The following is a 72,089-nucleotide window of genomic DNA, read 5'->3' on the forward strand; positions in this document are numbered from 1 at the left end:
TTTTTTTTGATAGAACAGAGTAATGGATTCTTACCTTTATCTTACCTCCAACTTTAGTGACCCCAGCTCATTTCACTTTTCTAAGTTATTCTTTATGCTGAAATTTCCCATACATGAAGGCCCACATCGACTCCATTTTCTGCCTGGAAGTGATTGAGGAAAACTTTATTGCTATGAACTGATCACGGTTGTTTGGGTGTGCTTAATTTTCTCTAGTCTTGCTTTTCATATTGTTATTGTTTCTTCTTCACTGATTTTTGAGTGTTTTTTTATTTACAGAAAGTAGGTAGAATGTGGCTTTGTGAGTTTCTTTTTGTGAATCAACATTATTACTAAATAATGTCACATTTATTCTAAGCAAGTGTGGTCTAAACAGCCAGAGACTCAGGTGGGCAGGTTGAATAAACCTCAGTTTACTGGTAAGGACTCCTGTCTCTGTGAGTCTGGATCCCAACTTGTCTCCCCTCCATTCTCAGAGGTGATCTGGACTGACCTGTCTCCTATCTGTAAGAAACATTTTTTTTTTCTGGAATTGTCCAACTTTAGGCCTAAGACTGGTAGCTTTGTGGGCCCCTGGCTTATTGATGCCCATACAGGTGCGTTTTGTGTGAAATACTTGCTGTGTTGTGAAACTCCACAAGGGCCTAAAGCTTTGTTAAACTTCAATGGTTGATGGAGCCCTTACGGATCAGGGTTATGGGCTATATCTAAATCCTTCGGTTAAGCCAACTCAGTGCTTGAAATTTAAACATATGTTAAAATTCAGATGTTTATTTATGGATGAGTGAAGAAAAGTGAAAACATAGGTGGTCTTGTCGTCAAGAATTTTATAAAGGCTTGGATTTACATTTTTATGAATTTTTGGCCCCCCTTGTTGCTTTGTTCAAATATGTAGATAATGTATTACTTCAATTCTTTATCAAAGCCTTGATCATGTGAATTTTCTAAGAGTTCTGTAAAGATTTTCAAAGTCCTCTGTGCAAAACTTTCAGTGAATGACCTTACATTCTAGTTTTCACATTTCAGACATAAAGATAACAAGCATGGCAGTGTTGGATATGGAAAATGCAAACACGCAACTATGCTGGATGGCATAATTACTAGAAACAGTGAAAGGGCAGTATTCATTTTTCAAGGCTGAGTGGTTATTTCCTCATGTTAATACACCCTTAATCCAGATTTAATATTCTTCGGCTGCAGTAAAGTTTTTGCCACCCCCTTCCTTTCATTATCAGGTAGTTCCTGTTGCAAGATTGTCACCATCACCATGATTTTCAAATTCCTGTCTTTCTTGCAGTTTAAGGATGAGCTCCTGAGTTTATTACAGACATTTCTCCATTTTATATACAAAATTATAAGTTTACGCAATTTTTTTAAACACTGCTTTTCCTGCAGTCTGCGTTTCGTGCCTGATAATCTTTTTCTCCAAAATGCTCTACATTATTTCTTAATTGTGATATTGGAATTTGCTGAGCCGACCATCCTTGCTTCGGAGCTACATTCTGAAGAAATGCAGGTGCTGCAAAACGGCTAGAAACTGTCACTTTTTATCCAGCTAATCACGGTCACAGTTTGATTAACTGTTTGCCTTTGTCTGCTGCCTACAGCGATGTGACTTCAGCTCTCGCATCTTGATGGCATCTGGAAATATCTCATAGGAATGGAAGTGCAACATAATTACTTTATACTGAACAGAGAAATGAAACCACCCATTGAAAAGCTGTGTAGGTGTAAACAGGGTCCTGTAACTATGTGAGAAAATGAAGAGTCTCTATTCACTAAATAGTTCTCATTTTCTTTCATACCATGATAGTATATGAACATAGTTTGAATGTATAAAGTGCTTTTTATCTAAGTTTCTTACTGTTCTAAGAAATTATACAGCGTGGTATTAAGTAAACACATTTCTGGGATGAATTTTGCCTAATTACGCACATTTTAAACAAACAAATAAATAAAAGTAATCATGAGTATATTACATTTCAGAATGAAGATCTCTAACAGCTAAGTGCTAAAGGCAACTAGGTCAATTAGGATCGTGTGGTATGTCCAAGAATGACAGTGTCTTATTTAAAAAAACACACAAAAATTTGTCCTAAAAGCCCCATCTCTGAAGTCAGCTTACACAGAATGGATCCTCTAGAGAAGTCCCTGGCTTGTTCTCAAATAATCTATTAATGGATTGCTGATCAGCTGTGAATATTTTAGCCAAAAACTCTATTTAGTTTGGGATATTTGTATCTTTGATGTACTCTGCCAAGTTTGCTTAATTACAGTGACCATTCTAAAAAAAAAATGAATGTGAAGCCATGGAATCCCAATAGCCATTGGCAAACACTGAATGATTGTTCCTTGCCAGGCATTGGATTTTTCACTATAAAATGTGCAAAAGATGTGTGACATGTATATTCTACAATTCATGTACAGTAATGTACAATAATGTAGGGAAAGAATCAGGAATCTCATTGGAAGAAATATTATTTTGTTTTCAAAGTTTTTTCTCTTGCAGAAAGTCATCTTGGGAAACAAGGGCTTCAAAAATATCCGTCTATCAGTCATAACACAAAATGGCCTGGTTAAAATGAATGGTGGTCTTTGAAACTAGTTTTTTTTTTTTTTTTTGTATTCCAATTCAGAGTATCCACTTCATGACAAGAAAAAGGTATTACCAACATGTCTGTGAGCCTCAAAAAGTATTTGATGTGACTAATGTAAAAATTTGATAAGCTTATTTTTATCATATAAAACATGCGACAAATTCACTGCTCATTCATTTGAAATCATCTCAGCCCCCCAGCCCCACCCAAGACTACTAAAAAGAAGAATCAGATGATTTCTAGTGCACAGTTGTATAATTCTGGAAATATTCTCAGTAATAGGTTATTTAAAAATTTGAATCTGAATATATATTATAAAAAAAAAAGACAAAGCACACAAAGATAAGGCATCTGTGGGCACATGAATGCTTAGTATTGACTTATACCTGCCCCGAGTTTTTTGTCTTTCAATTTCTGCCTCATCTCTATTTCACAATATCTACACTTCTCTCACTTTCTCAGAAGTGTCAGGATACCAAACGACTCCACAAAGCCTCATGATTTAGTCTGAGTTATTTTCATCCTGGATTTTAAATTCTAAATCCTGTGATCATATTTCTTCTTCCTCTAAAGCTTTGAATAATCTCAAAGGAAAACACCCGCAAACAACTGGGTTACCTCTGTAAATCTTGAAAATCCTGCATCCGGGATTGTTTCATCTGGCACAAACCTGAAGGTTTGCATAGGTGACTAACCAACCATGTTCTAATATAGCCAGTCTTGTAATTTGAAATGGAATTTGATTCCTCCAGTTTTGGAAGGAACGATCTTCTTTGAAAATGAAAATCACGGCCCATTTGTGTTACTGTTTCACCATAACATAAAATTGTCACTTTTTTTTTCAGGAAGACTAGGAAACATGAGGAAGGGTGGTTGTTCCATGGAAGAATGTCACTTGCTTACTGCATATGACAATGCTAACTAAAATCCCCTTTTTAGGTAGATAGGTGCAGTTTTATTAGGCAATATTAGCAGGCAGATGGAACTTGTGCAATTGCTCCCTGGATAAAAGTGAAACTCAAATGTTATATATTTTAAAGTGATAATCCTATTAAATAAGGGGTGAATATGCATTTAACATTTATTCATTAAAGCTAGAAATACACTCTGTATATACTATTATTCCTACTTTGATTATTTAATCCTTCAAAAGTCACAAAAAGCATTTACTCTGACTTAATTATCCATTATATAAAGTTTCTAGCTATATTTTGAATGAAAATAAAGATTTGCTTTGCAAGCTAATTCTGTTTATGTATCAAAGTGATAATAATTGATCAATAATTGAGCCTGTGCAGAAAGTTGTCATTTCCAGAGTAAGGATAGATTGACAAAAGTTTGTCCGCTGACTCTCATCTGGTCACTCACATTGTGTAGCCAGCATTTCTAAGGAGTCTTAGAGCTCCAGTCTGTGACATGAAACAGACTAAAAGCTAACTAGACCACAGACACTTCACTCTGGTCAGCCACAGGCTAGGACTGAAATAATAGACCACAGACATTCAAGCAGCAGGACAAGCATCTGGGGGCAGGTTTGACCAAACATGCTATAAGAACTCTACACAAAACTGCAGAAATAGACTTTTTAACTGTATTTGTAGATAGAAGAAGAAATGCATTGGTCAAAAGTGACTTTATGGGGCACCTGGGTGGCTCAGTCGGTTAAGCTGTTGACTGTTGCTCAGGTCATGATCTCACGGTTCACGAGGTCTAGCCCCGAGCCCTGGATCAGGCTTTGTGCTGTCAGCACCAACCCTATATCAGATCCTGTGTCCTCCTCTCTCTCAGCCTCTCCCCTGCTCATGCCCTCTCTTTCTCACTCTATCTCAAAAATAAAATAACATAAAAACAAGTGATGTTATAACTATCTGCGAGATAGCTGACTATTCAACTTCTCTTTTGCTTTTACCATCTTCATTCAGGAAAATGGTGACATGTAGACAAAGAGTAGAGCAAGCATGGCTCAGAGTAACCTAAGTCACTCAACCAGTCAGTGGGAATAGACCATGGTGCTGTTCGAGCTCTGGGACTCCACAGCAGTCATGCTTAATGGACTATGCCATGACTATGTCATGCTTAGTGGACTATGCCATGAATTAATTTGGTCATTCATTCATTCACCCATTAATTCAACAAATACTTAAGAAGCTTACCTTCGGAAGATGGTGGCGACTGTATTAATGAACATGTAAGACTGTTTTGGAAAATGACAAACGCTTCTGAAAGATCCACAGGGAAGGAATAATGAGTGCAAAGACCTACAGAGGTCACTTTCTTCTGTTTGATCACTTCCCTCTGCCTCCCAAATATCCATCTGTTTTCCACCCTCATGCCTTCTTCACATGATATTTTCTCAGGCTCAGATGCCTTTTCTGTCCTCTGCTTAGAAAACCCATAATTATGCTTCAAGATCCAACAGAAATGACGCATGCCATGTGAAGTTCTCTCCTCACACGTATGTATGTTTGTTCCTACAGATCAAGGGTTGGCAAAACTTGTGATATTCACAAATATTGCCAGATTGTGAATAATTTAGACTTTGTAGGGTAGGCCTTGTAATTTTTTTCCCAACTGCTCAACTCTGCCACTGAAGGATGAATGCAGACATAGGTAATGTGTAAATGAATGGAGTGAGTGTATTCCAGTAATTCCAGTGAGTATATTCCAGTTTATTTACAAATAGCAGGCTGTGGGCCAGATTTGGCCATAGGAAGTTGTTTGCTAACTCATGTTGTGTTTTTTTCTTTTCCTGTCTCTCATTTAGAATAAGTTCCTTTGACTCTATATTTTGCCACATGAAAACAGGTCACATGAAAACATTTTTTCCCTGCTGATTTGGAAGATACATGTCATGCTTTAAATCCTACTGTTGCTTACATTTGAGAGGTTTTTTTCTTTGTATACTGGAAGATATACTCTATAAATAAGGACGGCAAAACTTTAGAGTGTATCTATTGATCTATTGAATGCCCTCAGGTAAAAGGAGAAAAATAACACAAGCCTCTTCCCCTGTCTCCTTCCCTTTTCATTTTCTGATTTATATTGTTGAATCATAATTTTTAAACAAGTTTATTATTTTCAATCAGTTTTGATATTAGGCATATTTTCTCTCATGGTTTATCATGACATTTGAATTGTTTTATAATCATACATGCAAAATTACATAAAGTTAATCCTATTTAAAAGTATTCAGTGAACATTATACTAATATTTATGCCACCTTACTCCAATTATTAATTTTCTTCTTTTTATTTATTTCCCAGTTGGTTAAATTACATTCTCAAATAATTTAGGGAGGGGGGCTGAGGGAGCACAAAGTTTATGTAGATGGTATATATTCTGAGCCTTGGAATGCTTGTGAATCTTTACCTAATGGCTTAAGCATGTGGAAAATAATTATCTTAATAATAAAATTTCTCTTCCTATGGTGTGTTATTCCCCACTCTGCGCTCTCTTCACTTCTGTTTGAAGATCATCATTGAAAAAGGAAAATGAGCATTAAGTTTTATTAAGTTCTTTGAAATACTTGTCTCTTATTTTTGAAGATTTAAAATATCTCCATCTGCTTCTCCTAGCAATCAATCACCTGTAACAAGTACTCATCACTGCCTTCTGAAATATATTAACTTGTAGGATACTAAAGAGCAGTTAATGTGATTTTGTGATGAGCAAATTGTACTGGACTCCCAGGGAGAAAAGCAAGGCAGAAGGGAGGGAAAAAAACTTAGATTTGACACAGCTGTATTACAACAAGGCTTTTGATTTGATTTGACCTGAAAATTTCACCAACTTTGTATGAAAGATTGATTTTGAACGCATTTATTTTAACTGGACCTACAAATTACTTAAAGATCTAATTGAAGGGAGAGGCAGTCATGATGATACAAAAGGAACATTGATTTAAGTCAAGAGAGATGACTGATTTTTTTTAACCATATTATATTGTTGGTATAGACCTTGGGAAAATTTTTCCATTAGTTTATTAATATATAAAAGATATATATCTATTCTTAATTACCTATACAACTACTCTGAGAATCATAAGAAAATGTAAATCTAGGGGCATCTGGGTGGCTCAGGTGGTTAAGGGTCCAACTCTTGGTTTCAGCCTAGGTCATGATTTCGATGTTCCTGAGTTTGAGCCCCACGACAGGCTCTGTAGTGACAGCATGAAGCCTGCTTAGGATTCTTTCTCCCTTTCTCTCTGCCCTTCCCATGCTCCCTCTCTCTCTCTCTCGAAATAAATAAATAAACTTAAAGAAAAAAGAAAATGTATGGGGTGCCTGGGTGGTTCGGTTGGTTAAGTGGCCGACTTCTGCTCAGGTCATGATCTCACAGTTCCTGAGTTTGAGCCCCACATTGGGCTCTGTGCTGACAGCTCAGAGCCTGGAGCCTGTTTCTGATTCTGTGTCCCTCTCTCTCTCTGCCCCTCCCTACTCAGGCTCTGTATCTCTCTCTCTCAAGAATTAATAAACATTAAGAAAATTTTTTTAAAAAGAAAGAAAATGTAAATCTAAGTTTTTATGGCTCAAAATCTGTATTTTTGCATTATTATTTTCTCTTTTATTAAAAGAATTTATGAAAACTGATACCGCTATTATGTTTTTAAAATATCTATATAATTAATTTTTTCCCACATGACATAAGGTATGATATGTACAAGAGTTATTCTTCCTTTATATTGACTAATACTTTATTTATTAATTTCACTTATTTGAATGAAACACTTTTCTCATCTGCTAGGCAACATGATAGACATTAAGAATGCATGGATAAAATAGTATAGAATCCTGTGTAGTCCCCACAAGTTGCATGCAAAAACTAATGTGCAAAGTTTTGTGGGGGAAAAAAAGTAAGCTTAGTAGGAAAGTTAATCATTAGCTTGAGTAGCAACATATAAAAGAATGAAGTTGGACTGTTACAGCACTTATAAAAATTAACTCAAAATGAATCAAAGACTTAAATGTAAGAGCTAAAACTAAAAAAATATATAAAAATCAAAAACTTTTATCTCTCAAAGGATACAATTGAGAAAGTGAAGACAGCCCAGAGAATGAGAGAAAATATTTGTAAATCACATATATCTGTAAGAGTCTGCTATCCAGGATGTGTAAAGGATTCTTACAACTCAGAAGCAAAGGAGACATGGAACACCTGGGTGGTTCAGTGGGTTCGTTGAGCATTAGACTTTGGTTCAGGCCATGATCTCACAGCTCGTGAGTTTGAGCCCTGCTTCTGGCTCTGTGCTAACAGCTCAGAGCCTGGAGCCTGCTTCAGATTCTGCGTCTCTCTCTCTCTCTCTCTCTCTCTCTCTCTCTCTCTCCCTACCCCACTCGCACTCTGTCTCTTTCTCTCTCAAAATAAATAAACATTAAAAAAATTTTTTTAAAGAAAAAAAAGCACAACTGACTGAAAATGGGTAAGATATTTTAATAAACATTTTTCAAAAAAAGATATATAAGTAGCCAACAACCACATGAAAAGATGCTCAACATCATTAGTCATTAGAGAATTGTAACTCAAAGCACAACGAGATACCTCTATACATCTACTGGAATGGCTAAGATTATGTATACGTATATATTTATTTTTTATTTTTTTACTTCTTTAATTTTCAAGTTGTGAAGAAATTACAGGTTGCTGGTGAGAATGTGAAGTGATGTAGCAGCTATAGAAAACAGTTCGGGGGTTCCTTGAAAAGTTAAACATGGAATTAGCAATGACCCAGAATTCCCTTCTTAGATATATAACCAAAATGATGGGAAACAGATGTTTGAACAAAAATTTGTACAAGAATCTTCATAGCAGTGATAATAATAGTGGTCAAAGGTCCATCAACAGATGAATGTATAATCAGGGTACATACATATCATGGAATATTATTTAGCCATTCAAAGGAATGAAGTGCTGATACATGTTATAACATAGATGAACCTTAAAAACATTATGTTATTGAAATAATCCAGAGACAAAAGACCATGTGTTGTATAATTCCATTTATATGAAATGTCCAGAGTAGTTACATCTATAGAAATAGCAGATGAGTATTGTTTTAGGACTAGGGAGAATAAGGGGTTGGGGGTATGGTAGCCTAAGGGCATGAGGTTTCTTTTTTGGTCATGAAAATGATCTAAAATTGACTATCATGATGGGTGCACAAAAAACATTGAATTATATACTTTAAATATGTGAATTATACAGTATGTGAATTGTATCTCAAGAAAGCTGTGTTTAAAAAAGGTAATGATTATTTCTTACAGCCATTTTATCCATATATACCCAAGGCTTCCCCATGCTACCTTTCTTTCTTTCTTTTTTCTTTTTTTGAGAGAAAGAGAAAGCACATGAGCAGGAAAGGGGCAGAGGGAGAGGGAGAGTGATCTTAAGAGCTTGACTTCATGACTCTGAGGTCATGACCTGAGCCAAAATCAAGGGTTGGATGCCTAACAGACTGAATCATGCAGATGCCCCTTTTTTCATCCTTCTTTATTCTGTGACACGAATATGAGAAGTTTTTACCTGTAACTGTGGTAACTTAGTAGGATTGTAACTGAGATGAGGTTTCAACACTATCACTTACCAACTATGCGATCTTAGGTAAGCAATGTAATCTCCTCCAATACAATGGGGTTATTGTGATGATCAATTAAATAATATATGTAAAGGGCATAATTAACAGAGAGCTTCGAATGGTGTATCTGTTACCTATTGCAAAGTAACAAAATAACAGAAAACTTAGTGACTTAAAAAACCAACCATTCATTGAGCTCACAATTCTGATGGGTGTTTCTGGAAGAAACAGCAAGACACCTCAGCCATCTCAGAAGACCCCACTGGTGAAAACGAATAAACTTTAGAATAGGGTTGGAAGGAAAATGATGATTCCTGACATTTACAACCATGATTTTCTGAGGACTGTAATTCTTGCCATGAAAAATCTACCATTTTATCTTCCTGGAAAAGAAAAAAAGAAAAAAAAGTGTATTCTGTTCTAGAAGAGTGTGGAAGTTGTAAGGACTCCCAAGGAAATGTTTGTACAAAGCGTTCGAGATTCATAAATTTGTGCCAAGAATGAAAGTAAAATTGCACCTGACTTTATGAGGGTGAGAGGTCATGGTGTGCTGAAATCCTCATACGTGCCTGTCACACTGTATCCCGGTTTAAGGAGCACCACACAATTGAGATCATTCGCACGCATTGGAAGAACGTTCACCCACTGTAGCTGATACGAATCTTATATCATCCTTAGGATATTTGCATTATTTCCTGAAGTATTAGACAACTAATTCTTAGGCTTTGTTTGCTACCAGTAATTACAAGTTGGTTTTATATGGGTACCATTGTTATATCTGGATCTCTATAACCACATTTTTTGGTCCTTCCCTTGTTCAACTGATACTCTTTAAAAGTGTTACTGTATACAAGGAGTGATTTTTTTTTGTTTGTTTTCTGTTTGGGTTTGAACCAGGAACAAGGAATGCCAGGTTCTTTTTTGTTGTTGTTGCTGTTGTTTAATTCAAAGCAGAAGCAGACTAGAGAGTATTTAATTGCCTAATTGACAAAATTGTTACATGCTGGTAGTTTGAGAGTTTTGACACATCACACTTTCTTTCTTTCTTCTTTTTTAATTAATTGATTTATTTCGAGAAAGAGAGAGAGTGCACGAGCAGGGGAGGGGCAGAGAGAGAGGGAGAGAAAGAGAATTCCCAGCAGGTTTTGCACGGTCAGTGCAGAGCCCAAACTCACAAACCGGAAGATCATGGCCTGAGTCAAAATCAAGAGTCAGACGCTTAATCGACTGAGTCACCCAGGTGCCCCAACACATCATGCTTTCATAATGTGAGTCAATGCTATTTGACAAGGTACCCTAAGTCCTAGTGCCAAAGTTTAACTAAATGTATATACAACTGGAAGCTCATATATCATTACAAAATGATTCTTTAAGGAAATTGCCTATTATCTATGCTATGCCTCTAGTATTTTAGTTTACTAAGTAGTAGTTGCAAGGCCACTTTTTCTATAGTTTTATACTAGAGACTAATGCGCATTCTAACACAATAGAAGCAATGTATTCAAGTTTCTATATATATTTAAAGTATGATATAATACATGTGATATTTACTATATTAAAATCACATGATATTTCACAATGTTTTACTTACAAATAAAAATTTCTCAACTGTTTTTCTTAATGCAGAAAGCTAGAGCTCCAGAGTTTTCAAGAGTTAATGGAATTTAAATTTATTTTCTGTGTTCTGATTCACTGTTTTAGCAATCTGACTTTGTCACTTGAAATTTTATAGGAAATTGCTGTGATATTACACAATATTCAGTTAACAGTAAAAAATGGCCTTAGGCACTTTTTCAGATAAGCAAGGTAATAACAAAAAGCAGTAAACATATTGTGAGATTCTAATTACATAAAAAACTGCCTGGCTTTTCTTGAGTGTAGATATGGAAGAATTATTAATATTCATTACATTTGCACAAGTGTATTCAGGGAGTGTTTAGACAATCGAAATGCAATATACACACTAGATCTCAAAAGAATTGTAATAAACTTGTGCCTCTAAAGGAAGCACTTACAAGGAATGATGTTATTTGCACTTGTAACAGTAATACGATTTTTATATTTATACACTAGAACAAAAAAGCTGTTTGCTTCTTTCATCAACGGCTTAAAATTTATAATAAGAAAGAAAATTAATAATAAAAAATATGATCCTTCTTATCCATTAGCCCTTATGCATATAGTCTATACATATATTTATCTTGGAAAGAAACTTTTTTTTTATTCTATTCTGGAGTTCGTGCTAAAATGTACCCTTCTGGGAGGATACATAAAAATAAAAATAGAAATAGTAATGCCAAAGGAATTCCAATAGTTCTCAAGATAATATCGTAGAAAAATCCCAACACTCTGAGAGCTTATTTATATTCAAGTTTGCAGGCCCTTGAAGTTGCTCAGGTAACAAATCTGCTCCTGTGTTGAGATCTAGTACCTTAGAATTTCATAAAGGTCTGCACTGAATCAGTTCTAGAGATGAGAGTCTGTCACCAAAAGTTCTTGCTGCTCATTTCCAATCTGATACAAATACATTAAAGGAATCTCAAAATTTGCCTAAAATATTTCACAGTCCAATTCAGAACCAAAATTCTACTGTTCAGAAAATTCATTAATATAATGAAGAAATTAAAGGAATGGTATTCATTATGTTTTTGTTGTTTTCCCTAGCAGTATTATTTAACTAGTAAATTAAAATTATTTCTGAGATCAGAAAATAACATTTTTATCCTGCTGGTCTATTCTCCTTCCTCTAACTTCTCAAAATGGCAACAACAACAACAAAATATGGACATAACTCCAATCAGAATCTCTGAATGATATTTTGGCAGATCCTGAGAATGTTGCTGAAAGGAATGTGCAAGGTGGCCAACAGCCCTCTTTCACCCCAGATGAAAGCAGTTTTCTCTAACATTAAGATTGGGAGTTAGGAAAGAATATATATTCTTTGATTAAAATGAAGAACACTAAGGTTGGGTTGGGGCAAAAGTAGGCATTTTCCCTCTAGTGATCCTGTGTGACAATTCAGAACAGCAATAGAATGAAGTTGAAAAATTACATTGTTCTGTCAAAACATTTATTTTTTCTATAATTTAATCCCTCAGCCAAAGGAAGTTGCAGGAGTAAATGTCATAGAAGAAGGCAGGTAGTGAACATGACGAAGAGAAGCTCAACTTTGCCATGAGCCATGTTGACATCCTGAATGCCATAAGCTTTGAAAGAGACTTTCTCCCTGGGGAAAGATGTGGGAGGTTAGGTAAGATGTATCAAGCTGAAGTCAACAGTGTGATTGCTAAACCTCCCTCTCCCCAGCTTCCCCACTCCTGTTTTTCTTAACTATATACCCTGTATCATTCAACAATGAAAGATAATCTGGAAGAAATCAAGAGAGAAGTTATGCTTAGAGATTGGCACTTTTTCCCCCAAAAGAAGATGAGATGATGAACGAAGACACATGAAGTATATACATTACACAAGGAATTACCTAAGAGTAACATGGAAGAATATAGACAATTATTTTGTCCTAGAATCAAAGAAGTTGGCAACAATATAATAATTCCAGGAATAGGTCCAAAGGAGAAATTGTAAGTTATAGAGGGAGATTAATAGCACAATGGGAGAAATTAGGAAAGAAATAGAGAAAAAAAATAGTTAAGACCACTGTCAGAATGAAAGGCACACCAGAAGAAACAAAAAATATTAAGTCATTTGACAAAGTGAGACGAAACATAAATGTATGAATTTCCTAATTTTCTCAAATAGATAGTCAATAATACGATATGGAGAGGGTCTATGTGGTATAAAGGAATCGCTTTTACATTAAAATGTATTTCACAATATTTTCCTTACCTTAACAAAGTTAATGGATTTCTTTTATCTTTTTTATTTATTTATTTATTTTTTTTTTTTGAGAAAAGCAGAGACACTGTGAGCAGGGGAGAGACAGAGAGAGGGAAAATCTCAACCAGGCTCTGCACTGTCAGCACAGAGCCCAATGTAGGACTCAATCCCATGAACCATGAGATCACGACCTGAGCTGAAATCAAGAGTTGGATGCTTAACCATCTGAGCCACCCAGGCACCCCTAAAATTAATGGATTTCTTAATTCAACTTCAATTTCTATATTATTAAATCCAAGCAAATTCATATTAACGATTCTGGGTAAAACTAGTATGTAGGGGCTGCGAGCTTCTTGCATGTAAAGATCTTGAAAATCATCACTCCCATCCTTACAATAAGAAGCAGCTGGACCAATTTAAAAAACAGTGACTTTTCTTGGACCCTCCGTGAACCGGTCCCACAATTTTCTCCTTAACAAAGGACGTCTTTGCCAAAGCACTATTCAGAAACCTGATCCAGGAGGATGAATATAATTCCTTCTCTTCAGCTCCCCCAGTCTTCCTTTCTCACCTAAGAGGAGAGAAACAGTCAGCAGGGGACAGGACTTACAGGGAATTGATTGGGAAGGCCGCAACCAGTGTAGCAAGCAAGAAGAAAAATGTTACAGCAAAGACGGAGAGTCTGAAAGACTTGTGAAGACCTGAGCTCCAAAACACAGGCCATCCTCCAGACTTCATCGCAAGATCACAGAATGCCTCCTCCACCCCCCCCACTGCACTTCAGGAAGCCAAGGGAAAACAACTGTGGACCACAGCTCCAAGACAGTGAGAGCTGTGAGGCGAAGGCCCTCTCGGGGCAGCAGTGCCAGGGGAAAGAAGCCCTAAGGCAAGATGCGGAAAAAAAACAAGAACGCTAGAAAAAATTTAAGTCTCTTAACCACAGTAAACATTAGAACACAGCCTGGTTCGGCAACAGAAATTGTTCTACTAAAGGCCTATTTTCCTCAGTCTTGTCCCTTTTCACTGTCAACAAATATTACAAAGGTTGTTGAAAGGCAAGGAGAAACACAGTATGAAGGAAAGGCTTAACATGTAGCACAAAGCAGAAAGGAAGTTTTCATAAATTTCTTTAAAACGAAAGAACATTTTAGTAGATGTCAGACTGGCACCCACTCTCAACTTATGGAAAAGTCATTCCTCTCCAGACAAGGGAAAAGAAGAAGGACTGCGTGCTGAAAAGGTGGACATATGTTCCTTTTCCAGCATCACAATGGGAAATTTTGCAGACATGGTGTAGGGAGATTCTGTGTGGGGGTCCAAAGAAGAAATAAGAAGAGATAAAGAGAGAATGTGGAATCAACCTTCTTCCCTGTGGTTATCTTCAACTTAGAAATTCTGTTTGAATGATGCTCTGTTTTAAAACTCAGGTTTATGGATTGCCAGACCCTAGAATAATAAGATTGTCCTCTTTTATTGCCTTTTAAAAGGCATATACTCTATTCAAATACTGTTAACTAATTTCAAAACTTCTATGCTTTTTTGTCCACCAGGTATTTATAATTTTTAAAAAGCAAATTTATGTCACACAAAAAAGTATTATTATTTTAGTTGTGCCTTTAAGTGTTTCTAAAAATTGAAACAATAATTATAAACAATATTAGTGTATATATTTTAAAACTCACACAAAATCCCATATTCCACTACAAAAACAATTGTAACTTCACAGATGTCTCCTAGACTTTGTTTGTAAGTGTAAATAGTTTATGGAATTGAAATGACAGGTTCCATTCACTTGATTAACTTCTATTTTAACGACTATATTATTTTCAAAAGGTATAGTCTTCTTTGTTATTTTTAATTTTTGAGTAGATTTTATTAATTAGAGGAAGAATTTAAAGAAAGGACTCCATTTCTCAGGAGGAGGAATATGGATTAAGTTTAGATAGTACATATAAATGGAATGAACACAGTGAATTCGGAACAAACTATTCCAGATTAGACAAAGCTAAGAAGCAGAGAAAGAGAACAAGACCAGAATATACACAGAAGTGTGAAACGGTTGTCACGTTTTCAACTTCAAAAGTGAAGGAAGCCAAGAACATCTCAGACCCAACAAATTAGAAAGTCAGAATCCAGGCATAACCGGGCCCACTCATTCCTGAATTGTCTTGGTAAAAAGAATGCCATCTTGTCTCTATGGCATTATTTTTATGATGATGAGGAACAACCACATCCAAATGAAGTGAGTAATAATTAGAGGGGGAGTCTAATAGAAAAGGACTGGGAAGTAATCTGGGGAGGGGGACAGTTGCTTCACACATGATATAATGCCTAAAAGGGCAACATTTTAGGGTTATATGAAAGCATTCACTTGAGCTGGCCATCTCCAGGAGTATCTGCATCCTTCTGACTTGTGTTTTTTTTTCTCATTCTGGAAAAATCAGTGTAGGCAGTAATGCATATCATTATATTTCTTAGTTTTCCCCCTCTGTCTGCCCATCAGTATCACTCCTAAAAGGATGAGGAAAAGTCTGGAATGCTCACATCAAGCATGGCACTATTCTTAGAAGGCTCATTGCTAGGGTCAGCGATGGGGAGGCCAGGGGGTGGGAGGGAGGTTGCAGAAAACCAGACAGTCATCATTATCTGTGTATATTACATCATGTTGGTGTGTAATAATTAATAAACTGTCTTGAATGACACTTAGGCTTTTTTTCCATTTGTGTTGCCGTTATCATCATAGGCACAGAACTAAGAAATATTACCATGAATCTCAATTTTTATTTCTGTTGAATTTTTTTCCAATATTAATTCCCCAAACTGGGATAAAATGGAATGATTAGTTAATCCCCTGACATAGGGCTCAAATCCACAAATCTTGAGATCATAACCTGAGTGGAAACCAAGAGTTAGACACTTAACTGACTGAGCCACTCAGACATCCCCCCAAAATAGAAAGATTTTTATATAAATAAAATAAATTCATAATATATGTGAAAGTATTTGGAATATTATAAAGTACTTTACACTTATTGGCTTATTTTTAGTATAGAGAAATACTTTTAAAGTCACATATTCTTTTAAAGTTGTGTATCTAAATTAACAAATATATTTCTCTTTTCTCCCTCTTTATCTATGCACTTTCCTCTTCTCTCCCTCTTAGTTATCTTTCTCATGTGAGGAACAATAGTCATCTACCAAAATGAAAATATAGAATCAATGTGATAACTGAGTCCTTGAGTTTTTTCTGAAAAGATAAATCATCTGTTACCTGAAACAGTAACAAATGAATCAGCAAGTATCCAAGATCAACAATAGAAAAAAGTTTTGATAGATGTATGGGAATAAATGCTCATATAATCTTCATTTATAGTATAAATTTCATCAGTTATAAGCATATCACACAGATATGGATGTATAGTAGGTTCCCTATAAGCTACTTGATTTAACAGACACTCTTGCCATTTTAAGTAAAGAGATAGTGAAATGAAGGAAACAAGTAATAAAAATGATCAGAAAACCATAAAAAGACCACCTATTCATTGTAGCAGCACTGTTAGAATACCTAGAGACAGAAATCACCCACCTTCTTGCCCACAGAAGACTAAGGATAAACAACAGAATACTATACAGCGGAATAGCTACAAAAAGAAATGAACATTCTGTCCATAAATTAAAATAGAATGTTTTCCAGGATAAATTATTGATAGAAAAAGCAAGGTGGTGGTGGGGTTCCTGGGTGGCCCCAGTCAGTGGGGCACCTTGGTCTTGATTTTGGCTCAGGTCATGATCTCTCAGTTTTTGGGATTGAGCTCAGCATCAGGCTCTGCACTGGCAGCACAGAGCCTGCTTGGGAATATCTCTCCCTCTCTCTCTGCCTTTCCTCTGCTTGCATGCTTCTCTCATGAAATAAATAAATAAATTCTTAAAACAAAAAAAAAGCAAAGTGAGACAAAAGTGTATAGTATTGCTTATAAAGAACAGATACAAATCTATTTATCTATATGCCTCTACAAGAATACACACACAAACACACACACACACACACACACACAGAGCCTCCACACATATTTGCTTGTATTATAACAATTGAAATCATAAATTATAACATTTTTTTGAAGGTTGTTGCTAGGAATGGAGGAAACTAGTTGGAAGGACCAGGGATAGAAGACAGATTTCTCAGAATATACTTTGTTTCAAAGATTTAACATTGGAATTATTGAAACTTTTATATAAAATTTTAAAAGAATTATATCAAGTTTAAAATAAAGTTTTTAAAATCAAAAGCAAACCAAACCTAGTATAGAGTGGGCAGCAAAATATCACATAAGAAAATTATTTCCAACTTAATCTAATTGGAATAGGGATGTCATATACATTACATTCAAAAATTGTCCCCCCCCCCAATTCTATTGATTCCTGAGTCTCCAATTACACATATGTAAGTCCACTTGATAAACCTTCAAAATTCAGTGATGTTCTGTTCTTTTTTCTTTCTTTTTTCAGTCTTTTTCCTCTTATTTTATTTTTGACGGTTTCTTTTGTGTATATTTAGTTTACTAATCTTTTTTTTTAAATTTTTTAATGTTTATATTTCAGAGAAAGAGAGAGAGACAGACAAAGCATGAGCAGGGGAGGGGCAGAGAGAAAGGGAGACACAGAATCTGAAGCAGGCTCCAGGCTCCCAGCTGTCAGCACAGAGCCTGACATGGGGCTCAAGCTCACAAACTGTGAGATCATGACCTGAGCCAAAGTCGGGCGCTTAACTGACTGAGCCACCCAGGCGCCCCACTAATCTTCTTCATGCATTGTTTATGCTGTTAATCCTAGCTAGAGTACTTTTACCCTCAGACATTTTAGGATTTTGTTGTTGTTGTTGTCATTTTCAGAATTTTTTTTTTTTTTTTTTTTTTTTTTTTTTTTTTTTAGAAAAAGAGAGAGACAGTGTGTGAGCAGGGAAGAGGGGCAGAGGGGAGAGAGAAAGAATCTTAAGCAGGCTCCACACTCAGTATGGAGCCTGAGGTGGGGCTTGATCTCATGACCCTGGGATGATATCCTGAGCTGAAATCAAGATTTGGATGCCCAACTGGCTGAGCCAATCAGGTGGCCCAGGGTTTAATCTCTAGAAGTTCCACTTGAGTGTTTTTTATGTATTAAAACTCTGTTTGTCATGATCCTACTTTTCTCTACTTTTTGAAGCATGAGTATATTGATAATAACTGTATTAATATCCTTTTCTATTATTTTGATTATTCCCTTTTCTTTTCTTTTCCTTTCTTTTTTCCTTTCCTTTCCTTTCCTTTCCTTTCCTTTCTTTTCTTGTCTGGCTTATTCCTGAGAGGTAATAAAGTTATTTGGGAAAAAAAGAAGTACAATCTTCTTAAGTCTTCTTTTTAAGCTATTTTATCAGATCAAAATCAGCCATTATTATAGCATAAATTCCTCCTCTACTAAGACAGTATCCTCTGAAGCCTCTACCGATGTATCAGGAGTTCTTTGCACTCTGGATAATGAGACTCTCCTGCAACCTCAGGAAATTGTTCTATCTGCCCCTCACCAGTGTTTTTTTCCTCTGGCCTTGATAACTTCTTTTTTTTTTTTCCTTAAAAATTTTAAAACTTTATTTATTTTTGAGAGAGAGACAGCATGTGAGCAGGGAGGAGCATAGAGAGGGGGACACAGAATCCAAAGCAGGCTCCAGGCTCTGAGACATCAGCACAGAGCCTGATGTGGGGCTTGAACTCACGAACTGTGAGATCATGACCTGAGCTGAAGTCGGATGCTTAACCGACTGAGCCACCCAGGCGCCCCTGGCCTTGATGGTTTCTTAAACACAAATACTGGTCAATACTTAGACCTGAGAAGAACCCTCTTCAGATCTTTGGCATCACTCTTCCCTCTGGCATCATGCCCTATGAATTCTAGCCATCTTTGCTTATCAAATCCTGCATGTTGCCTCCTCTCCTCAGCAACACTGCCAGCCTCTTTGGGTTCACTGTCTCTGTTCTGCTGTCCACGTGGTAAACTGGGGAAATCATTAGACTCACTTAGTTTTTGTGTTTTCCTTCTCCCAAGGATCACTGTCCTGCACCATCTGATAGTAACATATTGTATCTGATTTAACAAAGAAATGTTTCATTTATTACCTTATTTTTAAAATTGTTTTATGAAGTAGGATAAAACAAGTCCCAGTTATCTCATCATGGTAATCATATTTTATCGATTATATGTTTTACATACACTTACATAGACCCACATATATGGTAGTGTATGTTTACAGCAAACTGTAATGGAATTAAGATCCAAGATTTTCAGGGTCAGAGAAAAAAGATACAAATAGAAAATTTTAAAAATTAAGCAAAATTCTATACTTCCTTTTTTTAAGTTTATTTATTTATTTTTGAGAGAGAAAGAGAGAGAGCATGAACCAGGGATGAGGTAGAGAATGAGGGAGACACAGAATCTGAAGCAGGCTCCAGGCTCTGAGCTGTCAGCACAGAACCTGATGCAGGGCTTGAATTCACTAACTGTGAGGTCATGACCTGAGCCAAAGTCAGACACTCAACTGACTGAACTACCTCAGCACCCTTCTATACTTCTAATATATTGGCCTTACCTGTTAAAAATAAGTGTGTTCCCCAGATTTTTAAATGTAAATACCTGAAAATAATGACTGACTCAGTAGCAACATATAATCATGCAGCCCAGAGCATAGCTTCTAAACATTATCTTCCATATAAAGAATTAAGAACCCTTGGAAATGTACTATTCTTGATATGCATAAGGTAATAGAGATGAACCTAGACTATACTGTCAATCCAGAAAGCAAAAACAAACAAACAAACAAAACAATTAAAAGTATGAGGTAACGTCAGAAGGAATCGGGAACCAACTTGAAGAGGCTGACACTAACAAAATGGGACATTTTGTGGATTAATGTGAAGAATAACTATAATGAATCAAAACACATTAAAGATATTAACACCCATGTATCCCCAATAAACTGCAAGGGGAAAAAGAAACCTTTCAAAAAATGCTAGGCAATAAATATATAATTTTCAAAATGTTAAGTAAAGAGAAATAATAATGTATCTATGTTGCTTTTCCCATACTAACAATACCTTAGGATAAACAAATTTTTGTGTTTCTTTTTATAGAATTATTTTGGCTAACAAATGGAGAAAGAATGACAGATTTAAAATACTGACATTCTGTACTTCCCTAATGGAATGGAACTAGGTAGTAGATAATATCATAGAATAGTAGGTAATATCACACACATACAGGCTAAAAGAAGATACATTTTATTTTGCTTGCTAATCATACACATCACAAACTATGACTTATTTTTTAGCCAGAAAGTCAAGCCTGAACCAAATCAAGCCTCTAGAACTGCCATTTTAAACAAAATACAAGATGAGAGAAAAGCATATTTAAACAAGACCCTACAGATGCAAGCAGGAAAATCCAGAGTAGGGGACAACCAGGGTTTTTAAGTCAATTGTAGGACAAGAAGAAAAAAATACATATATGACAGAAGAGATAAAAAAAAACATATCAATAAAACTCTAAATAGAATGGACCTAGTTTGGATATTTTCCAAACTATATTGTTCAACCAAACCAATTTTGAAAAATCAGTTTTGAAGTAACTGAGGAAATTTGGATCTCATCTTGATACCTGATTGCACTTCAACTTTATTACAAGTTATTTTATGTCTTAATGTTTAAAGACAACTTTTGTGTTTATATCTGAAAAAAATAATCCTGCTATTGATAGTACATACTGAGATATTTAAGGATAAAATAATATAGGGGCGCCTGGGTGTCTCAGTCGGTTAAGCGTCCGACTTCAGCTCAGGTCACGATCTCACGGTCCGTGAGTTCGAGCCCGGCGTCGGGCTCTGGGCTGATGGCTCAGAGCCTGGAGCCTGCTTCTGATTCTGTGTCTCCCTCTCTCTCTGCCCCTCCCCTGTTTGTGCTCTGTCTCTCTCTGTCTCAAAAATAAATAAACGTTAAAAAAAAATTAAAAAAAAAAAGGATAAAATAATATAGAATCAAGGATTAACTTCAAAATAATAGAGTGGAGGGAGAGGAAATGCATTGAGTTGCAGGTGTAACAAGTCTGACAATTGCTAAAGCTGGGTGGTAGGTACATGGGAGTTCATTATACTTTTTCCCTCTAATGTTGTAATTATTTAATATTTCTTACTTCCCCCTCTATTGTTTTTTTAAGTGTGTCAAATAAATTAAAAGCTTTTCACAGGTAAGATTGCTTTTCATAGCCTTTGATTTTCAAAGGTGGTACCCAAGCCTAAAACCAACATAAATGGTAGTTATCTTACATGTATTTCTTTGTGGAGTAAATATGACAAGCATGAATATGACATTTAGGAAGACATATATAGGAATTTTAAAAAGACTTTTCCCCATTAGATGGCCAGGATTCTAGGTACCTGGGTCTACTTTGAGACTGCTCCAAGTTTCTAGAGTCACTGGAAGAAGCCCCTTGGCACACCAGTTCTTGGTCAGGAACCTCCTTTATTTGAATGAGCACTTCCTTTTTCTATGCTACAGGAGGTTGGCTAGATTTTAAGGACATTCCATGAGTACCAGAAGGCTCTAGCAAAGTTAAGATTGGAGGATACACCAACTTCACATGGCTTCCTAACTAGAGAAACCAGATGCTAACTTGATTTGGGCTAGTGATTAACTGTCAAGGTCTCCATTCCCAGAGCCAAAGTGTACATGGTTGCTTCTCTTCTGGGTAGGACTTGAACAAATGGGTTCACAAACTTCAGCTAGGCTCCTATGATGACTTTTACCACCTCTACTTTTCTAAGAGATCATCTCTCTGCTCAATCACAGTCTTGATAACTCTGAAGTCCACAAGGAAGCAATGAGGCCCAGTCTACAGAACTGTTTTCAGGCATAGTTTTCAGTTCAGAACACTGTTTTCCCTTTTTCCCTATCTTCTATTTGCTCAGACCAAAATCCTGTAGCATTCCTTGACTCCAATTTCTTTCATACTCCATGCAGCAACTCTTCAGGGCCATATAATTCAAAAGAGTCACACACACACACACACACACACACACACACAGGCAAATATCAGAAAGATCTAAGACTTCTAGGCATAGTTCCCAAGGAACATTATTAATCGCTCAGGACATGCTTTATCTTAGGATTTTAAAACATTAAGATACCTCTTAGGGGTTTATTGTCTATATCTCATTGCTGCACTATAAGGCTCATGAAGACAGGCATCTTAGTTATAATTGCTGATATATTTCAAGCACTGAGATATGCCTAGCATTTAATAGATGCTCAATAAATATTTATTGAATAAAAGAAGGAGAAAAATATAAAAAGATGTATGCCATTGTGTGTGTAGTTAGTAGTAAAAGGAACTAAATATTGTGTAAACAAATATTGTGGGAACAGAAATGGAGGTGAAGAAAAACAGGAAAAAGCTATGTCATGGTGTACATAAGATGCCATGCTATAGAGTGTGGTTTTTACCTTACAGGTAGTGGAAGGTCTGCTAAAATATTTTTTAAAAGGGAAGTTCATGATTTGATTTTCACTTTATATAAATCATTCCGGTGTCTTCTGGGAGAAAGATGCGAGGAGTCAAGAATGGTCTCAAGGTTACTGCAATACCTATTTTAAAGATGATGAGAGCCTGACTTAGGGAAGTGGGAATGAGAAGTTGAGGCAGATTTAAAACACTATACACCACTAACCATTACAGTAAGACACATTGTTTGGTTGAATATAAGAAATGAGGAAGACAAAGCAGTCTAAAATGACTAGCAGGGGGAGGTACCTGAATGGCTCAGTCAGTTAAGCATCTGACTCTTGATCTCGGCTCAGATCATGATCTCATGGGTTCGTGGGGTAGAGTCTGCTTGGGATACTCTCTCCTGTTCTTTCTGCCCCTCCCCCACTAGGGCGCCCACTCTCTCTCAAAATCAATAAATAAACTTAAAAATAAATAAATAAATAAATAAATAAATAAAATGACTATCAGGTTTTTTTTTTTTAATTTGGTATATGGGAGGATAGCAACTCCATTAATGAGATAATGTGTACAAAATCGGACACAGACCTTGAGTAGGCAATGATGTGTTCTTTTTGGACGTTTTCTGGAAACTGACATAATAATATGGTGCAGTCTGCATTGTTTATGAAGTTATACAGACCAGATATGCCACTCACTAGCTTCATGACTGAGACAATTTAGTTCCCTTTTTTGCTTCTGTTTTCTTTTCTAAAAAAAAGGACAATAACAGATATCTCACAGAATTATTGTAAATACATAATTAAATAAAATATGCATCTATCACAGGCAAATAAATGATCAGTACATACTTCTTTGTGTTTTCTATGAAAAATCCCAAGTGCCTAGAAGAAATCAGGGTATTCCTATGAAAAATGTAGGAGAAATGAATATATATATCTGAGTCATTAGAATATAGGCAGTAGATACAACCTTGAGGGTGGATGAGATTACAGAGGGATGAAAGGCACAAGTGGAAGAACAGCCAGAGGTGGACAGTCACGGGGGTGAGAAATTTAAATAGCTTTAGAGTAGCAGCAACTTAACAAAGAAGACCAATAGAATACAGAGAGAGAATGAGAAAAACCTTAAGAGCAGTGGAGTTGTTGTTGTTGTTATTGTTTTACTAGTTTGCGGATTTAACTTTTTTTTTTTTTTTGAGAGAGAGAGAGAGAGTGGGGAGAGAGAGAGAATCTCAAGCAGGTTCCATGCTGGGCACGGATCTCACGACAGTGAGATCATGACCTGAGCTGAAATCAAGAGTCTGACACTTAACCAAATGAGCCAGCCAGGCACTCCTGATTTAACTTCTGACAGTGAATAGAGCTCATTAAGACTACCTGTTGTAGTTAAAAGTACCACCGTCTTCCTGGCTCAGATTTCATACAACTCCAGAAAACCTTAGCATATTAGTAATGGAACAAGAGCAGTCATTCTCCTTTATCGCATTCCCAAGGCACTTTCATTCACAATGACATTTGTCTTGTGAAAGCCCACTTTCCCATAATCTTAGACAAGGATATGTTAATGGAAATCAATATATTTGGCATTACTCTTTCAGTTACTTATAACATCATAAGAACTATAATTAGTATAAGAACAAGGTTCTACATACACCCCAATAAGATTCCCTGGGTGGAAAAAAAATCACCATGGGAAATCGCTGTCAGAATCTGAAGTTAGCATTTCAAAAAGGACAGATTCTTTATGAAAGCCTAAAGGGATTAAACTGAAGCAGTTTCAAGTTTACAGGGGAAAGCCAACCAAAGTAAAGGACCAGAAAATGATATGATGGTGATAAAAATGTGTGTGTCTATTCCCCAGGACAAGATTAAACTAAAGATCTGAAAATTGAATGGGGTAGTTCAGTGTGAAATATCTCAATTTGTCTACAGTCCTGAGAAGCCTATATGCTATCAATCATACCTGCTGTAAACTAGAAGATGTCCAGAGAATCAAGTTGAAATTAAGAAAGAAGATATTTTATCTTTCTGTCACACTATATTTGAAGGCAGTATTCAAAAATGAATCTTTCACATGATTAAGATTGTATTAGATAGAGCTAATGGTTAAACTAGGGAGGTCCAACAAAAGTGCTCTCGGTGCCCAATGCAGCAGTAATGTGGCCTAGGGGAAACATTTCAGTCCTCTTGCTCGGGCCTGCCACAACTCAACATCACCAGTTAACGACATCCTTTTTCCTTTCCACACCCACACAAGGGTAATTTAGGTTTGGCTTCTGCCCCCAGAAAAATGAAAGAAACTTAGGTCCCCTCTAATTTTCTGTACAAAAATCAAAATGCAAACTGAAGAACATGACAAAGGATCCTGACATCCCAGGGAAAAGACATGTCAGGACAAAGTGGCTGCCTAGGAAGCAGCTGGCTAAATAATGATTTCTATGATGATGGAGTTTCACAAACAGAGCGCCATTTTCATCATTAAATACCTGTGGATTTCAAGACTTGACAATTATGTTGACAATTATGAAGTAGGCTTTTGTTACTTCTTTGTGAGTATTTCAATAAGTGCTTTGCTTTCAATAAGTACTTTTTCTCTTCTTTAGATATTTTTCCTTCCTACTGAGTCTATTAAAATAGCCAATATATTGCTAGTATCAAAATTTCTTCTGAAGGTATAACACACAAATCTTAGGTATACAAATTGATGGTTACTTGTATGTGCATGTATATATAAATATAAATGTATGCATAATATACATATATTCATGTAAGACAATTCAGATCAAGATATGGTGTGTTCATTGAGATTTCCTCATGTCTCTTTCAAGTCATTATTGCTCTTCCCAGAGGTAACCAGTGTTCTTAATTCTACCACCACAGATTAGCTTTGACTGTTACTGAACTTCATGGAAATGAACTCAGGTACTATGTACTTTTCTGTGTCTAGCTTCTTTTGGATGTCACTATGTATGTGAAATTTGTACATGTTATGTCAGTGTGTAATTTATTACCATTCTTTATCCACAATGTTTCATTGTACTGCTGACAGGCATTGGGAATTTTCAGGTTTTTCTACTATGGATAAAGTTTAAACATTGTTCGACAATATCTTTGTTAATTATAAGCTCTCCTTTCTCTTGGGTATGTATCTATGAATAGTCCTTCTGGATCTTATAAAAAGCATATATTTAGCTTTATTAAATATTCTCAAATGTTTTTCCCCAGTTGATACCCCAATCAACAATATATGAAAGCTATATTTTCTACACATTTTTGCCCACTGGATTTTGTCAGGCTTCTAAAATCTAACCATTCCAGTAGGTATAAAATGGTATTATACTGTGCTTTTAATTTACATTTCCCTTATGTGTAATGATTTAAGCATCATTTCATACCCTTATGGGCCATTTGGTCATTCTGTTTTGTGAAATGACCTTACAATTATTTGACTTTTCCCCTTTCAATTTGTATAAATCATTTTGTATTCATAAGAGTCTTTCAATGGGCATTTTTATTTGATTCTCATGCCCTATGTTGTGGGTTTGCTTTTTAATCTTTTAGTATTTTTTGTTGTTTTTTTGTTTTTCTAATAAATAGAAGGCTTTGATTTTAATATAGTCAACTTTCTCATGATTAAATATTTTGTATGTTTAACAAACCTTTGCCTATTCCAAGGATACTAAAATGCCCTTCTGAAACCTTTACCAATTTTTTTCTTAACATTTTGATCTGCAATCTATCTGGAGTGTGTGTGTGTGTGTGTGTGTGTGTGTGTGTGTGTGATATGAGTTAAGGATCAAAAAACATTTTTTTAAGTTTATTTAGAGAGAGAAAGAGAGAGAGTATACACAAATGGAAGAGGGACAGACAGAGAGGGAGAAAAAGAATCCCAAGCAAGCTCCATGCTATCAACGAGAGCCCAATGTGGGACTCGATCCCATGAACCATGAGATTATAACCTGAGCTGAAATCAGTAGAACACTCAAACTACTTAACAACCCAGGCACCCCAGAATCAGGGAACATTTTCCATTTGAAAATGCAATCAACATAGCATCATATTTTGAAAAGACCATTCTTTCCCCGCTATAGTATGGTGTCTCCTTTACTATCGTGATGCTAATTTTATCTGTCAAATTGGAAGATGCTTTTGGATGACATTAACATTTAAATCAGTAAACTCTGGGTTGGCAGATTATCCTCCATAATGTGGGTGGGCCTGATCCAATCAGCAGAAAGCCTGAATAAAACAGAAAGACCAGCCTCCAGACAAAAAGGAATTCTCCAGTACACGGCCTTTAGATTTCACCTGCATCCCTGGCATTCTAGGGTCTTGAGTCTGCTGGCTCACACTGCAGATTTAGACTTGTCAGGCTTCATAGTTGCATGAGCCAATTCCTTGTAATAAAAAAGTCTTTCACTGGAGATCCCTGATTAATACAGTCATACGTAAGTTAGACATGGATATGTGATTTCTTTGAAGTCTCCATTCATTTGTCTACTTCTTCATGCCACTATCTGTTTTTATAATTATTTTCCACAAGATGGTTAATTTAAATCACTTGACTTTATAAAAACCAGAATCAGAAGCCTCTGACCAAATATTTTGATGTAACAATATTGAGAGAATTGAAGAGGGTAAGTAGGGGGAAAAACAATATTTGTTTTGTTTTACCAAATCCTTGTCATTCATACTAGTAATTAAATAAATAATATTTGAGACAAGGACATAAAGAGACATCCTAATAAGCTAATTACTTAGAAATTTGGAGTTATATGTCAGAAACATTAAAAAAAAAACAATGGGAGTGGAAAATTGTACTTTTGTCATGACAGCTGGAGGAACTCCATGGACCCACTCCTCTGAAACTGCTACAAAGTATAAAAGGACAACTACTTAAGTTCCTAGGAAATGGTCTGGGGTCATACAAACTCACACATTACTCAACAAAGAGAGCTCAGTAAGAGCAGAGAGAGTCTGTGTTGTATCAGGCCCCAGTCCCTCCTTCTCCTCTCCCAACTTGATGGAAACTCTACTCCAGACTGCTACAACAAAGAACCCAGGGTTTCCTTTCCCCCAGCCACAGTTGGAAGGCTATCTTCTTAGGAAGGACAGGATATCAGCATTTCTTATCCTGCCTCAAGTTATTTGCTGCTGAAGCTAAGTTCTGGGTGAGTGTGGTCAAGAGGTGAGGCTTCCTTCCTTTACCTTTAGTAGAGTGGACATTCTAACTTTGGCATAACACTGCTGAGAAAACCAGGATCATATCACCATTGCCCCGGCTTGTAAGGTAATGGTTTTAGACTTGAAAGGCAAACTTAGAACCCATAAAAGTACTGTACCCCATTCGCTTCTCCACCTGCACTGAGGGCTCATTTCCTAGCGTGGAAATACTATTCAGAGAGAAATATACTCATTTTCCCATTCCTAACTTCAGAGCACTGGCTTGGAGCTTTTCCTTGAGGAAGAAGCAGGCCATAAAACATAAAACTCCTAATTTCTGTCCAGGGTAACTGACTTATAACAGCGTGTGGAAAAGTTTAAGCCTATAGGTGCTCTCAAAAACAATGGAGATTTTGGTGAAGGCAATAGGGAGAAAACTGGTGGAATCATTGGGCGCATAAACTAAACTGTAGGCCAGTTGGTTTACCTGTGACAGCTGGGGAGGGAGGCAGCTGGGAGATGTCCTCCTGGAGGCAGAACAAATCTCAAAACACTGACCTAGGCACAACTGCTTTAGAACTTGAATTTGAATGATTATTCTGCAATGCATTGTGTGCCCCAATACATTGGTGAAATCAATAGATCCATCAAGCAGTAATTAGCGGAGCTTAACAGCTCTTGGTCAAGGAAACAGTCAAATGGAGCCCTGGAAAAAATCACTGTTTCCCCACGGTGACTGTGACCTCATTCAAGTCTCGGTCCCTCTGAGGGGCAACATCAGAAACTGAATGGTGCAGGTGTCAGGGGATATAGAGGGTAATATAGTCTTCAATGTGTAATCAAATAAAAATAATAGGACCTAAGAAAGATAGTACCTAGATTTGCGTCAATATATTATCTCAAGTGTCCAGGTGCCAACAAAAAATTATGAAACATGTACATAAACCAAACCAAATCAAACCAAAACAAAAACAAACCCGGGAGAGTATGATCGATACACCAGACACAGAGCAGGCAGCAGAAATTGCCTGAGAGTGGTCAGAAGTCAGCTATAACAGGAAAACTTCAAAGTATCCATTGTAAATATATTCAAAGAACTAAATTCAACCATGATTAACAAAGCAAAAGAAGTGTAATGACAATGCTGAAGTAAATAGAAAATATAATAAAGAGATAGAAATAATATTCTAAAGTGCCAAATGGAAACGCTGAAGTTGAATAGAACAATAATTGAATGTAAAATTCACTAAAGGAACCCAAAAGTAGATTTGAGACTGGCAGAACAAAGAATTAATAAACTTGAAGACAGATGAACAGATATGCAATCCGCGGAATAGAGGGAAAAATGAATGAAGAAAAATGAACAGAAATCCTCATTAAGTGTGGGGCCGGCCCCATTAAATGCACCAACATACCTGCAATAGAACCGGAAGGAAAGGAAAAACAAGAAAAAAGCAAAAGAAATTTAGAAGAAACAAAGATGAACATTTTTAAATTTATTAAAAATTATTAACTTACACATCCAGGAAACTCAACAAACTTGAAGTAGAATAAGTGAAAAGACACTAATAGCCAGAATTATAGCAAAAAAGCTGAAAGTTGAAGGCAAGGAGAAAATCTTGAGAGTAAAGAGGGAAAAATATCCAGTCACTTACAAGGGGAGCCCTATAGGATCAGAAACTGACTTACCAGAAACAACGGAAGCCAGGGGCAGTAGAATGATGTATTCAAAGTATTCAAATAAAAAAGTGTCAGCCATTAACCCTAAATGCAGCAAAACTACTTTCAAAACTGAGAATGAAATAGAGACTTTGCCAGTTAAGTAAAAACTGAAGGAAATTGTTGCTAGCAAAGCCATAAGAATAATAAAGTTCTTTAGGCTGAAAGTAAATGACCACATATGGTAATCTGAATACACATGGAAAAAAAAAACAGCACAGGAAAGGTAATTATGTAATTATGTAATATGAGCCAAGGATCTGAATAGACAATTTTCTAAGGAAGATATACAAATGGCCAATAAGTACACAAAAAGATGCCTAAATTACCAGTCATTGGGGAAATGAAAATCACAACTACATTAAGCTATCACTTCATACCCATTAACATAGCTTCTATCAATAAAACCAACCAACAACAACAACAAAAACCAAGTGTTGGTGGAATGTGAGGAAATTGAACCCCTTGAGCACTATTTGGTGGAAATGCAAAATAGTACAGCTGCTGTGGAAAACAGTAGATTAGCTTTGGTTATGACTGGAGGATGATGGGCTCCTTGTTTGATGTCATTAAAATGTTCTAGAATTGATTGTGATGATGGTTGCACATAGCTGTGAATATAATAAAATCTATCGAATTGTGTGTTTTAAATGGGATTATTGTATGGTATGTGAATTATATCTCAAAAATATTTTTAAAAAAGAGAAAAATATAATAAAAATGGTTGCTTCTAAAGAACAGATGTCACAACTGCGGAATGCAGGGAAATGATACTTGTTTGTAAGTCCTATAGTACCGTTTGATCTTACTAATTACAAACATGTGTTTTACTAAAAATAAAAATACATTAAAATAACATGTCATAAAAATTCTTGGCTTAGTAATGATTGAGTTAAAATAAGTAAAGACAAAAATATATATGCAGGAAGAAATGTCACAGTTAACGCTATATAATCAAACACATTAATATTTCTGCATCCAAACGCAATAGAGTCTAAAAGGTAGCTTTATGCTAATTTAGGTTCAACTTTTCCACCAAATGAATGAAGGTCAGACTTTCTGCCTATCATTTAGAAAAAAAGAAAAAAACAGTATTTTTCACTTATTTAGTTTTCTGGTTTTTTGGATTCAAAATCACAGATAAGGGTTGTAGTTCTGTAAGTCAACATGATTAAACTATATTCCATTTCACCTCATTTCAACATGTGACACACGTAGGTTTTTACATCAACTAGTGACTTTAAGATGTTTTAACTATTTTTATTTTTAGAATTTGCTACAAATGAAGAAGAAACCCTTGTAATTTTCACACAAATGGGTCAAGGAATTCATTTAGTTTGGAGTTATACCAATTAAGGTTACTGTTTTATGTGGGGTTTTTTATATTACTGCACCAGCTGGCAGAAATACATGTCATATTCAGATTGTAGTTTGTCAGTATTCAAACACATTCACTCCTTTCTACGGTTCTAAAGTAGCTTTTAAAGTAAATTTTTCTCTTATTAAAACTCTCTATCTTCTCCCTCCCTTGAATTAAAGTATCCCCACACTTATCCCCTTTGGATTTGCTTTTAACCTGTTCTTTTCCCCTATTCTGTACTACTTTCCTTCCATGCTCAGTTATCTCCACTTAGCTGCCAAAATACTTGCAGATTCTTCTTAAGTTATCTCTTTAAACTCTCCCAAACTGAGTAGGATTTCCTTTCTCACATCTCTACACTGAGTTTATCCAAGCGTTCTTACTGAGGAGCTAAATTTGTCTGGGCCTATGGAAGATTTTGAACATCATCTGAGGTGCTGAAGTAAGACCAAGAAATGTTTCAATAGCAAGATTGGCATCGAATGTAAAGTCAAGGATTATGCAATTTAGAGATGCTAGTCATGCGAATAAAGCTATATGAACAAGGAATCTCAAATTCTTATCCAAGTTTCCCATGCTGGTTGGCTGCTTTTTGCCTTTAGATTCTAGAACCATCGAGAAAGGACACTTCCTAAAGTGACTTCTAAGGCAAAGTGACCCACCTAAGGATGTGCACACTGCCATGAAATGCTAACAAAAGTAATATTAGTTTTTCCAATGAGATTGTAAAACCTCGGATATATTTGGGGAAAAAAAGAAGCATTCTGTGTGAATGATATTAGTCCCTGACTTCGTTCAGGGGTCTTATAAACTTTAGTGACTGGCTATGTCCCAAATGTGGAAAAGGGATGGAATTGAATCTGAATTTTTTAAATTTATTTTTGAGACAGAGAGAGACAGAGCATGAGCAGGAGAGGGACAGGGACAGAGGGATACACAGAATCCGAAGCAGGCTCCAGGCTCTGAGCTGTCAGCACAGACCCCAATGCTGGGCTCAAACTCATGGACTGTGAGATCATGACCTAAGCTGAAGTAGGATGCTCAACCGACTGAGCCACCCAGGTGCCCCTGAATCTGAATTTGAATCTGAATTCCAAAACATATTCGGAGATCCAAATAGAAAATGAAGCAATACTGTAAGATTTCCTTCAACTATTTTATCTGTAAAAGGGAGTATTTATTAAAAAAAAGACAATTTTGTGCATGGCAAAACCTAAGGAGCTACAAGACTCTGAAAGATGTGCTTCCCATTTTGTTTACAACATTGTGATTCAAGGAACAGGGCCTTAGAAAGGTTTTTCCTAGGACTGGCTTATTTTCGTTCAAATTGTAGCTTGAATTTGCCTCTGTAGTTTCTTTGTGTTAAGGAAACACAAAAGATGTCCATTCAAGGAAACAGCATAAATGCCAGTGATTATGAGTAATGACATAGCAATCTCATCAGGTAATTAAATAGAATTGTTTTCCATGTCTCAAAAACTGTATTTGTACCTTATAATCTACCTTCTCCCTCAGGGTCAGAAAGTTTACTGTATTTTTTTTTATCCTTTTCATTTTTTTCTTACTATCACCCCTCTTCAGAATTCTTTCCAAATTGTTAGACACTCTTGTTAATTATGTGTTAGAGAATCACCATTTAAATGTTGCTTTTCACGGATTTGAAGTAAAAGAAAATGACCTGTAGGACTTGTCCTACCAGGTATCATGACTTAAAGTAATTATGAAGTGTGATATAGTCACATGTATAGTAATAGAGCAGATCAATTCAGAGCTCTGAGCAAATCCATATGCATGGACTTATAAAATAATGGATATGGCATGGCAGAACTCAAGTAAAAGGAGAAATTTTTGACTAGTCATACTAAAAAAAAAACAAATATTTGTTTCTTATGAAATACCATATACAATAATCAGTTCAGATTGATAAAAGAGGTTTTTAAAAGTTAGACTAAAATATAAAAATATATCTTTAAATCATGATATCTCTATGATTAAAAGAAATTACACATATATTTGTCTGCATGAAAGTTAAAAACTTCTGTTAAAAGGAGAACCAAAAGATAAGTTCAGACTGGATAAGTCATTAACAAGACATGTTATTGACAAAAAAAAATTAACATCTGGTATGTATAAATAATTCCTAAAAATCAGTAAGAAAAGTACATAGAAAGAATCAGATAAAAATATGAGCAGATTTCTCTCAGAAAGAGAAATGAGAATGACTAATAAATATAAGAATAGGTGATCAACCTTATTGGTAATTAGAGAAATGCAACATAAGACCAGAATAAGATACCATTTTACACTGCCAGATGCACAAATATTGATGTCAGAATAAATAAGTTCCTTGAACAGTTCCTAGAACATAGTGAAATTCGATTAGTAATTGTTGGAAGACTGAGTAAATAAATAGAACTCAATTTGCTTGGGAGTGAAACTAACTAAACATTTAGGGAAACAATTTGGTATTATCTAGTAAAGTTGACTATCACATTCCCTTTGTCCTAAGACCCCGGGGATTCCCTGTGTGTGTGAATGTGTGTGTGTGTGTGTGTGTGTGTGTGTATGTATCCTGAATAAGCGCACCAGGTACATGTATAAAAATACTACTGACATTGTAATAGCATTACAAACAAACAAACTGGAAAAAAATTCAAACGTTCATTAATGTTCAAATGTTCATTAAATGTTCATTAATTTATTAAAAAATATAATTATGAATTGAATAAAATATAAATAAAAAATAAATGCTATGCAGCAATCAAATAAATGATGTTTGTGTACTGTACCTATACAAACATGAAAGTATCTTTGAAAATAACAGAGTGAAAAAAGCAAGTTGCAGAAGTTTACATATTGACTGATTTTATTATGCTACTACTCAAAATCATACAAAACAGACAAGAATTTTACAGCATATAGTATTATATAGTAATATACACACATATGGGAAGAAAAACTATTTGGGGAAAGCAATGAATGGCACACACAATTCATGATGCTGGTTTCTAGAGTAGGGAAGGGATGTGATGAGATGGGAGGGAACATATAAATAGATACTTTATCAATAATGGTAGATATCCAAACATGCATACTCAGTTTATTATGTCTCATAGTTGCATTTGATGCAGATATTCTTTAACGTGAATTAATTATAACAAAAGTATATAATATATAAAAAGCTTTTAGAACTGATATATTATTGTTATATGTTAAAAGAATGTTGAAATTTAATTATTTCCATTTTTTCTTAAAATAATGAATCTACAAATAAAGCGTATTGATATTTATATGGAATTATGTATATATATTCAGAATGTATAAATTTGTTTAATTTATACACTTTCATGAGTTTCTGTTGGTCTTTGCTAAATCACTAATGTTTATTATCAATGATTAATATTCATATGATTGAAAATGTTTCACAATACATCTACATTGTTCTGTGGTAGTCAAGGATATGAAAATATAATAGTAATTGATATTTTTAAAAATAAGTCCTAAATTTGGTTTTTATTAATCAGGTATGTAAGTTAGTAAACCCATATATATATTTTTTTTTTCTTTTTTAAGAAGGGTCAAATCACATGAATTGAAAACTTTATTTTGAAATTTTAGTAGTTTTTGCAAAATACACTCCAATATCATTTATTTATTCAACCAATGTGAAAAAACAGAAAGTGAAAAATAACACTAGAAAAATATTAGGTTGCACAAACCATTGAATGTAGGTTCATCTCATTAAACCATAACTTAACCTCCATGTATAGTAATTTTATTGCTTTTGATATTTTACCCAATAGCATCAATAATATTTGAAGATATAGATCATCAAGAGATTTACTAAAGTGATGTAAAGACCAGTAATTTTCATATGGACACCTTTTATGTCTCCTGAATGACCAGAAATATATTCTTTCAATTTGAGCCTGAATACTTTTTAATTGCAGAAGACACACAAAATATCACCTAATGTTCCAGCATTTACATCAGTAACATTTTCTGTTAATGCTGCATTTAGATATTGCTGTCAAAGACAGATTTCTCTAATATTAATTCACAATAATATCTAATTATTATTTTCAATACTGCCACCTTGAGACAAAAATACATACAAAAACTAGGATAACCACAGATAATTTTTAATGTTGATGTTATTTCTAAGTTTCCAGAATTTCAACATTCATGATAATGAATGTTCTAGTTGGTAAACCTAGAAAAATTTAAATTGAATAGCATAATTATGACAACTAGAATGATAAGTATAAATCTTATCCATGTAGAACATTATTTATTATTATTTTTGTTTATTTATTTTTGAGAGAGAGACACACAGTGTGAGCACCAGAGGGGCAGAGGGGAGGGAGACACAGAATCTGAAGCAGGCTTCAGGCTCTGAGCTGTCAGTACAGAACCCGACCCGTGGCCTGAACTCGTGAGCTGAACCATGAGATCCTGACCTGAGCTTAAGCTGGATGCCTAACCGACTGAGCCACCCAAGCGATCCTAGAACATTATTTTTTAAAAGGGATAACACTGCCCTGCTGGGGTGTTTTACAAATTTGTGAAGGAGAATATTGGGAGAGCCTATTTAGTTAGGTAGAGAGCGAAAAATACTCTCCATGGAAGAACATTTATATATTGTTCCTTATTTTGTATGACTTTTAGTGTCCCATTGGACAAGTCTCGTATGTATAAAAAACATGTTTGTAACTTTTTTGGTCTACAACTAAACTCTGGTTTGTATTCAAACACAACGTATTTACAAACACATTTTTAAGGGAGAACTACTGTGTGAATCAAAGATTGTACTTGGTATAATCCAGCACATCATCAAGAATTCCCCACTTCTTCTCATGCTCTAATAGCAATATTGTTGAGGGTATTTAAGCTGCCCAAACAACTTGTAGCAGTGTGTAAATTGTAGTCATTATATTCATACATATACATGCAAATACCCAACTACTTAATTATATTTTCTACTGCAGTAAATACCTGAGCATTTACGTATTGATAGGCATCTACTTTATACTACAGTCCGCATTACATTGATTATTGGGGGGGGGGGAGGCGATATTTATGTGGTTGATTGTAATATCTATACATTTTATTTCATGGTATTAAAGAGAATATTCTTTTGAGTGATAAGGTTGACAACAATTGTATCGGAGGATATACTAGATGATGATGATCAATAGAAATATTACTTTATTTCTTCAATGCTTACTGTGTTCTAGGCTCCTAATAGATTTTGAGAAACTGACGAGCCAGCAATGTAAGCTTCAACAGACCAAATCCTATGTTGAGTCAACTGTATAAAGTCCATATCATTAGAAAGGCTTGTAGAGTACAGTTTATATAATAACATTGCTATTTTATTTTTTTTTTAAATTTTTTTTTAAACGTTTTTTATTTATTTTTGGGACAGAGAGAGACAGAGCATGAACGGGGCAGGGGCAGAGAGAGAGGGAGACACAGAATCGGAAACAGGCTCCAGGCTCCGAGCCATCAGCCCAGAGCCTGACGCGGGGCTCGAACTCACGGACCGCGAGATCGTGACCTGGCTGAAGTCCGACGCTTAACCGACTGCGCCACCCAGGCGCCCCATAACATTGCTATTTTAAATCTATCCTATCGTTTATACTAAACATTTATGGAGATTACAATTACATAATTGCAACAGTCAAAAACTTAAGTGTAAGGCATTGTTTGTTATTAAAAATAAAATATCAGATTCTGATGAAAGGCATATATAGAAGCATAGATAACATGCCAAGGGGCATGGGAATGACTGCATTTAATTTATAAGGGAGGTGGCCTTAGTTCTGGTCCTTGCTACATGGTAGAATCACAGAAGGTGGATATGGGGATGCACTTTTGAGATGGCAGGAATTATTGAACCTTCATGAAAAGTGTGTACATTAAAGAGGAAGCAGCCTGGTGTTGACCAAACTTATAGTGGTTAAGCTCTATGAAGTGGGGAGGATTGTAGTAGTGTAATGAAAAATATAAGCTAAGAAGGAGTTAGAGCTGGGAAGAAAGGCATAAATTCTTTAGAGGTGATTCTTAAGCTTGTGGTGAAGAGCAAGCCACAAGATGGATACATTAGTTTTGATCTGTCTGGAATGTTGAAACATCAATATTGCTACTATATTTAACAAACTAAGGTAATTCTTGGCTTTCTTCCCTTCCACGCTTCCAAACTCTATGGCCATACTTTCATGATTGCTATTATAAAATTTGCTTCAATTTATTCATATAAGTTCTTTTAAATGTGTACTTCTTAAGGATAAGTATGGTATGAATTATTTCACCAAATCTAACATATATCAAGTTGGTACTTACTAAATGCTTGAACAAATAGTGAAACAAAGGCATTATTATAGGTAGTAATATTAAACATTAAATAGAACGTTGAGAATTTGTGATTATTTATTTTTCGTAGCCAGTGTGTTAAATTAGGACCATCTTATAATTTTTCTCAATTATTTAAGGAGTATATATTGTCGTTGTCCATTTTCACAGACTCAAAACTGCTCCAAACTATTTGGTAGATGCTTTTAAATTACAATTCATTTCTATATACTAGCTGAGTAAATTAAGTTTTGGAACTTTGAGCATTTAGATATTAGATATAGATAGATCCAGACACAGAGATAACAGAGAGAACCACTTGAGTATATGTATGAAAAACCTAATAGTGCCAATATGCTTTTATTCTGGTGAGTTGAATTGATACAAAGAACAATTAATTTACTCGAACATTAATTTTTGCATTCATTTACTACATAGTAGTACGTACGCCTTCCAGGAAACACTTATTTTCATCATCATGTTTTGTTAAAACAACTATAGCAAATGTTTTGTAACATTTAAAAAATAAACTATTTAAAGAACAGTTTGAAAATACCTATGCAAATTTTAAATATTCATAACCTTTGACTCAGTATTTTCACTTCTAGGAATTTATCCAACAGATACAATCACACCTTGTCGATGGATGGATGGGTGGATGGATAGATAAATAGATAGATAGAGAAAGGTAGATAGAGACATTAATGTAGCATGGCTTATAAGCATGAAAAAAAATGTGACCTAAGTGTTCTTTTATTTTAGACTGGTTGAATGATTTTTTGTATATGTAAATAATATAATAATATCTATTTAATAGATCTATACAACTCACTGTGGAAAAATATCTATTCTTATTATTTAATTAAAATATTACTCAAGTTGAAAACAGAATACAGAATACCACCTATTTAAAAAAAGAAAAGGAAAGGGGTGCCTGGGTGGCTCAGTCGGTTAAGCATCCGACTTCAGCTCAGGTCACGATCTCGTGGTATGTGAGTTCGAGCCCCGCGTGGGGCTCTGTGCTGACTGCTCAGAGCCTGGAGCCTGTTTCAGATTCTGTGTCTCCCTCTCTCTCTGACCCTCCCCCGTTCATGCTCTGTCTCTCTCTGTCTCAAAAATAAATAAAAATGTTAAAAAAAAAAAAAAAAAAAAGGAAAGAAAAAGGGAAGAAAAGCATCTGGAAGGATATGTCAATGTACATTCACTATAATTTCTTCTAGGAAATAAAATGTGGTGATTTGGGAGAACAGAAATAGGAAAAAAAATTAATACCCCTTATTATGGTTTAGTTCCTTATAATAAACATCTATTAATTTTATAATTAAAATATTAGACAGAGATTAAGACAGGGCAGATAGGCAAGAATTTTCCAAGCCTTTCCTAAATTATAGCATACTCAGAGCAAAACAAAAAAATATATCTTTAGGAATCTGCTTTCTGTACTCAAGTTGTCAAAAGTGAATAATATTGTAATTTCAAGTGACACAATATGGATAAGAAGCAGATGAAGTTAATGTAATATTTGAGTTTAGACAATGATTTCTAACTATCCTCCACTGGTCTGTTAAAAAAAAAATAAAAGTACTAGGAATGAACAATGAAACTGTCTGATTTGAATGTCTCCTCATTCCTTTTTTCTCTGGCTAGTCTGTGATGGAGATGCCTAATGACTGGTGAAATACCCAGAAGGCAGGCTGCAGAGAATGGACGAAAAAGTAAAAGCTATAAGCCATTAGCACACTGGACAGTTGAGAGTTGATGATTCTTTGAATACGGGAAATGAAAGGCAAATGCCAAAAATCACTATTTAATATCTCGCTGTTTTGTCCCAGCTGATCAGTTTTACGGGAGCTGATTCACTGTGGCCTATTATATTTGTATCATTCTAAACTATGATAGTCAGGACCTCTAGCAAATTTTACATATATATCCTACATCATTAAAATTAATTTCTGTTCTAGAAGCTTGTAATGGAAGTTTCCTTCTCTCTCTCTCACTGTAAACATAAGAAATGCTTTATGGTTTTTCAGAGCTCTTAAAGTAAATTGTATCTGGGAAAAAAATGCTGTTTGTAAATAGCTTAATAATTTATTCCTCTTAAAGCAAATCTGCTCATTTTGCGAAAGAGATGCCCATGGCTTCACAGAAACCTACCTAAGCAACCTTTGTAGTATAAAAGACACTCTTAAAACTTCCCCCAAATTATTTACTTGAAGGAACCCAGCCTTTCTCTAGAGGTGCCAAAAGATCATAACACCCAAACCTCCTCAGAGCTGCCTGCCCATTACTCAATTATTCCTTAGAGGGATGGTAACTGCATCATAGATTACAGCTTAACTCTATTTTCCACAACATGATAGTTTGTAAAATTACAGTCTATGCTATAGCATTTCTGTTTGATTTATACCCAGCCTGAGGCATGAAATCTGCTTCCTTCCAGGAGGAAATTATGCTTTCTTGAAAGGAGAGAGTAGACGACAACCAGAAAATAACTCAGATTCCCTCCCCCTCCTCTAGTTACCTATGTTCCTTATTTCTCAAAAAATAAAAATAAAAAATAAATAATTAGGAGATTACTAATGTTTCTGATTTGGATAAATGGGAAAGGTTTAGTCTTCTCTTTGATTTGTTCTATGCAAATGCTTCTGAACTTTATACTGTAGCCACTGTTTGTCCAGAAATTTGGTTAAATTTAAGGCTAGAGGGGATAACTAATAAATTCCAACTTTGTTATTTAGCTCATTTTATGACATTGCTTTTTTGATGAAACACTTAATCATTTTTTTTTGATGTGTGCAACTTAGTGAATAACGATGTTTAAAACTGACAAAACTGACCTTGGTGGGTCACAGGTTAATTCAATTTCCATTTACTCATGTGTAAGAAATATTCCCATTGAAACAAAATGAGAAGGATGAGGAAGAGCTATTTTAAAAACTACATCTATACATGTTATGGGAACACAAGTGAAACATTTCCTTCAACCATTCAAAGAAAAATTATATATTTGGATACTAGAGCATTAGGAAAGTGGCAATGAAAAATGGTATAAATTAGATACGACCTGAGAGTACAGGTTATCTTATTTTTAACAGTCAATTCAGCTTTGCTGTGATGATATAATGAAATAGTGAGATCTTCTAAATACTCTTATTTGTTGTTAAAAGTCTAAATGTAGTGCAGTAAAATGCAGTGCATGGAAGAGAATACGATATTTTACTATTTCAAGCCAGCCAAAAGCACATATTTCTTTTCCTCCAGATTCCTGTTCCATATAAGCACTGTTTTAAATAGGAATATAAGATTTTTATGTGAATTACATCAATACAGTGGTAGTTACCCCTCAAGTTGTTGAGAAGCTATAATTTTAATTTTTGCATCTTCTAGTTTGGACTATGAAGCCTAGAGGGGTGGCAACAGATACAAGCAATAAGGTAACAGGCTCCCATTCGAGTAAATGGTTTGAGACCCTGATGGTGGTCATGATGGTTCTTTCAATGGAAAGACTATTCTTTCTTAGAGCCCAAGCTATGTAGCCACACCTGTTACACAGGAACTCCTGGTTACATATTATCACCATAAGGGCAAAACAAATCTAACTGGTACAGTCCAAAGAAGTCAGTTAGCCTCCTGAAAGTTTTTCCTACCCATTGCTACAACCAAAATCTCATCAAATTTTCGGATGAATTGGATAGACATTTTTGTATCTTGTAAGCTAGGCCTCTAGTGAATGCTGCGCAAACATCCTGATTGGAAAGGAATTTGCTAAATCGAATAGAAATTGCATTGACACATACCACTGAGAATTGGATAATGTGTGGATAATGTGTGGTCTGGGCTTATATTGTAAGAAGCAAGAAATATGTTGCAGATTTGGAATTATTATAAGATGCAGAAGACCTGCAGTGAATATTGTGAAGATACTGTTTTAATGAAGCCTTTACTTTTTGAAGTAAATCAGATTGTAATCTTTCTTCTTCTTCTTCTTCTTCTTCTTCTTCTTCTTCTTCTTCTTCTTCTTCTTCCTTCTCTTTCTTCTTCTTCTTCTTCTTCTTCTTCTTCTTCTTCTTCTTCTTCTTCTTTTTCTTCTCCTTCCCCTTCCCTTTCTCCATCTCCTTCACCTTCTCCTTTTCCGTCTTCAAAAAAGAGATTGTGTTGAGCAGGAGAACCTTGGAAGACCTGTTTTGTTTCCTCAAGAAAATATACCCCAGGTTTGTTATTTTATAGTTTTAAGGTAGAAATTGTACCACCCTTTACATCCTAGAAAGCAAGATGGGTAAGTCTAAGGTGTCATGAGAATCTTATCTTCAGTACCAAGACTTGTTTTATGTTTGAATTTAACATTTCTTATTTCCTTCCAAAGAAAATGACTCACATCTATGAGAAAAGGAGAAAGTGGAGAAATTTTTAAAAAATGGTGTGATTTAAAAAAAATTGCATTTAGAAGAATAATATTGATAAAATACTTACAAATAATTGATAAATTTTCATTGTTGGGGAAAATAAAATATAAACATTCTATTTCTCATATTTGCATACTTTTAAAATCAACATCTAACAAAAGACACATAAAGGATGAATATTTCTGTTTGGCATATCTACTATGTTAATACATATTGGTAGATGACTTTGTTAGCTGACATTGCGATTGCATTTCAGCACAGGCAGTGACGTATTTCAGTCAGTTATATTTCAAGCATTCTAGGGCAAATAGAATAAAAATATGAACAATCAAAGGAGTTTTATGACAATAACCAATAACCTAAGTAACCTGATCTGAAATTCCAACTTAAAAATCTGTTAGCATATTTACAAAATATGCAAACAGCCAAAAGAATTATTGAAATAATCTTTTACTTGGAGACATACCATATTCCAAGCAGCTGGGTGATATGACTAGTAGTGGAGATATTGAATTAAGTTGTTGAAGAGGCTAAATATTTTCATCAATATGACACTTTATTAGGCATTCAGTCTTTACAAAACAAATACTGAATCATCACTGGGGCCCAGATTTACCTGTGGAATGCTGCGGCAATCTTTTCCTTTCAATTATTCTTTTTAAATTATACATTTCAATGAAGTTGGTAGAAACAGTGGGACTCCTACACCTGGTTTCACAAATCTGTTCACCCTTGATGGGGCTTGTGAATTGTGTGAAAATGTTTTGCTATTGTAAAACCAGGTGGTGCAATTAAATGAATAAATTGATGCAAACCAGAGGGGTTTTTTCTGATGCTATGATTTTTAAAGCAAAGTTGGAATTATAATCTTATAAACTATAAAATCTGGGCACAGAGCTGCTATGTATTTCAATGTGATTTCAGGAAGAACAGATTTTTTTTTTCTGAAGATATACCATGGGTGGTAGCATTTTTCTCCAAGAAAAGAAAAGAAAAACACTAGAGAAAACTATCTTAGAAACTTAAAAACAATTACATAGTTAGGGTTAGCAAATTTTTCATAAAATAGTCATAGTTACTGAAGTCGAAGAAAGTAGATTTTGTTTTGTGTCTGCTATAGTTGTTGAAAAGATCAATGCTTCATGGGCTAATGGGCACTGCTTGTACTGGCAAAAGCCCTTAACTCAACATGAGGAAGAACCTATTAAATTCTTCACAATGTAGATGATTAATATTTTATCAATTGATATTTTCTAAAAATAAATCTCAACGTTGATATTTTTTTTTAATTTTGCATACTATAATTTTAAATATGGCTCTTTAGTGAAAAAACTAACACAAAATAAATTTTATTTAAGGATGGCAAAATATCGTTAGATATTTTTAAGGTGGAAGAAGTGTTCTAATAAAATATTTACAAACCAAGTTAATCCCTGCACTAAACATAGAATATTGCACATGCTTAGAAACTAGTAATTGACAGAGATGTGGGAAGAGAGACAACTCCCTCTTCTATTAAAACGTACAAGAATGCATTTTCAAAAAATGTTTAAAAACAGACATTTTGATGGCCTCAAATGGCTGTTAGATAGACCAATAGACCTCATGAAGACAATGAAACCCACAGAAATGCAATCATTGTACTTGCAATTAACAAGAGTTCTGCAAGAAGGGCAAGTCAGAAAGGGACTTTTTCTCTAACAGGACTGGAATAGACCCCTTACAGTAGCTTCTTGCATAATGAATAAGATATATGCCTAAATATGAATATGAATGTAGATTTAAACTGTAGCACCTGTCTTTTCTACCGCTACCAATCCTCCCCCCAAGATATTTTAATCTGGAGCTAGATGCCAGCAATTATGTGCCCTATCTCTGTGAGATTGTGATAAATGAAAAAGAGGGTGAGTGAGGGAAGTAAAAAGGGACCTCAAGCAAAACTATATATATACATAGAAGAAGTTATGAGAAAAATTATAAAAACCAAATTATCTAAGGAAGTCAGATTACTATAGCAATGTATTCAACACTAGGCTGCTTATAAGCTTATCTAATGAGCAAGTATCTAATGTGATAAAAATGTGACACTGATAAGCTATGGAAGAAGGCACGGCTTAAATGCTCTGTACATTGGATAAGCAAACTCTGGTAAACAACTTGTAGGTAGGCAATATTTCATTGTATCATCTACCAAATATAGACAACACTAAAACTGCTTCTTCAATTTAAAACAAAATTCTAAACACGTAATATTACATTTGTTTTAGGGATTATTTCTTATCTGAAAAACAAGACCACTCTATCTGAAAGCTCTTCGGGCATCAATTTCATAGTTAACATTCTCTCTGATGATGTCACTAAGGATGATACTCACAATGAATATTCTTGTCTAGCTAATCCCAGCCATCAGTGAACCATCATGTCTCTATGTCCATCGTACTATCTTGGTTATGGTGGATGGCTCCCAAAATGTCCAACACACCACTGGTTCACTGGGCACTCTTTTCCAGCTAGGTTCAAAAGTGACATTGCCAGAACGTTATTTCTCCAGAGTAGAGCCTGTTTAAACTTGAAGTTAAAGTTCTCTTGATACATAATCATGAGCAGCACTGTCTTTGACATCCCTAATGTGTGATAACATTTTTTTTTAGCATACCTGTCAGGACAGTACTTGGCACATCTACTCTTTCCCCTGTTCACTTTCATTGTCATGACAATCACCTACTTTCTCTCTTGCAATGCCATCCTCCAGAAGTGCTTTGCCACATTTTTCAGGCAGCCTTGTATGGTAATACAATGCTTTCCTGGTTTTGAATTATTGCACTTGGTTTAAAATTCAGACATGATAATACTTGTTTTTAGGTGATTTGAAACAGGCTGGTTGGGATTATCATCATGCAGGACAATCCTGGCATGAGCAAAGGACAAGATGTTTTTACTTCTATTTTTGATTTTATTTTCTTGCCTCTGGTTTTCTTTTCAGCAAAAGAGAAATTTATACTCTCTGTATTTTAGCATCATTGATTCCTCCTCAATTTCTTGTTTAACTCTCTCTGCTATTCAGCTAATTCTCTTAGTTTTCTTACCTGGCATTGTATTCAGAAGCATTGATACAAGTTGTGTTGATTTTCCCTGACTTGTAACTTTGAATCCAACATTTCTCCCATAGGATCCTCTAGATAACGTTCCTCAAAATCCGTCAAATAATTAAACCATTCATCTCCTTCAACAACATATTTTGGTTGCAACAGTGAGTCATGACATGGGGTACTTGAATTTGTCATTGTTTCTCTGTTCTTTGTTAACACCAGTGAAGATGAAAGAACAGATTCTAGGCTTGCTCTTCTGCTGTCACTCTTTTGCACATGGCAGATGCCATGTTTTGCTTTCTCTGCCCCCTTTTCAGAGCATTGCCCATGTAACTACCTCTCAGAGGTAGGGTCTGCAAAATTCAGCTGAGATTACAGTTTAATAGCACTTCCATGCACTTTCTGTTAATTGCTCATAATGTTCCATGCAATACTGTCATACAGCCAATGTTGCTGATTCTTTTCTCCATATAGGTCATTTCAGTGAATCTTAATATGTATAACAGGTAAATTCCTTCTGATGGAAAGAGTTAACTTTTATTGGGCATTATCTATGAATTGCCATTAACTCCTCTTGCCAACAGTAGATTTTCTGTTACTACAGCCCTGATATTTGGGTGAACCTATCTCTGCAATGTCATGTTCCTCCTACTCTCCTGCTCTATGATAGTTCTGCTCTTTTTCCATGGTCTGTTTGGCCTATTCACACCAGGTGACCTAAGGGAGACCCTCTCAGGGCCAGGCAAAAAGGAGGCACAGCCAGTAGCCGCATACCTCCCACCCCAGGCCTGAGAGTTCTGGAGCTGCTGTGGCCACATCTGTAAGCCAGGTGTATTCTCACATTAGGTATTATTTTTAATTATATTAGCCATGATAATTGATCTATCATAGCAGTAATCTCACCTTTTTTATTTCTTTATGTCTGAAATAGGATTTTCTCAAAATAAAATATCACAATTACTTTTTTAAAAAAACATTAATCAATTCTGATAGAAATCCCCATTTTACGTATGAATTAATTGCACAAAATAGTTCACTACCAATAGTGCAGAGTATTTCAGACAGAGTCCATATTTCAGACATCTCCTCCTATTATACAACTTTAAAAATCTATTCTCACTTAGTTAATTCATTAAGAATCTGTCATGCTGGGGCGCCTGGGTGGCTCAGTTGGTTAAGCACCCAACTTCGGCTCAGGTCATGATCTCACACTCCCTGAGTTTGAGCCACATGTCAGGCTCTGTGCTGACAGCTCAGAGCCTGGAGCCTGCTTCAGATTCTGTGTCTCCCTCTCTCTGACCCTCCCCTGTTCATGGTCTGTCTCTCTCTGTCTCAAAACTAAATACACATTAAAAAAAAAGAATCTATCATGCCTACTATGTACCAGGCATGTGTTAGCAGCATGAGATAAAGCACAAAACAAAATATCCAAAGTTATTGTCCTCTAGGAACTTACAACCCACATGGTGTGGGGAGACAGAAAATAAGAAATCAGTAAGTAAAATGTGAACTCTATCACTACCAAGAATTGTGAAGTGTATGAGGTTTTATTCAACTTGTAAGCTAATAAATTACTCTGCCGCAGTTTTACGGATGTTGCTGGAAAACAGGAGACTCCTGGGTCAGAGGCCAAAGGACTTTATTACCCAGGCACTAATAACATCCAGGGTCTCATCATTTTCTTTTGCTGGTTCTCTGAGCCCCATTTACATGGAAAGAAATGAAGGCAGGTGGCAACAACACACACAAAGTGTTGCATTACCAGAAAGGAACCCTTCGCTTTGGGAATCAGAATCTTTTATAATGAGCAGTAAGCACGCCTGACTTTGCTCCAGAGGGAAACACTACCTCTATCTTCCAAGACTGAAACGTAAGCATCTTTGAAAAGGTGGTGCAGAGCAAAAACAGGAAGTTTTTCTGCTTTCAAGATGTGCAGAAACACAATGGACAGATTCATGGATAATTGTCATATAACTACCAGATGCTGGTAAATGTTATAAAGAAAAAATTTAAGCAATAAGTGTAGTGGTAAGGAGGATATTTGCAATTTTAGAAAGTGTAGTGAGGGACGGCCTCACTAAAAAAATATTTCAGTTGAAGCTTGAAGAGATTGAGGGGTGAAGGAAACAGAAGCTATAAAGTTTTAATAAATTATGGTATAAACGTAAATCCATATGGAGCTAATGAATTCTATTATTTTAGAAATACTAATATGGAAAACTGGTGCCAGATGTGAATAGATACAATATAGAACTGTTAAAAGATAGGAGTGCCTGGGTGGTCTGTCACTTGAGCGTCTGACTTTGGCTCAGGTCATGTCTCACAGTTTGTTGAGTTCAAGCCCTGCATTGGGCTCTCTGCTGTCAGTGCAGAACCTGCTTCAGATCCTCTGTCCCTGTCTCCCTGCCCCTCAGTTGTTAAAAGAAAACAGGTCTTTTTTTTCAAGTTGAAAGTTTATACCTTTTTACTAACTTCTCCCTATTTCTTCTACCATATGTCTCCTCACAATCACTTTTCTACTCTGTTTCTATGAGTTTGACTTTTTAAATTTTTATTTATTTATTTATTTTTAGCTTACACATATAGTGATACTATACAACATTTGTCTTTTTTTTTTTTTTTTTTTTTTTGGTCTGGCTTATTTTACTTAGCATTATGCCCTTAGGTTCATCCATGTCAGCCTAAATGTCAGACTTTTTTCTTTTTTCATGGAAGAATAATATTCCATTGTGTATTTTTACTACACCTTTATCCATTCATCTGCTGATAAACACTTAGATTGCCTCCATATCTTGGCTATTGTGAATAATGTTGCAATGAACATGGGAGTGCACATACCTGACATCCTATTTTCATTTCCTTTAGATAAATACAAAGAAATGTAATTCTAGACCATATGGTTGTCTTATTTTTTAAGAGACCTCCATACTGTTTTCCATATTGGCTACACCAATTTTCATTTCCATCAACAGTGCACCAGGGTTCTCTTTTCTCAACATTCTCACCAACACTTAATCTCTAGTCTTTTTGATGAAACGATTCTGAAAGGTGTGAAGTGCTACATCATTGTGGTTTTGCTTTGCATGTCTCTGATGGTCAGTGATGTCGATGATCTTTTCAGGTACCTATTGACCATCTGCATATAATCTTTGGAAAAATGTCTATTTAGTTCTTCTGTCCATTTTTAAAATCAAATTGTTTGTATTTTACTGTCAATTGCATGGGTTATCTATTTTTTGGATGTTAATCTTTTATTGCATATATGGCTTATAACTATTTTCTCCCATTCTGCAGGTTGCCTTTTTATTTTGTTGCTGATTTCCTTTGTTGTGCAGAAAATTTTTAGTTTGATGTAGTCCCACTTGTGTATTTTTGCTTCTGTTCCTTTTTTTTGGGGGGGGGGGGTGTCAAATCCAAAAAAAAACATTGTCAAGATTGATGCTAAGAAGTCTATGTTTACTTCTAGAAGTTTTATGGTTTAAGGTCTTAGAGTCAAGAATTTTTCATTTTTAACTGAAGTGTAGTTGATGATTACATGAAAGTCTCTAACCCATTTTGAGTTGATTTTTGTAAAGCTGTATTTTGTAATTAGAAATTTTACTTTTTTCTGGGCACCTGAGTTGCTTAGTTGGTTAAGCATGGGACTCTTGATATTGGCTCAGGTCATGGTCTCACGGTAGTGAGCTTGAGACCTGTGTGGGGCTCCACACTGAGCATGGAGGCTGCTTGGAATTATTTCTCTCCCCCCTCAGTCTGCCCCTCTCCCACTTCTTCTCTCTCTCTCTCTCTCTCTCTCCCTCCCTCTCTTTCTCTCTTTCTCTCTCAATAAATAAACTTTAAAAGAAAGAAAAAAGAAAAAAAATGTACATTTTTAAGGTTGTATTTTGTAAATAGAAAAGAAGGTCACTTTACTCCTCAAGCTAATTTTTGGAGTAATAAACCCTTGTTACAATTTTTGGAAAGCAAACTTTGGTATTAAAATTGAAGTTTAATATGCTAACATTAGCATTGTACTTCCCCAATTTGGGTTTAAATTTTGGAATATCTTTAATGAGAAAGATGTAATATAGAAATGGAGAATCAATGGTAGAAACTAACAAAGACAATTTTAATCAATATTTTTTCCAAGAACTTTAACTAAAACAATTTAAAACAAAAAATTCACTGAAAATAAATAAATATGCTTAATAAGCACTGGTAAATAAGTTTCGGGGATAAGAACAAATGTATAGTCAGTGAAAGATTCATAACTTAAAAGACTTTTTAAACTTGTAATAATAATAGAAGAATTTAAAGATGACAGAGGTTTTAACTCAGGAAGTATAATTAGAAAAATAATATTAAATTAAAGCATAAATTAATTGTATCATAAAAAACATAACTGATTCTTTTAAGTAGTATTAAGTTATAATACAAGTTATGCACACACACACACACATACACATACACACAAACCCCAAATATCAATTTCAGAAATTAAAGTAAAAGCTCCCAAATAAAAAATTAGCAATTAAAATTCATAAATATTTTCAAAGACCAATGACCACACCTGAGTAGTGTCCATTCTTGGGATACAAAAGTACCTTAACATAAAAAATCTCAGGCCATATTTAGCTATATTAAAAAAGGGAAACATCTCTAAGATTATTTCAATATTTGCTTAAACATAATTTGATCAAATTTAATAGTGCATGATAAAACTAGTAATAGACCTGAAATTACTTATTTGGTGGAAAATGTTGGCCTAATTTCTATGAATCTATTCACAGTCTTTATGCATCTTTCTTGGTTTGGATATTCATACTTTTGGTGCAGAGATATTAATGTGTTGATTATTGGATGCTACCTTGAACCCCACTAATATAATATTATATATGTACTATATTAATTTTCTAAAATATGAACATTCTTGGGTGCCTCGGTGGCTCTATAGTCTGAGCATCTGACTTTGGCTCAGGTCATGATCTCCTGGCTGATGAGTTCAAGGTCTGCATCAGGCTTGCTGCTGTCAGTGCAGAGCCCATTTCAGATCTTCTGTCTCCCTCTCTCTCTGCCCTTTCCCTGCTCATGCTCGCTCTCTCTCTCTCTCTCTCTCTCTCAAAAATAAACGTAAAATAATAATAATAATAATAAAATATGAACATCTTAAATCCTAATATACATCTTGACCAAGGGAGGTTCATCTTATATTGGTGGTGAATTTGTGTGTGTGTGTGTGTGTGTGTGTTGCCTCATAATATTCATTAAAAAGAACAAAGAAAAGCAATGAATATTCAGTCAATTAATATAGCTAAGGAAACTGAAGGAATAAAAGAGAAGTTAAATTAATCTAACTTTTCCATAATTGCTGATAAAAATAATAAATAATATTAGTATTTTACTTTCTGTATTCAAGGGCAGTACTGCATATATCATATTTTATCTTCTTTTATTTTATGTCTTCCCCCTTTCTATCATTATGGATACAATCCCCACCTCAGAAAGTATGCAGGACCTATTGCCCTCATCCATGGCCCTTAGTTTTCTATAATATGACACTGATCTTTGCTTCTATTACCCCTAGAAGAAACTGGGCAACTAAAATCCAGCTACAGTGGAGAAGGTAGTGAGGTGAAGACACAAGGTAGACACTGGAGAAAGGAAAGAAAGATTTTTCCCTTATTCTGGATTCTGCAGATGTACATGATCTTCTATTAATAATTAGATAGATGATAGATGATAGATAGATGATAGATAGATAGATGATAGATAGATGATAGATAGATAGATGATAGATAAATAGATATATAGAATGGGCTGAATATTTTGTTCCTTCAAAAGCTTATACATGTAAATTAGAATACTTAGGGTGAGGGGCTATTATCTGTGTATTTGTATTTGCAACTGAACTAAAGACAAATCTTCATCTCTCTTGGAAAATTTCTGATAATTAGGGACTATCAAAATGATAGCTTCAGTGACAAGGGGAGGGCAAAGAATTAAATATTCAATGAAATAGGAAGTCTTAATTCTTTTTTTCCTAAAATTATTAAACAATATTCCACTTTTCCAGCTTCATAAGGTAGGTTTTCCTTTAGAAGGTATAATTCCAGTCATTTTATGCAACTGTTCTATTAATCAAGTAATTTGACTATATATGTATAAATGTGCTGTACATGTGCTAGTTTTGTGCCAAAACTGATACAGCATATAATTAATTCATTCATTAATCTTGACTTCAGGGAAGCTACCATTTCAAGTAGTATAATGTTCTTCTAAACTTTAGAAGCGTATATTGCCAAGGACTGCAAAATCCTGAAAAATAATTAAAACATAATTATTAAACTAAACAATAATGGTGCCATTTATTAAGGCCATAATTTAATAACAACTAAGATATCTCAGAAAAACCAGGAAAAGGAAAGCTCATCCCCTACCAATTTATATTTAATGAACTATTTATGTAAGATTTAGCTTGAGACAAAGAATAGGTAACTAGCACGATCAAAGCAAATCATCAGTAAAAATAGCTACTGTTGCTGTTTTTACCAATTTCATCATATGCCCAGGAGATCCATGCTTTTAAAGCTCATGGAAAAGACACTTTTCTCATAGGAAAAATTCAGTGTTCCTTTGTCTGCTTGTGAGTTAAACACATTTATCAACTTGAAACTTTCTTATTTTTTTTCCTTTGATAGGTATTGATTAGTATTTATGAAGCTTAGATATGAAAATATTAGTGGAGCATTTAAGTTCCCTGAGAGGATAATGTTTCGTATCTAAAATATGGAGACATTGGAGTAAGATTTCACAGAAAAAAAACAAGAATTTTACTAAGACAGATATTCTTGCTGAGTTTTGTTTTGTTTTGCATTAAAAAATAGTCAACATCAGTTTAACAGGCTTGGCTTCTGGTATAAAAATAATATGATCCAACAGATAATTTTGGTGGGTCAGAAGTCATGAGACTCTTGCAATATTTGTCCTTTAAGACCCTAATAAACATACTTATCTCAATTTTGTAAATTATCAATTAAAATCTTTGTACGACAGAAATCTTCAAATAAGGTAACTTTAAAGATATCTGTTTATACAGTTATCCACTGGAGGCATTCTAGTTATAGATGAGACAGTTTTTTTTTTAAATGAACTCATTTCATAATCCATTTGTTTGAAAAGAAACGTATAAGAAATATCCACAAATACTATCGGTGTGTCTACATTGTTTCTGCAGTGGAGACAATAACAAAGCAAATGTCAAGTTGGTTTTTCCATGGCAGATTTTGTGATTTAAAAAGAAACACAAAAGCAATAACCTTGCAGTGGTCAGCAAGTGCCGACCAGTCACAGAAATATTGTAATACTTATAATCATTAACATTTGTCTCATCAAGCAAAATAAATCAGTTGAACCGATAATTCGTTAGAGGCAACGTATAATGATCTGGCCTCAGGAATTTGGGAGCCAACAGAAAGTAAGCCTACTGTTTTTGTTATTCTTTTGGTGGTGAAAAATTCAAAAACGGAAAGCTTTACATCTGATATGCAGTAGGGAATGAGTCGTGCTTCTTCTAGGCCACAGGGAGTTTTCTGTGGCTGTGCACATCCTTGAGATTTGGATAAACTAAGATTTTAATCACCTTTCTGCTAACATTTCTAAAAAGAAAAAGAAGAAGTAGACTAAAGTAAAAGCAGCTGGCTCTAGGAAGAATCATTAATATTTACAGTAGTCCATATACTTAAAGAGAACACCCTTATCCTGACAGTGTTTTGCCCTGGAACCAAGGTTTAGAGATTGAGTTGTGCCAGTGAACTCAGTGAACAATATATAGAACTGTGTGTGTGTGTGTGTGTGTGTGTGTGTGTGTGTGTGTGTGTGAAGAACTGTGTTAATAAAGAAGAAATGATTGGGATGCCTGGGTGGCTCATTCAGATAAGCGTCTGACTTCGGCTCAGGCCACGATCTCATGGTTCATGAGTTCGAGCCCCGCATCAGGCTCTGTGCTGACAGCTCGGAGCCTGTAGCCTGCTTCAGATTCTGTGTCTCCCTCTCTCTCGGTCCTTCCCCCCGGCTTTCTCTCTCTCTCTCTCTCTCTCTCTCTCTCTCTCAAAAATAAGTAAACAATTAAAAAAGAAAAAAGAAAGAAGGAATGATGATTAGGACTTAATCTTTGGAGCCACAATCTGTGCTCTGAAGCATACTCCACCACCAGTACCTGTGTGACACCACTTTTAACTGGAATGGCAGAAATGGGGCTGTTGTAAAAACGAAAAAAAATTATATATTTAAGATTGAACAGTCCTTGGCATACAGTAAGCACAGTTTTAACTAAGTGCAGAATAAGAAATATTCTTTCCCCCTGCTTTTATTCTTTTGGTTAAATCAGTAGCAACTCAGATAAGAATAATCCCAAATAAGAACCCAGCAACTTTTGGATTCTATAGATTGACTATCTCTATCTCATTCTCTTTGTACTTAGATAAGTTTTATTTAGACATCTTATTCACAAATGAGTCTCTACTCTGCTACAAAAGCAGTCTTTCTTGAGTTTTGTGGGGAATATCATGCATCCTTTACTCTAACATGTCTTTTACAAACACATCACCACAGACTTTGAGGCTGGCCTCCAAGAGTGAGCCTTCAAATATTTTTGGAAAATAAAGTTTGAAAAATAATATACAAATGCAAATACATATACATATTTTAGAAAAGCAAACTTTATCATGTGTAAAAGAAATCCTTTAAAAAAAACTGGATGATGTTACTACATGCTGCTAAATTGAGGGACCTGACAGCATTTGTGATAAAGACTTGGGTAATCACAAATCTTGCAGAGGGGTGCCTGCGGGGGGCTCAGCCGGTTAAGCATGTGACTTCAGCTCAGGTCATGATCTCACAGTTCATGAGTCTGACTTCCATTTCCTGCTCTGCACTGACAGCTCGAGGCTTGGAGCCTGCTTCAGATTCTCTGTCTCCCTCTCTCTCTCTCAGTCCCTCCCCCACTTGTTCTGTCTCTCTCTCTCTGTCAAAAATAAATAAATAAACATTTTAAAAAAGAAATTAGGTAGAGAAAACCTCAAAAAAGCTTCCTCCATTGCAACTCTGTCACCGACTGCACCCACCTACGAGATGGTTTCTGCCTTCACCTCGGGAGCTTCTGAAGACTTATCTGAAGGTCAATTGTAGAAGAATGGTTACACTGTTTTTAATCATATATACTGAACATATTTAAAACATTTAATTATTATAAATGGCCATTTGTCTAACAACTTCATGCACAATGTATGCATGTTCCTTAAAATACTGTTTCTTAAACTATCTGTGGATTAGGACCTCTTTTTAAAATTCCCAATCAAGCACACCTTGGCATCTTTGTAAAAGGGAATAAATATTAATGACTGGAAAAAAATGAATTAAAAAAATAAGAGATTCACCAAAGAGGACATATGATATTATTCCATTTATATAAAATGTCCAGAATAAATATATAGAGACAAAAAGTAGATTAATGGTTTACTTATGACCGGAGGGAACATGGGCAGGAGCTGCTAATGAATACCAGGTTTCCTTACAGAGTGAAGAAAATATTCCAAAATTAGATTGTAGTGAATGTTGCAGAACTCTGTAACTACATTTCAAATAAATTTGTCTGCAATAGTTATATCTAAATAAACCTTTTTTTTAAAAAAGCACAGATACATAAATACAAGGCAACATTTTTATTATTAAACTCAAAAGACAGAAGATTACATTGCAAGATATGTAATTAGAACTAACATGACATGTGAAAAAGAAGAATGATGGTAACTGTGTAGGGCACTGAGCTAGGCATCTTGGAGGTTATTGAGTGAGAAATTAAGCATAGATTGTAATACTGACTTTCATTTTTTAATTCATTCAACAAATTATTGAGAGTTATCTATGTGAAAGATTCTGAGAATACAACAGGGAATAAAATTTAAACATTCTCCGAAGTGGAAAAAGAGATTACACTGTATTTTCACACATAAACACTGTATACACTTGCAGGGTGGCATTTACTATGAAAGAAAATCACAGATAGTTAGGAAAGCATAAGTAAGCAGAAGTAATTTAGGTTGGAAGGATCACACTGGTGGGGAAGAAGGGCAGTTGGAAGCTTTTATCTATCAGTAAAAGTTAATCTGATGAAGATAGAGAGTCTAACAGAGGCATTGGCCTTGGGTAAATACTTTGAGATGGAAAAAAAGCATCACCTATGCAAAAAACTAAGCCAGTCCCACCATGCTAATATGTAACAAATGAGGAGGAGAGATTGTGGGGAAGGCCAAAATGGCTAGAAAGAAACAACTTAGTTTTGAATTTTATCCTGAGTGCAATTGTAGTATTTGAAGAGTTCATTTTGTTCCATTTTATAGTCTAAAAGATCACTGGTTGATATCTTGAGAATGGACTGGTAAAGAAAGTAAGATATATCTAAAATGTTCTTACAAAATTTGCCCCTCCCACTCTGCAAAAGTAAATAAATAAATAAATAATAATTCAGGTGTATTCATCTCCTTAAAATGAATCTATAGCCAATCTATATCTTATCCTATCACATCTTCTATTAAACACAATATTTTATGTCATACATATACACACACATACATGTATGTATACGTACACACATACATATACTAATGTATATACATATATACACACATATATATGTATATGTGTATACATGCATACATGGGTGTATGTGTGTTTAGATTATGTGTATATGTGGGTGCATATATGTGTATACATGTGTGTAAGTGTATTTACCATAGCAGGTTGAACACATTCTTTTTACTTTCTTTCTTCATGCTTGCACTAAGCTTAAATCTACTGAATGCCTTATTGAGGTTATCCACAGACTGATTTATTTTTATTTTTATTTTTATTTTATTTTTTGTTTGTTTGTTATAAAAGCAAACCAAGTTTATTTGAACAATCTAACTGGAGAGAAATTGTAAGTGAATATATACTGTAACCAGAGGAGAAATATTCTATGTCAAATTTTAAAACAGAATGGCAGAATAAGCTGAAAAAAGTTTATTTGTAAAGGAGCTGTCTGAAAGGAAAATGTTTACTATGACTTGACTCCTTACAATGGTAGATGTACTACCTGAATGTTTGTCTAATTCAGTCTTTTTAATATTGAGACCAAATGTAAACTATGTCTGCAGGTGTAAATAAGGCTTAAATGCAACAAAATTTGTTCTCTGATTCTACTTAATAAAATACTAGAAAAGCAGTAAATTAAATTTACATAGGTTGCATAGATATGCCAAACGCAAGTTTTTAGAAAAAAATCAGGAGAAAGAATGTCAAATAGTTATAGGTAATTTAAACATTAGATCAACTGTGGCTTGTATACCAAGTGGTGACAAATGTTAACTTAAGGCTATCCATTGATTTTTAACCTGAAAAGTGATTTGTACCTCTGTCCCAACTATATTTCTGCTAACAGACTTTTAAGGTTTCCATTAATTTTAATAAAATAATAAGAGCAAAATGCACATTGATTTAAAATAATTGCATAACCTGGGGCACCTGAGTGGCTCGGTTGGTTAAGCATTCGACTTTGGCTCAGGTCATGATCTCAGGTTTGTGGGTTCAAGCCCCACAACGGGCTCTCTTCTAACAGCTCAGAGCCTGGAGCTTGCTTCAGATTCTGTATCTCCCTTTCTCTCTGTCCCTCCCCTGCTCATGCTCTGTCTCTTTCAAAAATAAATAAACATTAAAACATTTTAAAAAATAATAAAACAAAATAATTGCATAACCTAAATTGCATTATGAACAGATATGGCAACCTACCAAAAATGTCAATACCACCATGAGAACTCTTGAAGTATTTGTTAAGTGAACTATTGAGGAGGGCACCTTTTGGGATGAGCACTGGGTGTTGTATGGAAACCAATTTGACAGCAAATTTCATATATTGAAAAAAAAGAAAGACATAAAAAAATAAAATAAAATAAAATATTGATATAGAATATGTATAAATAATAATATAAGTATATACATAATATATATAAATAATACACATGTAAATAACACACATATATATAAATATAAATAATACATATACATGTATCTATAAGTAGTTTATTTGGTCATCAATATTTTTATGTGTATAACAATAGAGCTAAGGCAGATAAAGAATGTTTTGTTTACCTTATTTACCTTATACTCTCATCATCACCCTGCACAAGATCTATAGCTTACAGTGAGCTCTTTTATACATGTTTTATACTATATGTATACTTATCTATTATTCTCAATTGCAAACTGTATCACACCAGTTAATTTTAAAAAAGTTTAAATACTTTATACAAGAATATTGGCCACGAATATAATCACTGTAAATGTTCTAATTCATTTTTTGCTTGCAGTCTACATACTGAAGATTAACGTTTTAAAGCATGATATGCAAATATATGCAAACATGCAAATTGGCTATTTCATTTTCATCTAACACTCAAGAAAAAACAACAAAAGCTTAGAAATGTAACACAGTAAATAATACCACCAAAGAATATTAAACCATTCAGGATATCTGGAAAGGTAGTTATTTTTAATGAACTTGAATTAAATTAGAGTTATTTGTCTACTTAACTTTTTAAAGAAATCTATTTAATTTAAGCAAACTGACATTTAGAAATGTTTTGCTCATTATCAGCCACTGTTCAGTGATTGAATTATTATTAGGATAATGTCAATTTGGTAGGTAGTCTCAAATAAATGGTTTGATTAATTGTCACTGTATTCAACTGAACTTTAGTTATCAATTTTTTTTGTTTCTAAGAATTCTTTAGATGTTTAAGATACATGAGAACTTCAAAAACTTTTGGTTACATAGGCTACATGTATCGATAAACAAACAGTAGACATTATAACTAAAAATAAATTAAAATATTTTATTAATTCATTTACAACTTAAAGCAAGCCTATTATTATTAATATAAATATACTATTTTATTAAAAACTTATATTTCCCAAAAACAATAGAGAGAAGAGTCATTATTTACATTTTTCAAATACTCTTTAATGTCTGAATTAATAGAATATAACTCGACTCCCATTTTTGCTTTTGTAGTCATTCCATCATGAAACATTGCATTACTTGTATACAAAAGCAATCCAGTCTCATGCAGATATGTAGGTAGAAAAGGGAGAAGATAATTATGGATATTTTTTCTTTGACAATACACCAAAATTTGACAAGTGATGTGGAAACCAAAACCATGTCAATAAGCTTTTTATACCCTTTCCAGTGAAATCCACTGATCCCTCTTGCACCCTGAAGGATCTTTTACCCATTCATGATTGTGTAACATCATCCCCTGGCCATTTGGAAAATATTGGTTCACTTATTTACACAAATCTTCTGAGTTTTGACAATCTCATTATACAATATCATCTATTAGTTAATATCATCACCTACACCTATCTCATCAGAAAAGGCTTTAAAGATCAACAGGTTGTCAAGATGATGCCAGTGGGTACAATTTCCAAAATTCTAATTTTTGCTTTACATCTCAAATTTCATCACTGGCCACAAATATTGCGAGTTATTTTCTTTGAAATTTCAGTTCACGTCGTTCACTTTTAAGAAAACATCTGCCAAAAACCTACCTTTGAATAACCATAGCTTTGCAATTATTCTTTCAAATAAAAACAGTGGTCCAAGAGAAAAGGAACCTGTTCACCACCCGAAACAATCATGCAAGTGGTATTCCTGGAGACAACCATTAGACTTTGGCAACAGCAGTGTATTGTGTATTGGCAACAGCTTGTGTACTCCTATTTTGTCAGACCCTAGGCTGGAGACTTAGTAAAATTAAAGGTAGACATTTAATAAAATTAATCATTTTTACCACTTCACTAAGGACTTTCTTTAGTGTAACTGGATTTTGTTTTTCTTGTGAGGGCACAGTAGGAAAGAATACACTGATTATTTGTATCAGTGCATGTGCCATGGCACTATGGAGTTGGCATTTTTACCTACCATTGCTTTCGCTCCATCATTCCAAATGCCAACACAGTGAAAAAGGTAAATGATGCTCTAGGATTATTATTAAATTAGTTCTGAGCTCTTGGATTTCTTGAACGGGTCTCAAGGGCTCTCAAGCTCTTGCAGGCTACACTTTGAGAACAGCAAATACACAGGAGAAAGTAATGTCGGTATTTATCAAGAAAAAGAAAATATCTCAAAAATACTCTGCCTACCGCAAACTAAGATGAGGAGCATAGCCAAAAGAGAAAAATATATTGTTTCAGGGTAGAAAAAGGAGATACGCTACCCTTGTCAATAAAGGAAAAGGGCCACATCCACTTTCTCCAACAAGCGCGGCCCCCTCCCCTGCCCCCGCGGCAGTCATCCCAGGAGCTTTCTTCATTGTAACTCATATGCACGCTGCATCACTCTGATAAAATCATCCAGAAATATCCACAAATCATCCAGAAAGCAGTGGGTAGGCTTTCCATGGTAAATTCTTCCTGCAATTAACTTTATTTATTTCTTATTCTTTTCCATAGAGAGAAGACTCTTATGCCTGCCACACGGACATGTTGCAAAGACTAAGTAAATAACAAAATATGTAAAATATTTTGTGTGCCTTAGAAAAAGGATTATTTTAGGATCATTCCATGATTCTCTGATGTATGAAATTCGAATTCGGACAACTGGTCAGTTCAGCTTTGTTCTGGCATCAAGGTCACCACTTAAGGGAAGGGTCTTCTGGCATATGCAAATGATACTGTGTTCTGAATTCAAATAGTGGACGACACAAAACATACAAGCAGGAAAGTAGTCATTTGACCTTAAAGGTAGATTATTCCTTCCAAAAGTATTGCCTGGGTCTAAGCCTTTGTGATTTGTATTAGCATTTGTCCTCCTCAGGGAGAAGGAAAACATTGACCTCTTATCCAACTGACATGGCATTAAACATTATCTAGTTCTCTATGCCCACATATAAACATAGAGATGTGCCCAGAATGTTCCAGTTAACATTCAATTATATCCCTATTCATTTGAAATTGATAGGATAGTAACTTCTTCACAAAATAAAGAAGCAAGTATGAAAACAAGTAACAAGTGGACTAAAAAGTGATGATGCTCTCATTTTCCTAAAAGTTGAATTTGACTTTTTGAGTCAATACTATCTCCACATAACTTAAATTTCAAAAGATATATAAGCATAGTCAGTCAAAATCCTCTACCCAATCCTATCCCCAACCACCTACTTCATCCAAGAAACAAACAGTATTGGAATGGATTAGAAAAAAATGGTATTTTCAACATTTCCCCCTGTTGGGGTTTTTCATATGCCATGTATGTAAGATGAGAGATTTTGCTAATTTTCAAAAGTGCAGGTACATAGCTTTTCCAAATTGAGCAAAATATCATACTCCAACCTAGTAGAAGTTTAAAAATAGTGCATCTTGATGATATTTCTATAAAGAAGCATATTTGACAATTGCAAGTTGAAATTAATGGAGTAATTTAAATGTCAATTTGTGCCAGTAAGATTAGAAAAATCTTGTTCTGAGTTATGATTTATTAAAATAACTAAAGCATTCTTATAAAATTTTTAAATTTCATTTTAGAAAATTGTAGAAGCAGCTAAATCAATGTTGATAGCTTTGTAACATAGTTCTTTAAAGGTTACCTTTTTTAAAAATTTCCATACCAGATGCTATTGCAAATTCTATGGAACCAAGAACAAGTCCTTCAGACTTCATATCCTGAGGAAACACATTATTACTAGTGAATAGATATTTAATACTGCTCAACCCATTTACTATAGAAGGTAATGCACTGAAGAACATTTACAACATTTTTATTTTAATTTCATGGACAAATCACTTTGTACCACACAACAAAAGAAATTAGCATACTTAGAGTCTTCTTAACTTTGATTTACTTCTATGAGAGATAAAAGGCACACATGTATAGACTTTGAGCATTTTTTTCAGGTTGAATGACCATTTAACAACCAATCAGTAAAATACTACTTGTACGTCATTTGTTTATTTTAGAAAACAGAGCATTTCCACTGTACTTCTCTTCTAAATGCAGCAAGTACATTGAACGTGAAAGCAAGGGAAACATTTGAGCTACAACTCTGACCAAAGAAGACTAGATCTGATAGCTGTGAATGCAATTGCAACTGTTCTAAAAGGGCTTGGAATCAGATTTCATTAAGAACTTTTCCTTCATATTTGTAACTATGTGGATGGAACTAGAGGGCATTATGCTAATCAAGATTAGTCAGAGAAAGATAAATATCATATGACTTCACTATACGAGGAATTTAAGACACAAAACATGAACATAAGGGAAGGGAAGCAAAAACAATGTAAGAACTGTGAGGGCCTGTTTCAGATTCTGTGTCTCCCTCTCTCTCTGACCCTCCCCTGTTCATGCTCTGTCTCTCTCTGTCTCAAAAATAAATAAATGTTAAAAAAAAAAAAAAAAGAACTGTGAGGGAGACAAAAACATAAGAACCTCTTAAAGATAGAGAACAAGCAAAGGGTTGCTGGAGGGGTTGTGGAAGGGGGGATGGGCTAAATGGGTAGGGGCATTAAGGAAGCTACTTCTGAAATCATTGTTTGCACTATATGCTAACTTGGATGTAAATTTAAAAAAAATAAATAATTAAAAAAGAAAAAAGAAAAGAAGAAAAAAAAGAAATTGGGTTATAGGAAAAAGTATATTTAAAAATAAAACTATGACTCAGCTTAACTTTAATGTAGAATACCAAAGCAGCAAAAGTAACACTATATACTGGGCACCCAACATCTTTTTCTGTGTAATTTGCTCTTAGATTTAATTTTTTAAAGTGGAGATATTTAAAATTATTTCTGGGGTGCTTGGGTGGCTCAGTTGATTAAGTGTCTGACTCTTGATTTTGGCTCAAGCCATGATCTCATGGTTGTGAGATTGAGCCCTGAGTTGGGGTACCCCTGTGTGTGGAGATTTCTTGCGATTTTCTCACTCCCTCTCACTCTGCCCCTCCCCCATTTGCACGTGCTTGCGTGCTCTCTCTCTCTCAAAATAAATAAATAAAATAAAATTATTTCTGATGAAACAGAAGAAAGAATATTCACTTAAATTACATCCAACTGTTTATTTGGCTGAAATTTGCATTTTAGATGGATATTAAAAACTCAATTTAAGATATATACATAAAATTATGTAAATTTTATTTTAATTTTTTTTTTTTACTTCTTGCCTTTATGGAAAAAGAAGAGCATGTCACTCCCCAAGTTATGGATGCCTTTACATGACAATCAATTATTTAATCTTGTTTCTCTCATCTTGTCATTATCCACCTAATGTGTCTTTCTGGAAGAGGGAAGAAACAACAACAACAAAACAAAAGAAAACTATGTTCTGTGTATATTTCTTTTAGAAACACAAAATCAAGCAAACAAAAGAAAAATCAGTCATATGATGAGAGAATGTAAATTTACTCAATGAATATTGCTGCCAAAGATATGTGCCTCTGATCTTGAGTGAATATGCCAAGTGTTTCCCTCTTTTCACGGCAAGTGCTTTGAAAAATTAGTGTATTAGTATGGCAAAATTCTCATCTCATGTTACCGTAAATGCTTGTTTACATAGAAAAGCTAATTTTCCTAAAATATACTCTGCCTTTCCTCCATCAGTGGAAAGAAAAGTTTAAAACTAAACTAAGAAAAGTTTACTTTTTCTGAGTACTTTTTTCTGTAAAACTAAACCATTATCTTTGTGCATTAAGACACCAGATTGAAATGGCAATCAACACCATTTCAAAATGCTAATATACTTTTCTAAACATCATATTTCATTTGTTTTCCTTTTAATCCATTTACCTATTGCATTAATATTGTATATGTAATTGCACATTTTTGAATACATCAATTGTCACAGGTACATCATTCCAGTTTAAGTCATTCTAATTCAGGCACATGAAAAATTTGATGTTAGAAAAAAATTTTTTCTATTCATAAAATATTTTCATATTTTAGTTTATTGGTTTGGTAACATACACCAATTTGAAGATAAAACTGTTACATTAATAATGTCTTCCTCGGGGCGCCTGGGTGGCTCAGTCGGTTAAGCGTCCGACTTCAGCTCAGGTCACGGTCTCACGGTCCGCGAGTTCGAGCCCCGCGTCGGGCTCTGGGCTGATGGCTCAGAGCCTGGAAGCCTGCTTCTGATTCTGTGCCTCCCTCTCTCTATGCCCCTCCCCCGTTCATGCTCTGTCTCTCTCTGTCTCAAAAATAAATAAAAAAACGTTAAAAAAAATTAAAAAAAAAATAATGTCTTCCTCAACAATTTCTCTCACTTTTGCTTGAGTCCATGGACCCAAGAGTTTTCTAACTGCTGTGGATTATAAAGCATCATTTTAATAGTGACTCTGATGGAAATATGTCAATGTTCTTATTCAAATTACGAAAACTGAAGAGTTTGGGTAGCACAGAAGGAAGTATCTCTGTGACACAGCTTCTCATTGTGTAGCCTACCCTACTTCAGTGTAGGAATCTTGAGTTGAAGAGTAGTCATCTCAGTGTCCTCTGGGCTGAAGTCCTGTGTTATAATGATGGCCAAAGTGACAGTCAAAGCCCAAGCATCAATTTCAGTTTCTGTAAATAGTCAAAGGCTTACACGACACTCTAGTTTTAGGATACAAGTTACATTGGCATAGAGTTTCAGAAGAAAAAAAAATTGGGGTTGTGGTTAGCCACAAGAAACCTCAATACAATCATTAATCTATAAATGTACTTTGAAAACACCATGGATGTACAACTGCGGAATTATCTTTCTTTGGAGTAAAGATGTGTTTGTTGTTTCTGTCACAGAAACTATTATAAAAAGTTATAAAAGAGGCTGGGTTTCTTTCGTTTTGAAATCTTGTCTTGCTCATCTGTATTCTGCACTTGGAAATGCATGCAATAACCACAAAGGCTGAGGAAATCATTGCTGATCTGGCTAGATAATAACTAACAACCATCACTAGTTACTGGTCCTGCCAACCCTGTCACCACCAAGATAATCTAGTATATGCTAGGCATTGTGTTCGATAATTTAAATAGGTGATATCATGTTGTCATCCCAGCAAACCAAAAGGTAGACATAGCCTCCGGTTTACAGATAAAGAAACTGATGTTTCAGTGGGTATCTGTCAGTCCTTATGGAAGGGACTATTTACAGAGTAGTGGGGAACTAGTTAGGGAGGATTGAACACCCAGCAGGTGCAATAGCAGGAAGTTGTCATACCCTATACCTACAAGGGCAAGGGGAGGGAATGTTGTCGAATCCTGTGAGTACTGGAGCCTAAGAAGACATAGCCATACCAGTAGGAGTTGCTGTTGAGGAGTAGCCACTGTCAGAATTGCTGTGAGGGAAAACAAAGACCTGACATTTTGCTTCTTTCATTCTCCAGGCTCTCTTTCATGCCTTCCATTGGCTAAACCTACGTGGCAGCCTGAGAGCAAGGCAGCCTGGTGTGGCAAACCTTGGAGCTCAGGCTCTGGGAGCACAGAGAAGGGTGGGAAGAGGGCAAACAGAATGATCACCAGGGATGGCTCCCCAGTGTGGAAATAAGTGGCATAGCTGGAATCAAATGAAGTCTTTTCTTCCTCTGAAAGCCATGCTCTTAACCTTCATGTATATTTAAAGACTCACTAGATTAGACTTTAGATGGGACAGTGTCTAATAAAAAAAAACTCAGAGACAAGAAGAGAAGAGAAAACCAAAACTAAATGTCCCTTCTGCTTTCTCATTCTAAGAAATGGGAGCATTTACCATATTTAAAACTTTTTTTTCCTTTGAAAAGGCTGCAATGACAACAATGATAATGATAATTAGAATGATAGATGGCTCCTGGCATTTAGAATTTTGTAAACAGAACAGCTATATTTTACCTCATGCAGATCAAATTTAGATTTCTTAAATTAAAAAAGAAAACATCTCAGCTGCACGTGCCTCACAGGAAAGAGCTGTTGATTCACACTTGCTGAGAAAAACAGCTGATATTAGAGCCCCCTGTGGTTCATGAGGGAACAGTGTGATGCATGGGGAAAACTGTGTGAACTGCCCATGATGCTTGACAGCTAAATGCTTAGTTTTTACATACAAATTGTTCTCAAAGCTTCTATATCAATGAAGTTTTTGTTTTTATGTATACATCTCTACAGATTCATAGTCCATATTTTACTAGATCTCCAACCATACAAGCAATACCCCTTTATTCTAACTTCTTCATATATACTATTAAAGACATATTTCTGATTTTATTATTCCTGACAGAATATGATGTCTATAAATTAAGCAAATTTATTCATTCAATTAGTATTTATTGGCCACCTACCGTGGGCTGGGCATTGTTGTAGGCACTAGGAATCTAATAGTAAGTAAATCAATCATAGATCCCCATTCTCATTCTAATGGGGAGACAAACAATAATAAGACCCATACATAAAGTATGTACTACATCTTACTGTGGTTAAATGATAAGGGACAAAATCAAACAGATCAAAATAGGGAAGAAGGGTTACAAGTGCCAATGGTAAGATATTTTCATTACTCAATAGTATTTGGGGAGAAAAAAAAACTGTAATTGTGTAATGATCATGATCAATATATATTTTTTTAATTTTCTTTTCACATTTATTTCTTTATTTCTTTTATTTATTTTAGAGAATGCATGAGCAGGGGAGAGGGACAGAGGGAAAGAGAGAGAGAATCTTAGGCAGGTTCTGTGCTCAGTGCAGAGCCTGATGTGGGGCTCATTCCCAAGACTCTGGGATCATGACCTGAGCAGAAATCAAGAGTCGGATGGTTAACTGACTGAGCCACCCAGGAGCCCCTGACTGTGATCAAAATCTTAATAGCCTGTACTTTCTAGGCATCATCTACTGAAAAGTTACCTTTTCTAATCCATCCTTTATCAGAAATTTGAGTCTGAAGACGTTATGAATATAATGCCATATGCTCATTTTTCTCCTGAGCAACTTTGCTCCTCCTCCTCCTGCTTTTTCTTCTTTTTTAGATTAATCTCTTTTGTAATATTTTTTTCATGCCACTATGGTATTTAAAATGTGCATATTGTAGAAACAAATCTATAGTAGTTATACAGTTTAGCACAGTTAGGCTAACGTTTTTTTTTTTTAACTACAATAAAGTTATAAATAACAACGAGCATTTCATTTTATATCTCTTGGTTTTTTAGGATTACAGTTTGAACATTATATTTTAGAAATCAATGTTTTCATTTTCTTTCTTTTTTTGGCACAGTTTATAGCAGAGACGAATGAATGTCTCATTAATTAAATGAAACACTAAAACAATAACTCCAATCAAGATTTATATGAACAATTTTAGATAATTGAGACAAAAAGTTTAAAAACATTATACTTCTCAAATTTATTGGCAAACCCACATCACGTGTGTAAAATGTTCAATTTACTGCTTTTTAATAAATTGTCTTTAGACATATTGTAAAACCAGTATCTGTATCGGATCTTGAACTGGAGTGATTTTAAACAGTGATCCCTGTAATAAATTACATGCTTACGGAAACCATTAGAATAGAAAGCATGAAAGCAATATTAGACAACTCTAGTGTAATGTCTAAGAGTAAGTAATTCATTTGTGGAAAGATCTGCATATCAGTCTAACTTTTGATACTTATCAGCTGAGTTTCCCTAGATAAGCAAAGTAATTTTTCAAGTCTATTTTATCATCATAAAATGGGAGTAAGGCGACCTGACCAAAGTTTGTTAATATTAAATAAGATAATGCATATAAATTATTAAACACAAGTTTTGGCTTATGTTAAGTGTCTAATGAGTGTTAACTCTCCTCATGATTATCTGAATTGGTGAGGGGCATAGCATTTTGCTAGTATTCATCTCAGTATTCCCAGGAAAGAAAGTAAAGTTTGAAATCAGCTTTTTCTGCACAAATATAAATTCTGTGTCAACCATATTTGGAATCATAGGCAGAAAGCAGATCTGTGAGAAATGTAATTCTCAAAGGGTTTATGCAAAATTGCAGAAAATCTATATTATAAATAATTTCAGACCTCTTCTCTTGGAAAAGAAATGTAAATCTCATCGGAATGCAAACTCTCCCTTTTTAGCTAATGCTCAAAAAGAATCATATCCAAATAAAAAATGCCAAGTACAGTAGTTATATGCAATTAAGTTTCAAGAATACTAGAATTAAATGATTCATGTGGGTATAATAGAATCTCTATGCCTCATATGGTACACTTAAATAAATTCAATGACAGCTGGCTAAATAGTGCATATATAGCAAAGGAGAATCAACATCTAAGAGAGACCTGGGAGAGAAGACACTGAGTCGGTAGCATTGGGCACAGGGACAGGACCCAAGAAGGCAGCAAGTAGAGAGCATATTAGGACTATGACACCTGACTGTGAGTATGTCCAGAGGAGAGCTGAACAGACAACAGATGCATCAGGTATTGAAGAAGGGGAGGTGTTGGCTCTGTATGGTCATTAGGTGAGCCTCTCCAGAATGCCTGCGGATTGAAAGTTCATTTGCTGGTGGACACTAGGCCTGGAGGCATAATGATAATCGGTAGATTCATAGAACACACTGGATAACACTGCTTTAATGGCAATAATGTTTAGAAGGCAGTGGATTTCATAGAAATTATTTTTTTCCTAAGTTTTTGTATAGGATGATTCCTTCAGAAAAATTTTACTTTTCCATTTGTCTTTTATCAGGACGTTATCTAAACAATTCCAGACACATGGAAATTGATTCCTGTAGGAGAACAACTTAATATAAACAATTCTGTGTCCTCATGTATAAAGACATTTTCTACGTTCAAGTATTTACCTGGTGGGAAATTTGATCATGTTAACTTTTTTGGGATTAAAAGATTTCTTAGTAAATAACAACAGATGTCCTCAGCTTGATAAGATCATGTAGTAAAAGGCATGATCACTATTTTTAAGGAAATTTTAATCTTGGAACAAAATGATTGTGAAAGGAGTTCTGGCAAAGCGTCATTGTCCGGGTAGACTTGATTTTGAACACAATCTCACAGGTGTTTTTGTTTGTTGGTTGGTTGGTTTTACCTCTTTGAATAGGGAGATTTCTTTCATTAAATGTGATATAGTACTTAAAATCTTTATCACTGTCTAATGTAATGAGTAAACAGTAGTACTTTCACTTACGGTTAATATGTGAAATAACACAAAAGTACAAGTGAGAATAAAATTGTGTAAAGCTTTGTGATGTACACTGATATTCAAGAAAAAGTAATAAACAGGTAATGTGTCTGTGGGGCATGCCTGTAATGTTCAGTCACTTGTTCTACCATGTTGAAAAGACAGCCTAAGAGATATGGACAATTTCACCCCATCTACCACCTGCATAATTTCCTCTCCTGATTCTTTGGTTTCTACGATGGGTTGAGCAACATGAGAATCAAGCTTAGATTCTCCTCTTAATTTCCAAAGGGAGGAATGAAATATTCAGCTATACCCATTCCCCTCCATCTCTTCCAAGTCTTTACTCCTGGTAAAGACAGTGTCAGCTGTGTAAGGACCTTTTTCTATCAATCAAACGCATCCTCAAGAGTATGTGCTACCCACGGAGAAGGCTCCCATAGTTACCCAGGCATCTGCTGGGCTGCTCTTGAATGCTCATTCTCTTTCCATTTCTGGTATTTCCGTTCCCTTTAGGCTCCCCCTCTCTCACTCATCTTTGGGCATATTTGTCTTAGGTTTATGCCTAAACTTTATTTAATCTTGGCATCCCTTTCAGGATTGCATTTGTAGGTGCCTTGGATCCTTACCTAGAGATTGCCTGACTGTGGCTGCCTTGAACCCCACCTCTCTGAAGGAGAAGAATCAGATAGTGAGGACATAAGAAATGCATTCCAAAGTCCTATCATTTGATCTGATCAATCTTGAGACTGAAAGAAAGAGACTGAAAGACCACTGAAATCTTGAGAAAGCCTCTCTCACCATGATTCTATTGTATTCTATTCTATTGTTGCTATAATAATAAAAACTAAAACACTACAAATCTTTTAATTAAGATGTTTCAATAATTTTGGTATCCTATATAAAGGACTTTCATGGCACAAAGTTGCTTTTAATATGAAAAGAAGGTTCTATAATGATTAATTTGAGGTAGTTCAATAATATTTAACAGTAAGAATTCTGCTGTAGTGTTAGAGAGAATGACCTTGGGGAAACCGGGTGACAAGCCTAATGTATATGTTTTTTCACAAGTTACTGTATTTCCCAAGGGACAAGGTCTCCTGTTTGAAGAACAATCTATAAATGAATGGATGATAAATTCTCTTGGACTGTTTGCACACCAGAAAAATAAATTTGGTACAGAAGAGCAAATCAGAGATGGATTTAATGTGTGGAAAAATTAGCCACAATTTCTACTTTAGGCTAAAGGTGAAATACATTAAATACATCATAAAGAATACATTTTGATATTTAAAATTTGGTTCTCGGTAATAAGTGAAGTATATTTATTATAACCTCTTTTTACTTTAGATATTAAGGGACAGAGGTGAAGACCTTCACAATAAGTGTGAACCTTCCAAAGTGTGAAACACAGTTGAAGAATGATTTGTTGAGTGATATAATTGAAGTGTTGGTGTACAGAAGCAATTTATACCATTTTACTAGGCTGTTAGATATTCTACCGAGCTTCTCCACTAGACAAATAACTATTATAATAACAAATTCAGAGCTGAATCTTCAAAGGTTTCATAACCTCTGCAGGTTTTTTTGGGTTTTTGTTGTTGTTGTTGTTGTTTTATTTTTGTTTTTGCTTTTGTTTTTCCCTGGCTTTATCTATCTTCTGCCCATTAACATACCTCATCAAAACAAACAAACAAATAAATAACCAGAGAGAAGGACTAAAGCAACAATGGAATTGATGGATCATCAAATGCTTACTGTTGGGTATAAGTTTGAGAAGAAACATACACACTTATTTTCCTATTCTCATTGTTCAAGAAGCAATGTAATATGATGATTATGAATTCAGGCTTTGGAGCCAAATTCCTAGGAATGGAATTTCAGTTCTGCCACTTACTAGCTCTGTGACCTAAAGCAAGTTGCTTACTACTCTGTCTCAGTTTCCTCATCTGTAAAATAGGTTAAACTGTTGAATGTATCTCAGGGACTTGATATGGGGATTAAGTTTAAATTTTTAGAATAATTTTGGTACTTTAAATTGAGACTTTATGTTTAAATGGTATTTAATAATCTGGAAAAATATTGTACAATTATAAACTGAGACAGTATATATATATATATGTATATATATATATACACACACAAGTATATATATATATACATATATATATATATATATATATATATATATATATACACACACACACACAAATGACTTCTCTTTTGTTTGTTTGTTTGTGATATTTCACTAGGAGTAAAACTCATATGTATTTTAGCTAGATTTGGTTTAGACCAGTTTATGAGACTGTTAAATTTTCAGAAATGTGAGTCAATTGATGTTACATAGGTAGGTTGGTATTGACCATGGTGAATTTCATTCCACAAAAATTAGGAATTAGCCAGTAAAAACTACAAATCAGCCACTTCCCCACAGAACTGGTTGTTAAACATTTTCAGCACATCATTAGCTATTTTAGTATTTTTGTAATTATTTTTTCCAAAAAATATTTGCCAAATAATTGCTATGTTCCACATACTTTGTATGCATCCATGAACAAGACAGACATGTATAGTGGCTAAAGATAGCAGAAAATCCTTTGTTGTTATAAATAGATTTATTCTGACGGCCATTAAAAGTATGCAATTTTAAAAATCTCAGTTTTGTATAATATTTCTCTCTTTCTTTTGTGACAACAGGTCATTTAAAAAAATGTTTATTTATTTATTTTGAGAGAGAGGGGGGTGGGGAGAGCACATGCACAAGTTGGGGAGGGACAGACAGAGAGGGAGAGAAAGAATTCCGATCAGGCTCCACACTGCCACAGCACAACCCACTGTGTGGCTTGGTCCAATGACCATGAGATCATGACCTGAGCTGAAATCAAGAGTCAGAGGCCTAACCTAACCTACTGTGCCACCACGTGCCCCTGTAACAATAGGTCCGTAAAGTGTGGTCAGAAAGAATAAAGAATCTGTGGCTTATTCACCACATATCCCTAGTCTAAGCACAATGTCTGGCACAGATCAGGTACGTAACAAAGGTTCATTGAATAAAAGCATAAACACAAGAGAAAGGTGTCCTACAAAAGCTGCAGGGTCCAAGTTGGTTTTGGAGTACCTGTCATCAATCTGTTGTGACCGAGTGATTATGCTTTGTTAAATGTGCCTTTATATTTCTCTGCATACAGCCTACATCCCAATTATAAAAATTATCCACACAACAACGAAAGGAAATTTAGAAATTAGAAGTGCTTCTATCAATATAGTTTTAACTAGCAATAAAATAATGGTCAACATATGTTAGCTATTGTTGTTAGCACTTTGCACAGATCACCTGAAATAATCCTTAATATGAAATAAGTAGGTTCCCATCCCTGTTACCAATGAAGGGACAAATGCAGAGACTAACTTGCTCTAAGAATTACACTTCTAGGAGTGTCATTACAATTTGGAATTACACAGAGTTTAGGTGTGAAACTAATATAATTCTCATTATATTACTGAAACTTGATTTATTTTACATTAACCTACATGTGTTTCTTTGATATTAAGGATATTTCTCTACAAAAAGCAAATTAATTCCCATAAGTAAGCCACTTCCATGAGTTGGTCTTTTCAATTCACAGCAGATAATAAGACAGAATATGTCCATTATACAAGGCAATTCACTAAGTAACTTAGTTTTGTTTGAGCTCACTTAGAGGAAAACTGATGCAGATTATTGGAAAATCAAACAGAAGATAGCCAAAACTATTTCTTTGGGCTTAAAAACTGCTGAAATCTAGTTGGGCTAGTAAGTAACATTGCCAGTCAATCATATGCTATAAGTTATAAGTCTTAGAGATAGGTTTTCTTTTGTCTCAAAGACAAAAGATGGAAGGGAATATTATTCTTCTACTAAAATCTTTAATGACTTTGCTATTTTCTAGAGTAGTAGGAATTTATTTATTTTTGTCTTAAACCTATTGTCTGTTATTTTCTATTTTAAATTTTGCTTTATAAACTTAATGGTAATTAATTCAAGTAATACTACTACTAGCTAAAGCTTAAATAGTATCTACCATTGCTAGTTACAGTTCACAGTTTGTGTGTGTGTGTGTGTGTGTGTGTGTGTGTGTGTATGTGTGATCTCCCAAATAACCCCACTGGGTTAGTGTTTTTATCATAACCCATTTTAATAGGAGAATATTAGTAGTCCAAGAGATTAAACAGCTAGTTCAAGGTAGTAAGTGGTGAATCCTTGTTACATAACACATCTATAAAATTTCTAAATAGAAGTGTATGTTGTGGT

Source organism: Panthera onca, chromosome B2, assembly GCF_046562875.1.
Source record: "Panthera onca isolate mPanOnc1 chromosome B2, mPanOnc1 haplotype 2, whole genome shotgun sequence".
Classification (NCBI taxonomy): Eukaryota; Metazoa; Chordata; class Mammalia; order Carnivora; family Felidae; genus Panthera; species Panthera onca.